This window comes from Vulpes vulpes, chromosome 2 (assembly GCF_048418805.1).
Source record: "Vulpes vulpes isolate BD-2025 chromosome 2, VulVul3, whole genome shotgun sequence".
Classification (NCBI taxonomy): Eukaryota; Metazoa; Chordata; class Mammalia; order Carnivora; family Canidae; genus Vulpes; species Vulpes vulpes.
The window spans coordinates 54277193-54348395 of NC_132781.1; the positions used below are offsets into that span (position 1 = coordinate 54277193).

Below are 71203 nucleotides of genomic sequence, written 5' to 3' on the forward strand. Positions count from 1 at the left end.
TCTTTATAATAATAAAGCACAATCTGTCAAAGAAAGATGGATAAATTTAACTTCACCAAAAATTGGAAAACTTTTGCTCAGCAAAGGACAATCTTAAAAAATGGAAAGACCAAGGTCTTTGCGTGGCTCAGTGGTTTAGCGCCTGCCTCCAGCCCAGGGCATGATCCTGGAGTCCTGGGATCGAGTCCTGCATTGGGGTCCTTGCATGGAGCCTGCTTCTCCCTTTGCCTGTGTCCCTGCCTCTGTGTGTGTGTGTGTCTCTCATGAATAAATAAATAAAATCTTAAAAAAAAAATGGAAAGACCAGCTGTAGGGTGCAAGGAAATATTTGCAAATCACACCTCTGACAAAGGACTTGTATCCAGAATACCTAAAGAAGTATGGAAAACTCAATAGTGAAAAAGCAATCCAACTTAAAAATGGGCAAAAGACTTGAACAGGCACTTGGTCAGAGAGGATACACAGGTGACAAGTAAACACACGAAAAGACACTCAATGCCATTTGCCATCAGAGATGTGAAAGTCAAGACCTCAATGAGATACCAGTCCACACTCCCTTGGATAGCTAAATCAAAAATAGCGACAGTACCAAGTGCCGAGGAGCACACAGAGCAACTGCAATGCTGTGGGTGAGAATGCAGATTAGTATAGCCATTCTGGAAAACAGTGTGGCAGATTCTTTAAAAGTTAATCTATCCTTGCCATATGGTGCAGCTGTTGGACTCCTGGGCAAGTAGCCCAGAGAAATAAGTGCTTAGGTCCATGCAAAGTCATGTGTGTTCACAGACACAGAGGTATGCACGTTCACAGCAGCTTTATTTGTGACAGCCCCAAACAAGAAAGCCCCAATGTCCTTGGGTGGGTGAGTGGATAAACAAACTTAGTATATCTACACCATGGAGCGTTACTCAGTGATACAAAGGAACAGACTATTGATACACACAATGGCCTGGATGGATTTCAAGGCCACAGTGGGCAATGGAAAAGGCCAATCTTAAAAGAGCATCTACTACATGATTCTGTTAAAAGACAAAACTAGAAAAAAAAAAAAAAAAGACAAAACTAGAACAATGGAGAACAGACCAGTGGTTGTTAGGGGTTTGGAGCAAGAGGAGGATGTGACTACAAAAGCATGGCACATGGGAGTTTTTTTGGGTGACAGAACTGTTTTGTATCCTGCCTGTGGTGGGACTTACACAAATTAATGCATATGATAGAACCCCTAAATTGGACCCCAAAAGGAAGTCAATAAAAATGCAGTTAAAAAAAAAAGACTATGAAGATGCCTGGGTGGCTCAGCTGGTTAGGCTTCTGCCTTTGGTTCAGTTTGTGGTCTTAGGGTCCTGCGATGGAGCCCCATGTCAGGCTCCCTGCTCAGCAGGGAGTCTGCTTCTCCCTCTGCCTCTGCCCTTCACCCCTTCCCTATGGTGTAGTCTCTTTTTCTCAAATAAATAAATAAAATCTTTTTTTTAAAGGTTATGGGGGGCACCTGGGGGGTTCAGTTGGTTAAGCATCTGACTCTTGATCTCAGCTCAGGTCTGGACCTCAGGGTCGTGAGTTCAAGCCACGCATTGGCCTCCATGGTGGATATGGAGTCTACTTAAAAAAAAAAAAAAGAAAAAGAAAAAGACTATGGATGTCCTCAAGTTCTCAGAAAGCTTTTTCTGCAACCCACACAGGCCACAGCCCTTCTTTATAGCTCCTTTGAATGGGTTAGAAGAGGCACCATCCTGTGTGGAATGCAGCCCAAGCCAAGCCCTCAGTTTTGCAAGCTGGGGCCTGGATGAATTGCAGCTCCGCTTGTCCCCTGAGCAGCACCATTGTACAGTGAACAACCTATACAAATGTCCATGTGGGCCCAGCACCTCCATGTTTCTGTCTCAGCTTCTGTTCTCCCCCTAAGGACAGAGCTTTGACAAGCAGCCCCCAGGGAGTGGGAGTAAGGGGTGGGCTGTGCATTAGCCCTGACTAGCCAGGCTGGGGCCTCTTGCTAATGGTTGCGAACACACTTAGTGCTGAGCCTGCAGGCTGCTGCTTTCGGGCCTGGTGCTTAATGGCTCGCCTGCCAGGGGGAAAGAAGGATGGCCAGTTAGCCAGACACATAGCCAGGTTCAGATGGATGGAGGGGGTGGGGGACTGGCCCCAGCCTGGAAACCCCCCTCCCTCAGACATGTGGGTGGGTTGTGAGCAGGTACAGGAAGAAGGAGCTTGCTGGAGGGGCCAGCATTACCCGAGCCGGGGTCCCGGCAGGGCCTGTCCCATGGCCTGCCTTCCCTGCTCATCGACAGTGGAGGTATCACTCCTTTGGGCAAGTGGACTCCATGCCTGCTCTGCCCCCGGGGAGCTGGGGATGATTGATTGGGATCCCAACTATTATTTCTGAGCACCTGCTGGGTGCCTGGCAAGGTGCTAAGGGCTCTGGCAAAGTGGCCATAATAACAAAGTCACCATAGCAAGAATATGAGTAACAAGTCATGTTTACTAAGTGCATCGGAGGGCTGGGCCCTGATGCTCCTAATCACCCCATAGGCTGGTTACTGCCTTTATCTTCCAGGGAGTAAGCTCAGGCTCAGGGAGGGGAAACCAGCTTGCCTGGGGCCACGGAGTCTGCGGCTCTAGCCAGGTGTCTGCAAAGTGGGACTGGACTCCTTGGCCCATTTTTCGCCCCATGGGCTATTTCAGCATCTTCCATCCCATGACTGACCTGTTCTGAGCCTCAGGATTCAGTAGAGGTAAGAGGGCACTTTGCTTTCTCAACTCTCCCTACAGGTGGTTAAGATCAGTTCAGGCCCCACCTCCTCCAGGAAGTCTTCTTTGATCTCCTCCAGGCTGGGTCAGAAGGACTCTGAGAAATAAGATTCCCCACTCTTCCTTGAGAACCAAGAACAAGCTGGTCTCCTCTCCTTTGATGGGGTGCAGTATGAGGATTGCATCTGGGACCTCACCAGCCCTTGCTGCTGACTAACTCAACCAGCTGACACAGCAAGAAGGGCCGAGGGAAAAGAACTGCAGAGAAGCCAACCCACAACCTCGCCATCATGAACCTCTGGATCAAATCATGCCTGAAACCCACAACGACCCCTGCGCTGTTCTATTACATGAGCGCCTAATTCCTATTTTGATCAGATTTTCTGTCTGTTGTAACAGATACAGGAATTCACCAAATGCGGATAGGAGCTGGTTGGCGGGGGTTGGGGGGTGGGGGTGGGGGTGGTGCAAATAGTAAGGGGATTTTTATTCTCCACTATCCATGTTTTATATTGTCTGCTGTTTCACAATAAGCTTGCAGCAAAATCAATGCTAGTATTTCCAGCTTGAGCAAACGAGTGGGCTCTGAGCTTGTGGCTTGAAGAATCAGGTGGGAGACAGTGTCAGTAACAAGGGAGTGAGATGGGGGGGGTGGAGAGATGGTGGTTTTGACATGGGGCACGGGAGGCCCCATGGAGCCCCCATGTTAGGACTTTCAGGGGCTGGTACACAGGAGGGAGAAACCAGGATGAAGGAAAGTCAAGGTGGGGGCCAGGTGACCGGGCTGAGGAAGGTCACACACACAGCCCATGGCCAAGGCCTTACCCATCAGCAGAGATGATGATGCTTTTTCCCCCAAAATTCCCCCTTTGGGGGCTGTCACAGTGTTCTAGTCCCCCCACTGTTAGAAGTGATGAGTAAGGCCAGCTGTGAGTGGCAGGAGCCATCAAGCTGTACATTTGTTGGAAGTGGCCTTCCAGCCACCTCCTATTAGCACAGGTGGCAGGGACCGCTCCGATCCAGCTGACAAGTTGATTCCTCAAGCCTGAGTCAAGGCTCTGAGGATGGGTATAAATCACCGCAGCAACATGCTTTCATCTGTGGCTTTCACTGCTCCGAATGACATCTCTCCCACAATCTGCTTTGTCCTCCAAGAGCCCTGAGATGTAAGCCAGGCTGCCTTCTGCCTCAGTTTCACAGAGAAAGAAGCTTAGGCACAGGGAGGCCAAGCCACTTGTTTACAATCAACACAGGGAGGCAGAATCTGCTGGAATTTGAACCAGTCCTCTTGGCTCCAGACCTAGTCCCCTTTCCATTGCTTCCTGCGGGTTCTCACAGCAGGGGTGGGACAGGGAATTGTTTGGGATGAGGGTTAGCCAGTGAGGCCTTGAAGAGACCTTGGGAGGGACTGAGGAGATGAGAGTGAAGAGGCCCCTTGAAGGAGGGAGGGGAGAGACCCTAGGCAGGAGAACCTTCTGTCCAATCTTCACATCGGCCCCAGGCCCACCACATATGCCCAGTTTCATGCACTACATTCATCATCACCTTGAACCCTCAAATATCCTATTATGAGCCCATTGTACAGGCAAGAAAATGGAGGTTCAGAAAAGGTAAGTAATTTGCCCGAGGTCACTAACTTATTGAGGAATGGCAGTCTCTGGCCCACTGGAGGAGTCAGAGCCTGTGCAAAGGCCCTGAGCTGGGGCCTAGGAACAGGGTGCACTGTAAGGAGGCCAGAGGGGAAGTGGAAGAGGTCCTTGTCAGCCCCAGCCAAGTCTTACTTTCCCAAGCGAAAGGCTGGGGCCTCCACAGCTTGTGGCTTCCACCTCAGTGGAGCAAGGGTCCATCCATCCCCGCCTCAGCTTCCTATTTGGGAAGTGAGCTGAGGGGGTGCAGAAGAGAGGCCTCTGGAGTCAGGAGAAGCAGCAGCGGCTTCAGGGGGCGAAGTGTTGTTTTTTTAATGACCCAAAAAAGCAAAGAGGTAGGCGGGGACTGAGGGGCAATGCCTGCTCCCGGGCCTCGTCTCCTGTCTGCTCCGCCCAGGACCCACACCTCCGGGAGCCGCGAGGCCTGGGGTGCCAGCCAGGGTGTCCTGAGCGAAGGCGCAGGCGGGGCGGGGCGGGGCGGGGGGCCAGAGCCCCCACCTCGCGCTGCTTCCCGGGGTGGGAGGCCGGGCTGGGCAGTGTCGCGCCTGGCGTCAGGGTTCAGGACCCGAGCGCCCTTCCCGCGGCCCCCGCGCGATGGCTGGGAGCGGGCGGACACACGCGAACGCCACACGCACACACACGGGCACACACTCACGCGCACGCGCGCTCCCGGGGCCGGCGGAGAAGCCGACAGGAACCAAGAAGTGAAAGTGAGCAACCTCTAGTGAAAGAAACAGACATGCACAGACAGCCGGGAATTGCGGCGGGCGCGGCGCGCTGGGCACGCCCGGGCGGGCACACGCGGGCGGGCACACGCGGGCGGGCACACGCGGGCGGGCACACGCGGCGCGCTCCCGGCAGCCGGGCGCGTGCTGGGCGGTCCCGCGGGCTTCCCTGCGCTCCGGGGCGTCCCCGAGGCCCTGCGGGCGACCAGGCTCCCGCTGCCCTGGGTTCCGCCCGCCCCGGCCCCGGGCCTGGGCGTTCACAGTGCGCCCTAAGGGCCCTTCGGGTTAGGGTCCCCCGGCCTCTCCTCTCCCCACCCGTCTGCACCACTGTCCCTCCGGGCGGATCCGGGAGCGCCGAGCCCCCGCAGTGGTCGTTGCTCAGGTGGCCTTGGCCGGAGGCGGGCTCCCAGAGAAGGAAGCTCCGAGGGCAGGGCCACCTGCCAGGGGGAAGAGCTCCGCGCAGCGGCCCTGGGGCCTCGGAAGGCCCCCCTCCCCCATCCTTTCGTGCGTAGAACCGGCTTTTCCAGCTCGGCAGCTCCGTCAGGGTTCCGGGCGGTGGGGATTGTTTTCTGCCCCTGGGGCCTGGGTGGGAAGAGTGAAGACGGAGAAGTGGGTTGCCCACGGAGTGTTTTGCCATTCTCTCCCTCACCCCCTCCTCCAGAGGCGCCCCAGGGCCCCTCCCGGCTGAAAGACAGAAACCAGCCCCTTCTTAACCAAAAAAAAAAAAAAAAAAAAAAAAAAAAAAAGCGCAGATGCCAGGACTCATCAAGCAGTGCCTTTTGGACAAAGCTCAAGTGGAGGCTGTGAAGTGCATGGCAATGGTTGCTGGAGTTTGATGCCCTTGCTGGGCACTGAGCAGCACCAGAGGTTCTCAAGACACAGGGAAAGGCGGGGCTTCTTCCCCCTGGTGAGCTGATGGGTGGGAGAGTTGGAAGACCCATTCCCGACCTTGTCTCAGCTGGGTGAGGCCCCAGACTCTGACCTTCAGGGTGTCCCCCACCAAGCTAGGATGCCCAGAGAAAATGTCTGGCCCCGGCTCTCTCAGATCTCTTAGCCTAATGGGAGACAGGTAAACAATCAAAACAAGGGATGGTGAGAGCTCTTGAGCTCCAGAAGAGGCCTGAGCCAGGGAGGCATCTCAGAGGAGGTGCCATCAGTACTGCTCTGGCAGGGATGTGGGGGGCAGGGCGGTCCCAGGAGGCTGCAGACCCCAGAGACTGCCAAGGTTCCCAAAGCCTGGGCTATCATCCCAATAAAGGTGAGAATCCCTCAGAGACTTGGGCTGCCTTTCACGCTAAAGATGGAGAAACTGGGGTCCGGAGAGACAGAGCCAGCTGCCCAAGGTGGCCCAGCTAGCCAGAATTTGGGCTGGACCCTTGCACACAGTAAGCACCAAATAAATGGAACTGTGAGACTTGGAATCCAGGCAGCCAGACCAATGTGCACTGCCCCTCCCTCCCTGCCTTCCTACAGAACTTTCCTGTGTACCTTCCACCTGGTGATTAAGACTCAGAGCCCTGTAAACAAAAGCATTAAGATAATTTTAGCTATTGCTAAGTGGTGTGATAGTGAGTGACGGGGAGTTCTTGAGAGAGCGGAATCAGCAAGGGCCTCTCAGATGCGGGTGCCTCTGAGCTGAAGGACAAGACGGAGCCAGCCATAAGATGGTTTGGGGACAGAATACTGCCAGACACAGGGAATGGCAAATGCAAAGGCCTGGGGGCAGCAATAGGCCCCAAGTGTAAGAACAGAGTGGGTGTGGCTGCAGCAGAGGGTGGGAGGTACATGCAGGCCACAGGGAGGAGTTTGGGTTTGATTTCAAATGCATACCTCACACTCAACCAGCATGGAGAGGTCAGAGACAGCTGCAGTGAAAGAATGAACGCCCTGACCACGGCGGGCCAGAGAAACAGCTCCAGGATAAGCACTTGGGCTGAACATCTGCTCTTCAAGGCCCTGACTCCTTCGGCTGCAGCGTTTTCTGGGAGCCCCGTGACCAGAAGGGAGGGTTGCAGTCACCCACCAGGGGCAGAGCGCTGCTTTGGCTTGCCTTCCTGGTGACTCAAACGCTGTGTCCCCTGGGTCCCGCCCCCCCCCCCCCCCCCCCCGTTTGCTGCCCCCAGGGGACAGTCATCACCATATTGCATCAGGGAGCATCACCTGGCACACTCACCACGTGCCAGCCCTGTATGTGGGTGTCTGAACTCGGTGCCCACTTTACAGATGAGAAGACAGAGAGAGGCAAAGACATCCGGCCAAGATGGCATGCTTGATGTGCTCTGGGGTCGGCTTCATGCTGCACGGTGTGTGGGCTCCAAGTGCAGCTGGCTGGAATGTCAGGACTGAAGCCTCGCTGGAGTCAGAGTCTTTGGGGGGGGGGGGGCTTGTAGGGGCTGGAGGGGTGTGGACGGGGATTGGAGGATCCAGAAAGCAAAAATCTGGAAGGCAGACTGCAGGTCCAGGATAGAGAGTAGACATGAGAGAAAGGTATGTGGACTCCTCCAACCTTGAGCAAGAAGCAGCATGCACAATTGGCACGGGTGAGCACACACATGCACACGTGGTGAGCACACTCGGGCACATGCCAGCACGTAAGGAAGTATGCACACACACAGCACCTTGGTCCATGCACAGGCACACATGGCACACACCATGCGCACACGCACACACCGTGCACACATGCATACAACCCTGCATATGTGCCCACGAATGCACCACACCCACTTGAGGTGTGCACATGTAAGCATACCTCGGTACACATGCACATGGGCACGAACACAGCACACGCTCACAGAACCTCACAACAGACCATCTGCACATTTCTCTCCTTAGCAATTATCGTGGTTCATCCATTCATGCGACAAACATGTTGAGCCACTTTGGGTACCTGGCCAGGGGGTTGGGTGCTGCAGACCCAGCCAAGGGGACCCAGCGTCCCACCCCAACTGTCCCAGAGCTTGCAGTCTCAGCCAGGAGAAGATAGTCGGTAAGCAGTGAACTCAAATCTTTCAGGACATTTGTCACTGGTGCCCTGGAGAAGTACAGGGAGCTGGGGTCCACACAGGTCCGGGGCACCGGTTCCCTGCGGGAGGGGACCGGGGTTCGGTGACAGGACAAGTCAGAAAGGAGTTTGGCTGGGAAGGAAGAGGCTAGTGTGTGGGTGGAAGAGGCCCGGGCAGGCTGGGGATGTGGGCCTGCTGAACCAGATAGGCCAGCCTTGGGTCCAGGGGGCACCCACACTGACTCCCTTCCCACCTGGGAGCTCCCAAGTGTGGGGCTGCGGCACGCCCTTGTCCCTTCAATACGGGGTCAGCATCTAGGGGAAGGAGGGAGCTAAGGGGAGTGGCCACAAGCAATGCCCTGTCTCTCTCCCCTACTCCTTGCTTCTCCCCCTCTTCCCTAAGCCTCTCACTCCTTCCCTCCCTCTTTGTCACACACACAGCCCTCAGTTTCCCTATCTGGGCAATGGGCGGGTGCCAGCACCTTCCTCACAGAGCTGTGAGGAAAATCAATGGGAGATTGCTTCATAGAGGGGGCTTGGGCCACTGCCCTTCCTCTAGGCAGGGATCAGCCTGTGCCTCGTGTGTGCCAGCAACACCCCCACACCCTACCCTGCACCCTCTTGTGCCCCATGTCATACCACACACACACAGCCCCCCACACCCCCTACACCACCACGCCATGGGCCACCTCCCAACCCCCCCCACCCACACACTTGGCCACCTTGGGCAGCCCGGCCAGTCACACCGTCTCCATCCACTGACCTCCCCCTTAGGTCCTGGGTAGTGACAAGTGTGCAGCCCTCCCGCGGACCCCCCCCACCTCCCACCCCCCACCCCTGCTGCAGGGCTCTGCTCATTGATCCAAAGATGCTCTTTCCTTTCCCTCAGGCGCTTCTCTGAAGGATGGAAAAATCGATGCCCACAGAAGAGCGGGTGCAGGGCAGGTACAGACACCACGCTGGGGAGAAGACCAAGGGCAGGGGGGATATTAGGCGCCTCTGGGGGTTCCACCAGCTGGGGCGCTGCTCCCCATCTCCCAGAACAGACTCAGAGTCGGGTGTGGTCAGCGCAGGCACAAGGAGTGTGGTTTTGTTTGTTAGTATTTTGTTCTGATTACAAAAGCTACCTATATTCAGCGTAGGAAATAAAAATCACCCAATCCCTCCCCAGAGGTAACCTCCCTGTTAACGCACATAGTAAATCCTTCCAGCCTTTTTTCTCTGCACATCGAACACACTTTTTATTTTTGCAAAACTAGAATGTGCTCAACTGCTTTTTTTCACCAGTGTGCTCCTGTGCCGTGATGGGGCACAGTTTCACCGGATCTGATGGCTGCGCCAGGGGTCATCTCGTCCAATGGTCGAGGCCCTGCACAGGGCCTGGGGTCAGAATCTTGGCCCATTGGCTCTATGACCTCAGGTAGGTGGCCTGACCCTCTGACCTCACCTTGGTCCTTCTCTGTGTGGCCGGGCTGCTGATGTCTGCCAAGAGTCACATGAGACAAGAGTCGGAATAGACTCATTCCCTCAGAGCACATCAAGAGTGTTTCATCAACTGTGGGTAAAGCGATATTTTTTACATTTACCGTTACACACCCAACCCATCATTGTTTAGCCAATCCTCTGTTATAGAACATTTGGGTTGTTGATGTCCCTTAAAGAAGAGGCCTCGATGAATATCCTTGCCAAGAAATCTTTGACAAATCCACAATTATTAATTCTGAGTAATTTTAAGGAGGAAAGTTGTACATGTTTTAGGACTGGTGTGTCCTACATGTGCCCAACTGCCCTCCGGAAACCTTCTGGTGACACTCTTGTATGAGTTTCTCAAGGTAACAAATTACCATAACCTTAGTAACCTTAAAATAACAGAAGTGTATTGTGTCACAGTTCTGGAGGATAGAAGTTCAAAGTCAGGTGTCATAGGCAGGGCTACGCTCCCGCTGAGGACTCCAGGGGAGGGTCCTTCCTGCCCCTTCCAGCTAGTGACAGCCGCCTGTGCCCCTTGACCTCTTCACTCCAGCCTCTGCTTCTGGTCTCCTCCTCTGTCTGTTTCTCCCCTGTGTGTCTCTTACAAGGACACTCCTGTAATCCAGCATGATCTCCTCATCTCAAGATCTTTAATTTAATTACACTGGCAAGACCCTTTTTCAAAAAAAAAAACAAAAAACAAAAACATTCCCAGTTCTAGGGATTAGGACATAGTCATATCTTTTGGGGGGCTACCATTCAACCAACTACACACTCCTACAGAGGAACGAGGGTCATGTAGAATTCTTTTTCCCCTCACCACACAGGACATTTCCATTTTTAAAAAATGTTTGGCCAATTTAATAGGGTAAAACAAAAAACAAAACATCCTATTTTCAACTGACTTCTTTTGCTAGCAAGGAAGAAGAATCTGTTTTCAGATGCTTTGGTTGGTCACTTGTATTTCTTATTTTTTTACTGATTCAGGTCCATTGTCCAATTCCCTTTTGGGTATTAGTGATGAAAGAAAACATTTGCCAACTTAAGCAGTCTTTCAGCTAAACTACCTTTCAAGCCTAGAATCAAGACTGAGAAACTACCACTCACAGAGCTTTGCTGAAAGAACCAATGAAAGATTGCCTAAAGAAGAAGGAAACCAAGCCCTATATCAGGTATGTAATGAGCCATAAGCAAAGATATTAAAATGTAGGTAAAATCTAAGTAAGAATTGGCTATTAAAATCAATAATAATGACAAATGTGGACTCGAAACAAGATCAAACCAAAATATAGGCAATCATACATGGTGATTGGAAGGTATGACTAGACTTAAATCATGCTGAGACCTTCACTGTCTAGGAAGAGGGTGGGGAGTATTGATTTAGATCATGGTAAGTCGATTATGCATGCTAGAAATTTAAAGATAACCTCTAACAGGCAGAAATGGAACATAAAACTTTCAAACCAACACAGGTAAAAGGGAAATAAAGAAAACATGATGGGTTTAATAGAAAGCAAAAAAGAAGAGGGAGGGAAGAATGCTATTGATTTTTGTGTTTTTGTAGGATTACATGTTATTATTTAATAGTTTTTTCTGTTCCCCTTGAGTTGTTGAGCAGACAATTATATGATCCACAAATAAGGATAATTTTGTCTCCTTTGTAGTTGCTGTTCTTTAATTGATGTTTCTTGTCTTATTGCATTGTCTAAAAGCTTCAGAGCCATGTAAAGTTATAGAGGCATTATTAAGCATCCTCGCCTTATTCTGGACATTATTGAGAATGCTCCCAGTACTTTACCACTAAATGTGATGTTGGCTGTTGGTTTGAGACAGATATTCTTTGTCATGGAACCAGTCAGGATAAGTTAGATTTGGCTGCGGTAACAAATAATGTCACAATCTCATGGCTTAAGAAGGGTTTATTTCCTGTTCATATTAAGTCAGCTGTGGATTCTGGCAACTGTCTCTCAGCTACAGCTGTGATTGGCTCAGGATTGTACCTCCACATCATCAAATGTTCAGATGCTTGCTGTCTCAAGAGAGAGAATTGGAGAGTCTTGTGCCAGCAATTAAGTGCTTCTACCTGGAAATGACACACATTACCTCAGCACAGGGCCCTGCCTAAGCCCACTGAAAAGTGCAATCACAGCCTGGAAGGAGGACTGGAAAGATTGACAAGCATCATAGATGTCACCATAAACACATTAAGGAAGCATCCTTTCTTTCTTTCTTTCTTTCTTTCTTTCTTTCTTTCTTTCTTTCTTTCTTTCTTTCTTTTTTTCTTTCTTCTTTCTTTCTTTCTTTCTTTCTTTCTTTCTTTCTTTCTTTCTTCTTTCTTTCTTTCTTTCTTTCTTTCTTTCTTTCTTTCTTTTCTTTCTTTCTTTCCTTCTTCTTTCTTTCTTTTTCTTCTTTCAGATTTTATTTATTTATTCACAAGAGACACAGAGAGAGAAGCAGAGACATAGGCCGAGGGAGAAGCAGGCTTCCTGCAGGGGAGCCCGATGTGGGACTCCATCCCAGGACCCAGGGATCATGCCCTGAGCCAAAGGCAGACCCTCAATCACTGAGCCACCCAGGCACCCCAGGAAGCACCTTTCATTGCTGATTTTATCATTGGGACCCCGAAAGTCAACCTGAAAAGTCATTAGGCCTTGGCTGTGTGATGAGTAGCTCAAGATGCTGGTGTAAAGAGGAAGGTGAAGTCCTGCATTCACAGGCTATGATGACTTGTGTCTCCATTCAAGCCTGGCTGCACATGTTACCCTCCAATTCTGCGAAGTCTCTCAATCTTCATACCCAATCCCCTCTTTTTCCTGAGTTCGTTTGAGCAGATTTCTCTTTCTTATGACTTGCACAATGTCACCTGGGATTATTTGCTGCTGTTTTGTTTGGAATTTCTATCCTCTTCCTAAGCAAGACCTGTCGTTTTCCGCCAACTCTTCATTCTAGGGTTATTCCACATTCTTAAGATAACTGGGGAAGCTTTCCATCTTTCCTGTGTCCTGAAACAGAATGTCTGAAATATGTGAAGAGTTGCCATTAGAAGTGTCGGGACCCCACACTTCTCTAGGAAGTAGCTCTTTCTCTACCTTTTCAATTTACTCTGTAGTAATACATTTTTTGGTTCTCCTCTACTTGTTGTTTTGGGTTATACATATTTTCTGATAAAAATATCTGCTTATTCATTTTTTCAAATTTATTATCATAAGGCTTTACTTAATATAATTTGATTTTTAAAATATTTTTGCTCCTATTGTGCTTTCATTTCTTTCTGCTTATTATCTTTGGATCTGCCAAAAGTTTACCTAACTTATTAGACTTTCAAAAAGAACAAGTCATGGATTTATCTTTTATTTCTGGTGTTTTTCTCTTCTGTAATTTATGAAACTCTGCTTCTTATTTTTATTGACTTCCACCCTTTCTTATTTAAGAAATTCACAACACTGAGCTATGAATTTTCCTCCTTATAACATTTTAACCACCTTCCCATACATTTAGATATGTGGTATTTGCAGTGTTTCTTCTTTTTTTAAAAATAGTTTGCCATGTAGGTTCTATCTAGAGTTATTTACAAAAGTGGTTTTTAATTTTCAAATCGTTGGCTTTTTAATTTAAACTTCTGTTAATAATTTCTAGCTTAATTGCATGGTGGTCAAACGATGAGGCTTTTGCTATATCTGCTTGGGGGATTATATTGAGTTTTTCTTTATGGCCTAATATATGATCAATTTTCATAAATGTTTGATGGGCCCTGGCACATAAATGAGCATCTTTTATTTGTAAGGTACAAAGTTCAGTTATTAAATCAACCTTATTAATTCTATTCTTCCAATTCCACACAAGTGTGTTGGGGGGGATAGGATTTAAAGATACCAAAGAAAGAAGTGTGTTAAGGCTCGTCTGGAGGTTTTTTGTTTGTCATTCTATGTGTGTCTAAGTTATTGCTCCCTGGGTTGGGTCTAACGCTGTAGAGGACGTAAAAGATCATGACAAGCAGATCTTGATTCTGACTTGTACTCTTCATCAATACAAATGACCTTCTGGCTCATGTCCTGATTTTTGCCTAAGATCCTTAATCTGATATAAATACTACCGTTCGTCTCATTTGACTTGAACTTGCCTCATATAACTTCCCTCTGATCTTCCATTTTTCACCTTTCCATGTCCCTTGGGTTTTAAGCTTCTTTCTGGTAAGCACTGTCTAGTTGGCTTTCCATCTTAGTTTTTGTTTTATCCAATCTGAGAGTCTGTGATGTTTTACTAGGAAAACGTCACGCATTTATATTCCTAATTCACATCAACCTGCGGGGGGGGGGGGGGGGGGGGGGGCTTGCTCCGGGGAGGGGACGCTGTTCTCACTTTGATCCCTTCACCCCCAGCAGTTCTTCCTTTTGTTTCCTGCAAGTTGTTTGACCATTCTGAATGTTGCTTTGGTCTTCTCCAGACTTTGGTCAGTAGATATTTTGTTTTTTATTGTACTAAGTAGATATTTTGTTTCTCATTGCACTAGAAAGTTACCAGGTACCTTGAAAAGCCTCATTTGTAGCTGCTGGGCCCTCTGAACACAACTGGAAAGGGCGCCTGGTGAACCCCTCTTATGCAGAGCATTCTTGAAGGGCCCCGCCCGCCTCAGATCCATGTTGATGTGACTTAAAGCTTCAGATCCAGATGGTTCGATTATTATTTTTCTAGTCTATGATTTGTCATTTAACAATAATTTTTGACATTTGTATTCAGTCTGGAAACGATATTTACAATAATTCTTCCGACTCGCTGCTTTTTAACTAGTTTCGGTGCTAATGCCCAGACTTTTTAAGCCACGGGGTTATCATTCTTAGACTCCCAGCTGATGGGAGCATATCTTTCCGTAATAAATACTTCAGCATTTCCCCCAAACCTCATAAACATGGCTCCCTTATCACTTAGCATCCAGTATAACACAATCTAAACCGGCCTGGGTCTATTCTTGCCTTCCTGGAGGCATGGAGGATGTTGTCCTTATTTGCATAAGTCACACACTGTTTTCCAGAACATGTCTCCATAGAAGTCTCTATTTATTTTCCCCAGAATGCAGTGAACCTTTCTGATCTGCACAGTCAGATCTTTTTGTTTCATTTTAAAGCGCAGGTGAGTTTCCATTCATTATATCTCTAAGTCATCTCTTATTCTGGCCTTTTCTTCAAGAACCCCAGCTGTGTGGGGGCTACCTCCTCATCCCCATGAACCTCTCATGCTTTGTTTTCAGCTCTTGTCTGCTGTCACACTTTTTAGAATTGTCTCCAGGTTGGCCTCTCCATCCCTGATTGCATTTTCTGCACTACAATCTCTGCTTTTTACTGCCTCCAGCATGGATTTGAATTCTGTTTCTGTGCTTTGTCCCTTCCTGGAGTCCTTCCTTACCCCATCAGCCAATTCCTAGGGTTGCTGTACCAATCACAACTGAGGGTGGCTTACAACAACAGAAATGAATGTGCTTCTTGCTTTCTCTCTCTGTGTCTTCTCTTCTTAGACGAACACTTATCATTGGATTCAGGGCCCATCCAGTTCACCCATGGTGACCTCATCTTGAGATTGTTAATTAAATATGCAAAGACCCTTTCCCAGATAAGGTCATATTCAGAGTTACCAAGGGTTAGGACTTGGACGTATCTTTCCTGGACCACAAGTTCAGTGCAGTAGGCCATCCACGTCCCTGCTCATATCCTGCTCTGCCTTTTCAGATTTGTCAGGGCTGCCCTATGGTTCCTGCTCCTGGTCTGGAGAGCCATGTCTTTCTATTAAAGTTGCCACAACGTTCGTTTCCCAACGTTTCCTTCTGGTTGCTTCAGGAAACCTCTTCCCAGTCTTCAGCGTTTCAGAGTGCTGATTCCTTCTCCAGGTTCTGTACATGTTTTGCCCACCATCCTTAATTGTTGATATCCTTCTTCTGGATTGTCCCTCACATACAGTTAACATTAATCCTCACTCCAAGATCACAGGTAGACAGGATAGGATCTGTACACGGCCTTTGCTCCTTACTGCTCTTGTCACCGCCAATTCCCCTCCTCAGTGTTTGGCTTGGGGAACAGAATCCAGTGGGCTTTGCTCAATCCATTTCCCCATTCCCTGCAGGTTCCTGCCAACCGCAGCTCTGCCAAGTGAAGGTGGTATATGCTCCCGTCTGGCTATCTGGTTCTTGGACGTTCTGAACAGATGAAACATGCAGAAGTCCCAGCATGCACTGCTCCTGGGGGGTTTCCTGCTATCCCCTGGCCCCCTACATTCATGTTTGCTTCCCAGGATCCACACACCAGAGGGCAATTTTGCCCTGCCCACCTACTCTGAAAGACCAGGGCACATTACTCCAAGATCATCTCTGGGAGGACAACTCAGACTGGCACAGATTCTAGGGTACTGAGTGGGGGCAAGTGATGGAGGAGGCCTGAGCACCTTACATTTGTCCCCGGTTTCTATGTCCTGAAGCTTCTCCCCAGCACTGTCCCCGCCATTATCATCAGTGCGATAGCTCCTCCCAGATTCTGGCACAAAGTTGGCAGTTATTCCCCATGTTGAGTGAGGTTCTGTCTTTCTCTCTGCCTTCATGAGTATTTAATGGAAAAATAAGAACAGCTGTATCAGGGGGTTTCTAGTTAGATGCCATTTTATATGGAAGTCCACAGATTGTGTGTGTGTGTGTGTGTGTGTGTGTGTGTGTGTTTTCAAGCCCAGACTCACTCATTCATTTACATTTATTTATTCCAAAAAAAAGTGCCTTCCCTGCTTGGCTTCATAGTGGATGTCAGGATAAATCAACCAATAACCCAGAAGAGAGTTTTGCAAAGATGCAGGAGTGGGGGAAAGGCCCCAGGCCCCTATCCCTTCCTCCCTCTGCTTGGCAAAGCTGACCTCCCCAGCAGCCCTTCCAACTCAGAGACCTCATTCCTATGCCCTCAAATCAGCAGGCTGTGAAATCAAACACACTTCTGGAGCACCTAATTTGCTCTAGGCACCAAGTGGCTCTAAGGAAGAGAATCATCGGGTCCCTGCCCTCTGAGCACCTGCTTACATTTGTCCCTGGTTTTTCTGTATCCTGAGGCTCTTTCAGGCACTTCTTGCTTTAGAGCATGGTGTCCACCTCTTCTGATGGTTTGTGATGGTTATTTGATTGATGGCCTCATGAGACTCCTGCCAGACCGGCACCCTACGAGGGCTGGGACAGCAGCTGTATCCTTGGGTGGTTAGCACAGCTAGGACAGGGCCAGGGCTGCCTGGAGGAGTGGCCATTGGAGCTAAGCTTTGAAGGGTAGACAGGAATTCGGTGAAGATAAAGTGGGGTGGGAGCAGGAAGGAGGGATGAAATCTCTTGGTCCAAAGCTGGCACTTCCTCTTGACCTTGTTCTTGCTGTGGTTTCTGCTGCTACATGGAGAAGATGCCTCTCTGGATCTTCTGAGAGGCTGAAGAGCCCTGGGGTCTGGGTGGTACTGGGGGAGCAGGGGAGGGGGTATGGGACTGAGGTTGAGGTCGGTATTTGCCTCCTCTGGGTTCCCTTTCTTTGGCTTGCTTCCTCTTTATCTTTTTAAAGCAGATATAAGTGCTGCCCGTCCCACCATGGAAGCCTCAGGGTTGTCATTACGTTTCCAACAGGCACGTTCATGGCTGGGTCTCCTGGACGTGAACCAAAAGCCATTTGGTTCAGAGGGAAGATTTGAGTCAGGCCCAGCTGGGTTTTCCCATCCTTTATTTGCCTGATCCTATTAATAATTAATGGTACAGTAATGAGAATTGCTTTTAATAGAATCTGCTGCCATCACTGCATTCTGTTCCCTGCCAAGGGTTTCCCCCTAAAGGATTCACGCTCACAAGGCTGAGTTTCCTGCCATGGGCACCATTGGGAAGCGGAAGGTCCCCTGCTGTTGTCCTTTCCAGCTCCTCCTCTCTTCTGGGCCCGAGCCCCCTGCCTCCCCCACCCCCCAATCTGGAAGCCCCCTTTGCTCCTCTACCATTTCCTACTTCCTCCCTGAAGCCCCACCCACCATCCCCTGGAGGTTCCCACAGTGAAGCGAGACTGCCCCATCCAGCCCAGCCAAGCGGGGCATTGTCACGCCTCATCTGTCACCAGGGCAAACTGGTCCCATTGGGCAGGGACAGGGCAGGCTAGAAGCTGCTGCATGCCCAGCTTGGCATGGGCGTGAGACCCACACTGTGCACACAGGAGCCTACATTCTGGATGAAAAAGCCCACCTCTACAAAGGCCAGTAGGATGGGCATGGAGGAAAGGTTGGGTCCTAGCTTGGCCTCTGTGACACCAGGGGATAGTGTTATCGACCTTGCCCCACATCTCCACTTACTCATCTGCAGAACAAGGATGTAGATGGTCCCTACACCCCCCTCCCCTAGAATGTTCTGGGTGAGAAAGGGAGTGAATGTGGGGGAAGCTAAGTTCAGGGAAGCTCCTTAATATTCACTCCAGGAAAATATCTGTGATGTGCTCAAGGTTTTAGCTATTCACGATGCTATTCATTGTGGTGTTATTTACGACATCATAAGTTGGAAACTACCTCCTTGTTCAGTAATAGAGGACTGGCTTAGTGAGGGTGAGCGTAGCTCCACAATGGGGCATGGGGCTGCTCGTGGAAAGGGGGGCTTTGGGACTGCTCCCCCAAATGGTACTGTGCTGAGAAGCCCCCTGGGAATGCTGGGGAAATGCATGTTCTAGGGACTGGGGCTGAGATTCCGCACTGCTGACAGCTGCAGGTCCCCGAGCACCCTCAGTACTGGTGGGGCAGAGGCTCTGGGTGGTGTAGATGTCTGGGTCCTGCTGATGGATGGAAAAACTGGGTTGCAAAACAGAGTGTGTTCTGTGATCCCCATGCTGGGCTCAAAGCAGAGCCCACGCTCCACATTCATTACCAAGTCTGGAGGCTAGGAGCTCAAGTGCTCAAAGTGCTTCTAGATGGGTGATGAATTATAGATAATTTAAAATTTTCTCTTTGGTTTATCTTAATTTCAAAATTATCCACAATTAACATGTATTACTTTTGTAAATGGAGAAAAATGTTATTTTTTTAAAAAAAGAACAAATGTTCTCTCCCCTTCCCTACAACACAATCAGGGTAATATTCAGCCTGGAACGACGGGAATCCTGAGAAGACGAGGATTCTGGCCTCACTCCAGAGTCGTCGTGCAGGGCTGTGGGCTAGACCGAGTGGGCCACGGGGCTCGGGTGGCCCCTCCTCAAGTGCCCAGCACATTCCTGACACACCCAGTGTCCCCCTGCCCCCCACAGCTCCCGGGAACAGGACCATCACCATGGGGGCTGGTATAATGAGTGCCACTTTGCAGCCAAGGGAACTAGTGGCTCTTGGAGGTGAGTGACCCACCTTGTCACCCAGCTCCCTGTGGGGGGACATATGGGGAGCAGTGAGTGAGGGGCCAGCTGGAAGGAAACCTAGTCCTCCTTGAAGGCTTTTTTGGGCCACTAGTCAAGGCAGCTTCTCCAGAAAATCCAGACAGACAGGTGAAGAGCTTTGAAAATTAGTTGGAGTTTTTATGTCCCGGGAGTGGCGATGGGGAGCCAATGAATGTTCTGCGCAAAGACGAAGTGATTCAGGCTGTGAGCAGCTGGTTGCAGTGAAGAGACCCAGCTGCAGGTTCGGGGTGATCACAACAGGCCAGGCTGGGTGACACACAGCAGCTGCGGCAATGTCAATAGTGGACACTCCGTGAACTCCCATCCCATCCAAGGACCTGAAATCACTCCTCACTTAATCTTTATAAGGCCCTAGGATGGCCCTTCTCCCTATTTCGCAGATGGGAGAACTGAGGCTCAGCACCATGAGACAGCACAGCTGGGGTGGGCACTGGTTCGGCGTGACTTCAAATTGGGTATTTTAAATACAGTGCTCCACTGCAGAGAGAACAGAGAGCAGGAAAGGAGGATGAGCCCCAGGGAAGGAGTGGGGAGTGGGCAGGAAGGGATGGACTGAGCCATACTTCGCTAGCAGCCTCAGTCCCTGATTGGGACTTGGGGGCCTGCAGGGCCAGGTAGGATGGGTGGTCCGAGACTGGAGCCAGCACCGTAGGTGGGAAGTGAAGGAGGAGCAGACCAGGGTACAGGGGTGCGGGCCGATGTGCGGTGCCCAGGGAGTAAGAGTGGCTGCAGGCTGGGGGAGGTGAGAGAAGGAGAGGAAGCAAGGAGGCTGGGAGCATGCGGTGGGGGATGGCTTCCAGGATGGACTGTTGGGGACTCACCATCTGTGGGCAGCACCAAGGGGCTGGTATAGAAGACCCACCTGGGTACTCCTCGCTCTCCAGGATGCCCTGGTGTCCCATACCACAGCTATTCCTGCAGCTCCTGCCCCCAGGCCCCACCCCTCGGGCTCCGGCTGGAATCCCTGATGGGGGAGCAGGCACCCACTTGCACTGTGCTGGAGCTGCCTTCAGCTGAGGCCAGGGCAGCATCTCATACAATCCTTCCCCCCAGCCACTCAAGGCAGCAAAATCTCTGGGGTCATACAGAGGGAGAAACTGAGGGGTGGTATTCCAGGCCCAAGCTGGAGGGTGATGGGGTCCATCTGAGAGGCTCAGAGACTGTCCCTAGGGTGGTTTTGTTGGCCTGGGCCAGGAAGGGAGGGCTGAAGAGGGGCTGGACTTGGTGACTTCTGCTCCCCAGGAGCCAGCCCTCTCCCTTCTGTCTCTGCCCGGCCTCCTGGAGCAGCAGTGGCAGCTGGGCCTGGCCCAGGACCAGGGGAGGAAAGGGAAGAAGCCAGTGGAGTGGGGGAGGGGGACGAACCAAACCTCAGAGCTCACTGGCAGGGCTCCCCTGCTCCCTGGGGATGCACTGTGCGCAGCCCACCAGGTGCCAGTCATGCAGGCACTGCACCCAGCAGAGTGGCCCAAACTGTAGCCCCACCCACTGGGCCCACTCTGCCAGCAGCCAGGACCAGGGTACATGTAGGCTTTTGTGGTCGAGACCTTTGGACTGGATCTCCATCTCTTAATTCCATGCCTCTTACCCAGCCACTCCTCACTGAACCTCATGTAGTGGGTACCATTGTCATCCCCATTTTATAGACGCTGAGGCCCAGAGAGAATGACATGAGCTAGAGCCTGAAACTTGCTGGGTACAGGGTCTGCCTCCCACCCCCCCACCCCCCACACCCCCACTGTAAAGACTGGCTCCTTGAGAAGTGTCCTCACACACTACTGGTGAGAGGAGCCTTCATCACCCCACACTAGTGAACTGGAAACAGAGGCTCAGCCTGGGTGGAGACTGCGGCAAGGTCACACAATCAGGCAGCGACCCTTCAGCTGCCCCCAACTAGGCCCCCAGAGATGGGAGGGCCAGGAGGCCCAAGGGAGGAAGCCCCTTCCTCAGGGTCAGGAAGGCAGAAGAGAAGGGGGAGGGCAGTGATCCAAGGTTGTGGTCACCTGAGCTGGTGCGACCAGGCCCAGCCTGCTAGGGAAGATAACCCTGGCTGGCAGGTGTCCCTGGAGGGTGGCAGCAGCCACAGACAGACCCAGCTTCATCTCATCATATCTGTGCCTGGTACTCTGGAGGCCAGATCTGGAAGTTCAGGTGCAGAGATCCGGTGCTCACCAGGAGCCTCAGGCCCCCGAGCCTCCTAGGTCGAGTATCTCCCACCCAAGATGTGACTCCCTTGGCCATCAAACCAAAATTAGCTGAGAACTTCTACAAGCTCCTTCCCTATATTAGAGCCAGGCAACCACATCAGCATGTGAGGGCTCTGAGAAGTCCTGCAGGACAGAACCCTATTCGATTTTGCTTAATCCAGCCTTTCCTAAAGTATATTTAGCTACAGACTCTACTTTTTCTATGAAGTATATATTAGCATCTAGGGCAGATTGAACAGGGCCACAGAGTCTTTGCACTGCCATCTTGGGGTGGGGGGTAGGGGAGGGGACTCCCTTCTCTCTGGCTAGGCCACATGGCCAGTAGGGCCTGGAGGAAGTGATGCAGGAGCAGTTCCTTAACTGGTCTGGCAGCTTCACCTCCGGCTTCTCGGAACTTTGAGCTTTGATATAAGGAATCAGCCTTGGCTGCTGGAAAGGGCAGAGGAAACCCCAAGATGAGGCTGCCTTGGGCACCCAGCCCAGTGGAGCCTTCAGATGACCCCATCTGACTGCAGCCACAGGACAGACCCCAAGTCAGGACCTCCCAGCTGAGCCCTGTCAACCCCAGCATTACACGAGAGACTAACTATTGTGACACAAGCCACTGCGTTGGAGGCGGATTGTCACACAGCAGCAGCAAACTGGAACAGCGTTCTGCAGGACCCCCCGGAGGTGCCCACCCCATCCTCACTGCCCACCACCCCATGCTAGCCCTTCAGGCCCAACAGCATTGTGGCACTCCCCTGCTTCACCATCCCCCCATATAGGGCATGCCCTCCACCTGGAGTGTCCTCAACCACCTTTTCCACTCAGGAAGATCCTTCTAGACTCAGCTTCTAAGAGGCCTCCACTACGAGGACTTTTCTAATAGCCCCCAAGGTGGCTGCATTGTCCAAGCCTGGGATCTGCCTGGGCTCACACTTGACAGCTGGATGAACTTGGATGGATACCTGCCTCTATGGGCCCCAGCTTCTCACATGCGAAATGGGGACAGTATTGCTAACAAGTGCATGAGGCTGTTGCACAGACAAACAGGAACGGGGTAGAGCAGACAGTGCATGCTGAATAAACTGGCTGTCATTATTATCTGCCCCATGCCTCCAGCAGAGTGGGGTCCCCCTTTGCCCTGCAGCTCACTGCCTGCTGCACCCAAGCACAGCCTTGTGAAGTTACTGCTGCCCAAGAGAGGTTTGGTGGAGGATGAAAGACTCAGAATCCTCGACTAATTCTACCTGGAAGGATCCTCAGAAAATAGGGAACACAGCCCCCTTATTTTGACCAAAGGCCAGAGAGCTAGAGGGCCTTGCCCGAGGTCACACAACTCACTGTGGAACTAGATCCCAGGCTTCAGCTCCCTACCCTGTGCCTTGTTTGCAACCCCAGAAGGCCCAGAGGAAACCCCAAACCAACATTAGAGAAAAGATGGTGGGATGTATTTGAATGGCTCAGGCTGCAAGTGACCAGCATGGAGGGTCAGCACCACTGGCAGGTGCTGCTGAGCTCACCCATTGTACGGATGGGAGACCTGAGGTTGGTGAGGTGCATGGGGCCTGGGCCCCAGAGACTGCTCAAAGCCCAGCCGTTCCTCCTGGTAGCTAGAGAATCTTGGGTGGTTTACGTCTCCCAGCCCCACTGCCTTCATCTGCAAAATAGGAGTCAGAACACTTCCACCAGGGACAAGCTCAAGCATGGAGAACCCTGGACCACAATGTGCACATAGACCCACTCCCCTCCTTCAACACCTGACAACCACTCACCAGCATACTTCCACCCATCCTTTTGTTCAGTTCCTAGATGGGCCCAGGTTCTAAATATACTTGGGGGGTCCTGGGGTTCTGAGGCTGTGTGGCAAAGAGTCTAGAACCTTCAAAGAGGGCCACAGGGTTCTGGAAAAATTCTTCCTGCAGAATAGCTGGTGTGGGCAGGCCAGGCCTTGGACTAGGGGTTTGCAGGCCTCAGATGCACAATGTGGTCCATGTGGGAATGTTGGGGGAGACAGGATGAATTTCTGTGTTTGTTGCACAGAATGGTGTGTGTGTGGGGGGGAGTGCACTTGCCCAGGATGGGGGGCTGGGTACAGGGAGGGGTGGCCCTGCAGCTGTACTCAGCACCGTGAGAGCTCTGCAGGCCAGGCCTGTCCTTGCCACTGGAGCAACCCCAGGACCCTGATTTGGAAGGATTAGAGCTGCCAGCTTCAAACAGAGCTGCAGCCCCAGCCATGGGGCTTAAAGGGGCCGCTGCAATGATAAAGAACCACCTTCGTGGTGACTTACCTGACCTTCCTGGGGGAATGTTCCACCAGCCCTTTCACCATCTTCCAGTACAACCACCAGCCAGCTTCAGGAGGGAGGCACTGGGCAAGGAGGAGCTGATGCCTGTAAGAGGGCTGTGCTCCAACAAACCAACCAGAGTTCGCATATTAAATAACACACTTGGTTTTAAGTTGCAGGGAGTGGGAGTGTGTGTCAAGAGACCCTTCCAGCTGGTGACCCTGAGGACGCTGCCTGAGGATTCCTCCATTATTAACGAACATGCTTCCCTCTCCCACCGCTCTCTGGAGCTTACATGTCAGGCTCAGAAATAGCTTAAGGGGAGGGCCTGGCATCCAACTTTGGGTCTAGGCAACTGTGCCATCCAGCTGGCTTCTCCGGGACTCAGTTTCCCCACACCTGGAGGAGAGGAGAGACAAAGGGAGCAGGTGATACAACACAAACCCAGGACTGTTTCTGGGGGTCAGGTGCTGTCAAGGGCGGGGTCATCTCTAGTCCAGGTTCCGGCTCACAGAAAGCATGCCGGAGCAAGGAAATTCTGCTGAGCTTGTTAAATGGCCAGTGACCCTCCCAGGTCCCTCGGTGACCTCCAGGGGCTTCCAGTCTCAGGGCCTCCATTTTCCATCTGTGAATTAAAGGGGCGGAGGGCGAGTGATGCAGGCAGGGGCTGCCGTAACCCCAGGGAGCACCCGGGAGACCCCAGCCTGGGAGGTGTGCAGGGACCTACTCCCTTAGGGACCCAGGGTTAGGAAGGTGGGGGTGGGGGGGAGGAGAACTCCATCTCATTCCATACCCCCAGCTCCTAACTCCTGCTCTGTGGACCTGACTGCTCCACCAATTGATTAATCGATTGGTTGGCGGATTGACCAAGTCCCCGCCGCAGAACCGCCTCCAGGCGGGCCTCCCAGGAAGCCCCCTTCTGCCCCCGTAGCCCCGCCACCAGTCTCCGAAACCCCCTCTCAGGTGCGCTTAGCAGCCGGGCAGGGGGCGCGTCCGGGGCGTGTCCGGGGGCGTGGCTCCCTCCGTGCCCCGCCCTCGGGGTCGGCTCGTTAATCCGCCGCGGCTCAGCCAATCAGCCGCCGGTTGCCGGGGAAACGACCTCTCCCATCGGAGCCTTCAAAGTGTTCCCCCTCCCTCCGCGAGGGCTCCACCCGAGCCCGCGGCCTCCGACCCCGGGAGGGGCGGGCGGGGGCTGGGCTCCCTCGGCGGGAGAGACCCCCCAGGGGCGGACACCCGGAGAGAGACACAGAGACTGGCAGGGTTAGAGACGCGCGCAAGCCAGGGGACCCAGGTGGAGAAAATAGAGACGCGGCCGCGAAGGCACGCCCCCGCCCCCACCCCAGTCTCCCGGGCCGAGAGGGCGAGCCCGGGAGAGGCAGTCCCAGCCGGGGACAGAGACAGCTGGAGAGATCGTGGGAGAGACCGAGACAGCGCAGGCAGGGGGGAGGTGGAGGCCGCCCCCCGCAAAGAAGAGACCAGGGCCAGCAAGGGGGAGAGCGTCGGGAGGGGGCGAACTTGTGAAAATAAATATTTATAAATTGAGAGTTTCTAAATTCTTTTTGCATTTCTGTAGTAAATTATTCATCTGTGTATCTCCCTCCCTCCTCCTATCTGCTTGGGGAGCTGCCAAGGGGGGGTGGTGTTCCTTCCTATGCTCTCCCTCCGCCGCCCCCTCCCTCCCTGCTCGCTCTCCTCCCCCTCCCCGTCCTCTCCTTCCTGCCCCTTTCTGCCCTCCTACTCCCTCTTCGTCCCACTCCTTGTCCTATATCCCCTCTCCCCACCTCCCTCTCCTACCCCCTCCTCCCCTCTCCTTGTCCTGCCCCTTCTGCATTCTCCTCCTCCTCGGTCCCTCTCCTCCCCCCTCTTCCTCCCCCCTGCTTCCCGTCTCCCCCCCGCCCTTTCCTGCTCCGGCTGGAGCTGGGCCCCGGAGGCTGGCGAGGAGGGGCCGCCGCCCGGAGGTGACTGGCTGCCACGCTCTGGCGTTTCGTCCCTGCCTTAAATAAGAATAATCGTCTAAGTCAGCGGGGCTGGGATTAAAAAAACACTCGTCACTGGCAATCTGGCACCCCCAACCGGGATCTCGGAAATCTTCCTCCAGAGGACTGGGGACACTGGAGTTGGGGTGGGGGGATGTGGGAGCTGGGCTGAGAGGGTCCACAGTCCCAGGAGGGCCCCAGGCTGGAGCCAGAGGCCACACGCTGCCTCGAGAACCTCGGCTGGCCGGCCTTGCTTTACTCCTCTGTAATATGGGCCTGGGGCTGACTTCCTATTCTCAAGAGCCAAAACCACTCTCAAGTCTGTTGGGGAGTCTGAAAGCTTTCAAGGCCCTTCTGAGAATCTCCACAGCTTATGAGGCACACAGGATGAGTAAAGGTATAAGGCCAGTTCCTAAAAATCAGGCAAAAGGGCAGGGGAAGGAGGGAGGGTCAGGGCCCAAGTCCTAGTGTGCTGCACCCAGCTCCTGGTCTGTGAATTGGGCCAGTGATGCCCCCTCCCCTCAACCAAGGAGGAGAGGAGCCTGGGCTCCACAGGGGTACTAACTGCTGCATGCTGTGCATAGGTCGGTGTCTGGGCAGCTCTGTTCCCTGCTCCACATCTCCCATCCCCACTACCCCTGCCTCCACCCCAGGCAGCCTCCAGGTTGCCCAGAATAAAGTGCAGCAGAGAGAGAAGGCAGGAACTTCTCCCGGGTCAGGGAGTGGTCAGCACCAAAGAGCTCCCCTGCCCCTGTGACCAGCCCAGAAGCCTCAGGCAAGCCTTTGCCAAGGATCTGCATCCTTTCTCCCCTGTGTTGCTGTAGGTAGAAGGCAGCCTCCCCTCAACTGGCCTTCCCCTTCTGGGCACATAGGCCTGGGCATTGGGGCCTGAGTTCTGCCCCTGCTATCTGACCTCAACCCAGCCCAGTCCTCTGGGGTGAGGATTCCAGATTCCTTTCAGCCCTCATTTGGGTCTGGCTTTGGCAGAGCAGAGGGATGTCCTCACCCAGCTGCCTGTGCTTCCCACAGGAACATTCTGTCACCATGTTGGTGCTGCCTGGAGGGAAGGGGTGCCCAGCCTGCCCCAGCCCAGTGACCTCAGGCCCTCTAGGATCCTCTGAAACACCACCTCTCATCCGAAGACTTCCCTGCCTTCTGTGGTCTTTTTGCAGAAGCACAGTGAGAAATGCTTTGGGAAAAAGACCCTCTGCTGGGTACCTGTCTGCCATTCTACTTCTGTGGCCAATCACACCTCTGTTGGCCTAAAGCAGCGATTTTCAAGCCATTCATAGGCTCTAGGGTGTTATTGGGATTGGGGGTGATGAGGGCCTCCCTGATTCATTTAGGAGTGATCACCTGGGTGAAATTTATTTTGAGAAGGAATAAAGAACAAGATCGAGACTGGAAAGTGGGTATAAAAAACCAGTTTGAAACCCACTGTTTTAAAATAATTAGGAGCCAAGAACTCCTAATTATTATTTTTTTTTTTTAAGAACTCCTAATTAAATTAAAATAATTGGGACAGGGAGTTGGGGCTTCCTGAAGTCCCCCCACTTATGTAACTCAGTGCTCCCCCATCCACCACCCCAGGAAAAAGCAGACAAAACCCGAACTACAGCTTCAATGTCGGGAGGCCTGTCTGAGGACTTGCAGGGCCCAGAAAATTGTCAAAGTCCTTGTGTTCAGTCCTGACTATGGGCCCACCTAAGTGGATGAGAAACTGGAGCTCAAAGTTGTGCAGCCAGTACGGGTTCATCTGTCTGACTCCAAGACCCGTGCTCCTGACACTGACCACCCTCCCCTAAAGAGGTAGCAGAGTCACCCCTGCGTGCCATTGGCTCTTGCCCTTGTCCTGCTCATGGTCATTGTCAAGCTGTGCCCTAGGGTTTCTTTGGTCCCCAGGAAGGACTCACAGGTGCTAATGAGGCAACCATGGCCCCGGGCAGAGTACCCCTGTGTAGGCACTGCTGTGTCCCCCACATACCCAGCCCTCAGCCCAGGGGCGCCTGCCATCTCCACTGGGGGTGACAGCCACATCTGCCACTCCCCGATAGACATTGTTCCCAAAATTCCAGAGCCCTCGTGCCTCTAAGAGGCCCCAATGCACGGCTGGCTACTTAGGTCCCCATGCACCTGTTTTCCTTAATCTCTCTCCCTGTCACATCTGCATTGTACTGGGTTCTAGGAACACCACCACTGTGCTGCCCAAGTCATGGCTCCTCCCAGAGAAATAAGGCCAGGCCCTGATCCTGAGCTGTGGACCCTTCTTCCCTAGAGTGAAGGTCCTCCCAAGAGGGAGGCGTGGCCGAAACAGCCTGGGGGTGACCTCCCTCTACCTTGCCAGAGAGACCCTGACATGGCGGGCCACCCAGGAGGAGCCAAAGAACTGGACCCTGCCAGTCCCTGAGGAAGTGAAGATGAATCTCAGAAACTTCCTGAAAGAGAGCTCTTAGGAGACATGAATGTCTTTGAGAGGAGCCGATAAAGAAAGGATCCGGGAGGTCTCCAGCTAGGAGGTGAGATCTTGGATCCAAGAGAACTCAGCCCAGACTGGAACCTCGACTCAAATGCTACTTTCTGGGCAGCTGCAGGCAAGTGCTCAACCTCTCTAGAACTCAGTGTTCACTATCTGTAAAATGGGCACAGCAGAACACTAGTGTTAGAACTGGGATCGGAGAGTCAAGATGGGAAGGGCATCCCCTCTTCCTGCTCCCTTTCCTCTGTGGCCCATCTGGAAACTGGCCCCACAACCCCACCCCAGGACTGAGAACTCACCCTGTCCCTGGAACTCAGCAGGCTCCGTTAGCAACTATTCTTAAAAGCTCTTCCTGACCCTGGAAGCAGCACCTGCTGCCAGAGAGCTGTCAGATTGTTCAATGCACCTGCCCTTTGACCTAGCGATTCTATTTTTAGAATTTATACCACAGAAACACTCACACGGGTGACAAGGGAAAATGCACAGGAAATCCATTGCATCATTGTTGATAATAGCAGAACTTCAGAAACCATCTAGACACCCATCCCGGGAGCCTGATTATATAAATGTGAAGGCGCTGCCTGATGGAAGAGCAAGAGGCCATGACAAATACTCACCTGATTCCTCAAGGAGTGAAAAAGAACAATAAGCCTTCATTTGTATTTCAAAAGGGTCACCTGCACACACACCCTGCTTGCAAGCTCACAGAATCCACAGGATAAGGGTGGCTCTGACCCAGGAAGGGGTGGGGGGGTCGGATGGGAGGAGGAATCATCCCAGCTTTAAACCCTTTGCTCTTTGACTCCGTTTACTGTGAGCGTGCTCTCCACTGGCCTTCATCCCACGAGGATGCTGAGTAGCAACTTCTGATACTCACCCACAGCCAGTTCTCTCTTTCTTGGGACCTCCCACCCTTGCATCGGGTGAGACCCATGCTGATCTATTGCTGAATTGAGGGAGGAAGTGATAGGATGTGGTTTTCCCTGCCTCAGTGACCGGTAGATGGAGGTACCACAAAACAGAGGCAGCCTTGATCCCTGGGTGCTTTCACCTGGAGGGCAATTGCCCTGGAGAACGACTTGGACTCAGAGCAGAACTTGCTGTGTGCAAAACAAACTGCTGTTGTGTCGAGACACTTTGTTGTGGCGCTCATTTGTTACTGCAGCATAACCTAGCCTGGCTAACCCATACAGATTTGGGAAGCCATGTTCTGGTTCAAGGGATGCCAACAGACCTTAGGCGAGTCCCTTGACTCCTCCAGGCCTCAGTTCTTCCCTGTGCAGAGTGGGGCAAGGGGTCGTTATCTCCACTGATCAGGGCCTATGCTGCTCACACTCCCAAACTACAAAGGCCTGAGAAGTATATGCCCACACTGAGGGCTGCTGGATGCTGAGCGCTCAAGGAACACCGGCCACTGAGTGGACCATCTCAGGGACATCATGCCATACCATGGGATCCTCTGTGGCCCCAGGAAGGAGGCAACGTCATGATCCCCAAGGCCCCATGAGGAAAAATGAAGTTCAGAGAAGTGAAGTCACTTGCCCAGGCACACCAGCATCTGTGACTCTTAACTGCTCTAATGATAACTCCCATCTGGTATTTTAATTTATTTCTTATAAATGCAACTGAAAAGAAAGTCCACCAGTGGCAACTTGAAAGAACTTAGAATAAGGATTTTTTTTTTTTTTTTTTAAGATTCTATTTATTTGAGAGAGAGAAAGAGAGAGAGAGAGAGCACACCAGTGGGAGGGGCAGGGGGAGAGGAAGGGAGAGAATCTTGAGCAGACTCCATGCTAAGTTCAGAGCCAAATGCGGGGCTGGATCCCATGACTCTGAGATCATGACCTGAGCCAAAACCAAGAGTCAGATGCTTAACCAACACAGCCACCCAAGCTGCCCCCAGAAATTTTTAAAAATTTATCATCTTAACCACTTAAAAAAAATTTTATTTATTTATTCATTAGATACACACACACACAGAGGCAGAGACATAGGCAGAGGGAGAAGCAGGCTCCCTGTGGGGAACCCGATGTGGGACTCGATCCCCGGTCCCCGGGATCACGACCTGAGCCAAAGACAGATGCTCAACCACTGAGCCACCCAGGTGCCCCCATCTTTTAAGTGTGCAGTTCAGTAGCAGTAAGTACGTTCCCAAGCTTGTGCAGCCGTCACCCCATCAATCTCCAGAACTCTCGTTATCTTGCTCAAATCTTCCCTATGAAACACTTGCTCCCCGTCCCCCACCCAGGCCCTGGCCCCCACCATTCTATTTCTGACCCTGTGACCTTGCCCCTTCTAGGGACCTAACACAGGTGGAATCATGCCGTATTTGTCCTGTGTCTGGCTTATTTCACTTAGCGCAATGTCCCCAAGGTTCATCCACACTGAAGCACGTGCTGGAACTGCCTTCCTTTTTAAGGCTGAATGGTATTCCATCGCAGGTCCAGACCACATTCTGTTGATCCACATGCCTGTGGACAGACACTTCCGTCGTTCCTACCTTTTGGCTATGGTGAATAATGCCGCAGTGAACACGGGTGTACATATATCTGCTTGAGCCCCCTGCTTTCAGTTCTTTTGGGTATATGCCCAGAAGTGGAATTGCTGGATCATATGGTAATTCTATTTTTAATTTTTTTGAAGAAACGCCATACTGTTTTCCACCGTGGCCGCCCCATTTCCCATTCCCATCATTGGGGCACGAGGTTCGATTTCTCCACATCCTCACCAACACTGGTGATCTTCTGTGAAGTATTATCTCATGTGCTTTTCATTTTCATTTCTCTGATGATCACTCGGGGAATAAGAATTTTTAAAATGCAAAAAAAAAAGAGGAGTTTTTAAAATGCCGCTGGTGAGTCTATAATGGTGCAATCATTAGGTCCTGCTTCCATGGGAGGGAGCCAGGGTCTGGGGTGCTGCCCCCTTCCTGGGGATGCTTCACCCACATCTCCAAGTCCTTAGCTCCCCACCAGGTGAGCGAGGCTCTGCTCCTGGGGATGCTGCGTGACCTGCACCCCCATGAACGGCCTAGAGTGGAGGCCCTGCCCTCCTTGGGTCCTGACTTCTCCAGAACCACTGTCTCTAATGTTGCAATCTCTACTCCCCCATGTCCAACCTCCACCCTGCCCCTGCCCCACTAGGCGTGACAGGAACTGAGCTGGGCCTTTCCAGTGCTGGCTGACTCTGTTACATAGAGTCTCTACCCTGGCCTGGGACACGGAGCAGAGCAGAGTCAACACCACACAGCGAGGCATGGAGCAGGGAAGGGGCGGGGCAGGTGTCATCGGCAGGTCTCTGGGCCTCTCATTTCCAGATGGGGGCAGCTTTAGGTGTGGGGAAAGAGCAGGGCCTCTGGAGCCAGATGGACTCAGGCTGAGTTCCATCTCTACGATTCCCTGGCTGTGTGACCTTGGATAAATCACTTTCCTCTTCTCCTCCTGCCCTCATTTTTTCACCTGGAGAATGGCTGAGAGGGTGCTTGGCACATTCAAGCACTCCCTCAAGACTTTCTAGAATTACCAGCATCAGCCTCATCACAATATCCACACGACTAGTCAGCTCATGTCTGTGTCAGACAGTCCATGGCTCCCTACTGCTGGCAGAAGAAAGTCTACCACGCTCATAGACTGGTGGGTGCTGCCTGATGGCCCCTGCCAACATCTCCAACATCCTCTTCCTGTCACTCAGCACATTCAAGTCACCAGGACCATCCTCCTTTCGCTCAGACACCCAGCACTCCTTTCTACCACAGGCCCTTTGCATATGCTCTTCTTCCTGCCTGAAATATGCTTTCCCCACCCCACTCTACTCCCATCCCTCCAACAATTAATGCTAAAAGGCCCTGTCTCACCTCAGATATTACTTCTTCAGAGAAGTCTTCCTGGACACTCCCACACCCATCCACTTGGGAACCTTGCCCCTCCCCCCATAGCACTTCCCATATGCACTCACAGTACTGAATTGTGCGATTACTTGAGGAATGTCAGCCACCCCACATGAGCTCCACAAGGCCAGGATCATGCCTGTTTTGCTCCTTGCTATAGTGCAAGCGCTGAGGACAGGTTGACCCAGGTACCGCCAAAATATCTATCAAATTGAATTATCAACTTCCAGAATCTCCCTGATTTTGGAAACTTGGATTTGTTTCAACAAAGACAATCCATTACCCACATAGCTAAATGAGCTTTAACTTTCATACCTTTGATGAGACAAATCTGAGAAAACCCTCAGCTAGATCCTGTGTCCTAATTTCTATGCTCAGAAAAATATGGTCACTGAACTCAGAGCAGCTGTTCACAATTCCTGCTGTGCCTCCTCACCATCCAGCCTCCGGTCCCCCTTGCTCAGAACGCACAGGAGGCTCCGGGTTGCTCCGCGTGGGTCACCCCTTGCTTGGGGATAAATGCCAACTATGAGTAATGGGGGGTTTGCAGAGGGAGATGCAGATGCATTTTTGGCCCCATCAGCAAGATCAGCAAGAGCCATGGTGGCCCCTTGCCTGGGGTTAGGGCCTGACTCAGCTGATGCCCACATGGTAGCCCCCCAACCAGCTGGGGAGTGAGGATGTGGACCCCAAGGGGGCCACGGGGCAGGAGGCTTCGTGTTGCCAAAATCCATGTGTTTACCAACTGGTCCATCCTCACGCTCATCTATTTCAATAGCTCTGGTGCAGCTACTATCCTGTGCTGGGCGCTTTGTGGGAGGACCTCAGTGAAGGCCCGGTCCTGCCCTCCTCTAGCAGGAGAAGGACCTCGAAAAGTGATTACACAAACACAGGAATTATTTCTAAGGGCGGCCAGGGCTCCACCCCTTTCCCCAAGCTTGCTACCCCTGCTTCTCTGGGCTTAGGGCCTATGGGTGGTGGGGATCCTTTACAGGACGCTCCAGGAGGCCCCCGGCGGAGGCGGTATCCAGATGGGGAGAGTGTGGATATCTCTCCGAAATGTCCTCAATGGGGGCACTTGTGTGGCTCCGTGGTTGAGCGTCTGCCTTTGGCTCAGGGGGTGATTCTGGGGCCCTGAGGTTGAGTTCCACATCGGTCTCCCACAGGGAGACTGCTTCTCCCTCTCCTATGTCTCTGCCTCTCTCTGTGCGTCTATCATGAATAAATAAAATCTTTAATAAATAAAATAAAATAAGATAAGATAAAATAAAATAAAATAAAATAAAATAAAATAAAATAAAATAAAATAAAACAAAACATCCTCAATAAAAAACTTTCTTGACTCTGAGATGCGAACTAGTTATGGGTAACACCCACTGTGGGCACTAAGGACTGATAGTGGTTGGAGCCAACTTGGGGAAGTGACACTCCACCCTGAGGAGGCCCGGAAGAAGGGTGGACTGTCCCAAGACACAGGTGAATTGAAGGACGACTTGGGATCTGGGGTCACTGCCCAGTTGGGCTCCATGGTGTGGCCTGGGGGTGTGGATTGTCCTGTGTGAATGGGACTGTCCCATTCACATGCACATGCACACTCCCACATGTGTATGCACATGCACATACCCGTAGAGGGCTTCTCTGGAGAGCCTGCACCCCATTTCCTGCCCAGAATTGCCAGGCTTACCCATCAGGCAGCAGACTCCACTCATCTCCCAGTGGTCAACGTCTTCAGCTAAGCTGGGGTGCCCCAGCCTTTCTGGACCCTCTGCCTTCTGGCTTCTTACAGCTGCCTGGCTGCCATTCTGCAGCTGGGGCCACGGAGGCTTCTTCTGGAAAGGGGAGCCGATTGGGGTGGGGATGGAGAGGCAAGAAGCTGCATTTCCTGAGAAGGGAGGCCTGAACCGCAGGGAGATGGAGACCCTCAGGGAAATTCGCACCCCAGCTGCTTACAGCCCGAAGACAAGAGTTCTCAGCTGCTGTCACATGGACACACACACACATGCACACTGACACACATGGGCACGGACGCATACAGTCCTACCCTCCCACTAGCACACGCTGCCCTGCAGATACACACTGACACACTCATAATGACATGCCAACACAATGCTCCAATGCTCACACACACACACACACACAAATGTAAAACTCTGCCGTCTGCTTCAGAACAGCCCTCTCCTGAGGCTGCAGCCTCCTCTGCTCACCGTTCCCATGATCCTCTAGGCTGCCCCCCCAGCTGCCACATCGCCCCAAATCCTGAGAAATCAGGAAAGATTCTTTTAAAACTCACACCTCGGATTTTAGGCTTAAACAATATTTTGAAAACTTGGGGCTCAGCTCTCAGGCTCAATCAGAGGTGATCTTGTGTTCCCAGGCAGGTGGGGGCTGGTTGGAGGCTGGAGCCCAGGTTGAGCACCCCCGGGCTACAGAGTGGGGGAGGGGCAGCACCCATGGGTGGGGGAGCCCCACCAAACTCTGCTGGGCAAGAGACGGCTGAGGGCTGTGGGGTCAAGGACACGGGTCTGGGAGTCCCAATCTCCCCTTCTCACCGCATTCGCGCTGCAATTCTTCCCAAGGGGCGTCTCTTCTGGAGAGACTCAGTTTCCCTATCTGCACAGTGGGTGTGACCTACCCCATGGGGCCAGTGTGAGGCTTAAATGACATCACACCTGTGAAGTGATAAGCCCTGGAAGCCCCAGAAAAGAAAGTGAGGGTGGGATGGGCATACCTCGTGCCAGTGACACCCCCTCCTTTCTCCCGCCTCCGGTGGAAACCAGCCTGAAAATAACCAGCTTTTTGCTTTTCACTGCGGCTGAAGCAGCGCTTCCCGTAGGACTGTGCTTATCAGAAGCAAAGCCGCTCTCTCTGCCAGAAGGTGACTGTGGGGGCTCCGGCTCCCCCTCCAGCCTCCAGCCCGACTCCCACGGAGGAAACGCTGAATTTCCTCCCGCGTTCAGGCCTCTACCCACCGGCCCCCAGCCCCCCAAACAATTTTGCATATATTTAAATCTCCTCTGCTGTTGCCAGTCTGAGCCGCAACCCCCCCACCAACCCCCGAAAAAGAGAGAAAGAAATTACAAAGCCCATCATTTGTCTCCGTCCCCGCACCCCATCTATCAGGGCCCAGCCCGTCGCCTGCGAGGAGGCGCGCGCCCGGACGGCCGCTTTAATGGGGCGCCGCGTGTGACTGTGCGGCCGCGGCGGGCGCAGCCGGCCGGCATTTGCATACATATTAAACGGAGCAGTAAAAAATGCAGACATGCAAACCATTTGGACGGGCTCCTCGGCGCAGAGCCTGCCAGGAAATCAATCTTCTGGTTTCTTAAAGGAAACCTGCTCGGGAGGAGGTGGTGAAGCGGCGCAGCCTGCAGGCCCTGGGAGGGGGCGGCCGTCATCTGTCCATCTGTCCGCTGCAGCCCGGCCGGCTGTGGGGGTCCTTGCCGGCCGCGGCCTCGGTGGCCCTCGGACAGGGAGCAGGGAGGGACGCCGAGCCACCATCCGTCCACCCTGGGTGTGGGACCTGGGGCCTGGCTGGGCTGGCTGTGTGCCCTAGAGCAAGAGGCTTGGCCCCTCTGAGCTCCCCTTGCCCGGTGGCAGTGACCCTTTCTCTGGCTGAGCTCCCCACCCCCAGGGGATGGTGAAGATTCTTCCCTCACTTTGTGACTCTGGGACTTAAACGATTCAGCGGAGGTGGCCCAGCCCCTCTCTGCAGAGCCAGGATCCCACGCCAGGTGTGAAGGAGACTGGCCAAGAGCAGAGGCTCTGGAGGCAGGTGGCCTGAATTCAAAGTCAGGCTCTACTCTTTCCAAGCTGTTTGACCCTGGGCAAGTGTGCTAACCTCTCTGTTTCCTGGGGGGAAAAATGAGGCTCAATCCACCTCCCTCTTAGGTGCGTTGTTGGATTAAAGTAGGTCAGCCATTGTCTGGCATGCAGTAAGGAAATCCATAAATGATGGTAGAGCAGAGTGGAGGAGGGTTCTTGGTGTTACTGGTATGGTTTTTCCAGGTTAAAATCCCTCTCTGTGTCTGCATGGCCTGGTGAGTCATTCCTCCCTCCAGTCTTCTTACCTATAAACACGGTGTTTGAGTCTCATACGAATGTCTCGCTAACATGGATCACCTACTCCACCCTGGGTCCCAGTACCTCCACTGCTGTTTCCACCAGATGCAGCCAAGGAAGCCCCTCAGAGGGCTGCTGAGCCCATCATCCTCTGGCAGCTTAGCAAAGCCCAGGGCCTGTGTGCTGGGGGATACCCTGTGCAAGCCCCGAATGGATTGAACATCTGTGGGACCAAGAAAGGCAAATGGCCCAGAACCTTAGCACAAACAGCCTGCTGCTGCCTGTGCCACCTGCCCTCTCAACTTCATTCCACTTTACAGGTAAGGAAACTGAGACTCAGCAAGAGGTGCCAAGGCCGGGCTGTGGTGGTCTGACTGACTATAGGCTGCCCCCCCAGATGTAACTGGTAAATGCTGTCGGTGGACTGAGCTCATTCTGGGGTCCTAGGGATGCTGTGCCTGCCAAAAAGGTGTGTGCTGGTGAAGAAAGAAATCTGTCTTGTGCCTGGGCGGTACCCCTAACGGTCCTTCCTTGACGAAGTGGGAGTGAAGAAGGAAAGGTTTGCCTTCCCTTGGTTCTCACTCCTGGAGGTGAGGAATGGAGGTGACCAGCATCCCCAGGACAGGCTAAGCTGTGGGCAATGCTAGGGAGCTGATGGGGGTGGGGGAGTGTGCCCAGGCTAGGGAAAGCCACCTTCCTCTCTGAGCCCTGAGGACTGGAGTGAAGAGCCAGGCCAGGGCTTTGGGGGTGGGGGTGGGGGGTGGGGGGGGGCACCAGTGTTTGCCTCCAGTGGAGAGCGCTTCCCATCTAAGCCCCTGGTGACCTCCACGCATGTGGAGCTGTAGCCTGGTGCCATGGGAACAGAAAAGACTGAATCCAGGGTGTGGTCCAGTTCAGGGGTGCCTCCCTGTGTGACCCTGGGCAAAGGCCCTGCTCTCTCTGGGCCAAGGTGGCTGAGCCATCTGTATTCCTTCTCTGTCTCCCCTGGGAAACCCCTCCCTCTTGCCTCCCCCCCCCCCCCCAGGCTCCAAAGCTCTCTGGGCCTCCATCTCTCCATCCCTCCACCTCCCTCTGCCTGCTCTCAAATACAACCCCCCCCCACCACCACCTACTGCCGGGCAGGCGGGTAAAGACGGGAGGGGCAGGAGTTACAGGAACCGGCTGGGCCCAGGCGATTGCTCAACTGGGGAGCCTGGCCCTGCCGGCCTCCACAGGCCTCCACTTCCACCAGCCCGCCCTCCCTCCCAGCTCTGCATTGCAAACATTCCTCGCCAACCTCGGTTGCTGCAGCCCCGGAAGAGGGAACTGCCGCAGACACAGCATGAGGCCGCCAGAAACGCTTAACCCCTTCTGTCCTTCCAGGGAGAGGCTTGGGGGGGTGGGCAGGTGGGTGGACCTGGGTGGCTGCTGGGGTGTCCAGGCTCTGAGTGACCTGGTCAGGGGAATGGCCGGCCACCCTGGCTTGCCCCGGGTTACTAACCTTAATCAACAGGCTCTCTCCAGCCCTGGATTCACTCAGCAGCCGTTTCCAGAGCTCTCCTTGGGTGCCAGACCTGGGGGATCAGACATGGAGGTCCTCATGGTCTAGTGTGGGGGGGGTGGGGGGGGGGTGGAGAGAGGTTGTCAGATAAAGAGGAGTTTTTTTAGATCATCACAATGATGAGTGCTACAAAAGAGAAGTACAGGGTGAGCCTGCATGTGAACTAAAGTGGCTCAACTAGGCAGGGAGGGCTTCCTGGAGGAAGTGACATTTCATGAACCATGAGAAGAAGAGAGGGAGGGTTCTAGGCAGAGAATGCAGCAAGCAGGAAGCTCTAGAGAGAAGGAGGGAGAGGTCAGTGTGTTCCAGTCCCTATGTCTGAAGGAGAGCGGGCAGGGGGCCGAGAGCCCTCAGATGGGAGGCTTTGGCCTGTGCCAGGCTCCAGAAGGCCTTGGGGCCACTCCCAGGTGTAGACTGTCTTCTGTGGGTGGTGAGCAGCCACAGGTGGGTTCTACGTGGGGAATGACAGTCAAATCCAACTCTAGGCACCGTGATTCCTGTGAAAAACGGAACCTTAACAGAAAGAGGGAGCTAGCATGTTTTCAAGTACAGACCAAATACACTCTAAGGCCAGAACACCTGAACCACGCCAAAGTGCCACCAACAGGAGACATTTCAAATGGCAGCCTGGCAGCCTGGCCTGGTACTGGCTTCTCTTGGGGCCTGGGTGGCCACTCTGAGGCTTGTTGTCCCCAGCCCAGCTAGAGGCAGCAGGCTTGGGTTGGTTCCTCCTACCAGGATGGTACATGGGCCCTTCCACACTCCTGACAACCACTCTGCAGACAGCTGGAGCCCAATAAATGCAGCAGCTAGAGAGCTGAAGTTAACAGGTTGAGGGATCATCCAGGTCCTCAGTCTCCTCACTTCACAGGTGAAGGAACAGACCTAGAGGCAGGAGTGGCAGAGCTGGGCTGGCTATTGTGGGTATGCCCCCGGCACAGGGGCGGAGGGGCGTCAATGGCCACAGCATGCGTCCAGGGAGGAGACCTGCCTGCCTGTGACCTTGGCATCCACAGAAGCGACCCTCCAACCCAGAAAACCAAGAACCATTTGGAAATGGGCAGTAACTAAACCTGGCTCATGGAGGAGTCTACTCCTCTGTTCCCTTAGAGCTCGAGGGAATGAGCCAGAAGACAAAGTAAGCTGGTAGGAAACTTCTAGGCCGTATTGATTTCACTGTGGACATGTTTTCTTTTCTTCTTCTTCTTCTTTTTTTAATGAAGTATTACAACATCGACATACCAAGAAGATAAAAATGGAGCTGCTCTGATTGGAGAGGAAGGGGGTATCCTTGGACTTACCCCATGCACACCCACACAGGCTGTGTCTTCCTGACGAGCCCCAGTCTCTTCAGAATGGACTGAGGACCAGCAGGGGAGTCCCTCCCCGGATTTTAGGGATGGGGAAACTGAGGCCCAGAGAGACTGAGGCACTTGCCCAGAGTCACACAGCCCCAAGGAACGGAGCCAGTGTGCCCCCAGGTCAGCTTGTCCCAAAGACCTGCCATTACTCCCTACCACTCAAACTCCCTCCATCAGCCCAGGCCTAGGCTGAGAGATCAGGAACCAGTGCCCACATTCCATTTTCTGAGAGTCCAGGACTGGTCTGTTTGTTGGGATAGCACAGTTAGCCAGAGCTCCCCAAGTGCTGCTCAGCAGGTTGAGACTTCTGGAAGGAGAACACACCCAGGATGCTCCCTCTGTTAAAATCATGCCCCAACAGGACAGGAAGGGGCTGGGCACACTCCATGCCTACACTTGCCTCAAACAGAAGGAGCGGCTGAGTTCCAGCCCTCTGGGGTCACCCCTGCAGGAGGCCCAAACAACAGCTAATGTCTGTGTTGTGGCTCCGGGTCCACTCTTGGTCACAGAGCAAGGCTCCTTCCAGGTAGTGATGGTTCTATAAGGGTTTTTGTTTTGTTTTTTAAGATGTTATTTATTTATTTGACAGAGAGAGAGCATAAGCAGAGGGAGCTGCAGAGAGAGAGAAGGAGAAGCAGACTCCCCACTGAGCAGGGAGCCCGACGTGGAGATCCATCCCAGGACCCCAGGATCATGACCTGAGCCAAAAGTAGTTCTTTGAACCCTGCCACCAGCTTTGTCACAGTAAAGCATCCCAGAGCCCTTTTGCTGGGCCAGGGATCGTCTCTCCGAATCAACACAACCTGAGGGGCTCGCCAGCATCACCCCATTTTGTAGATGGGAAACTGAGGACCATGAGGTCACTTGCCTGGGGTTGCACGGCTCATAGCGGATGGGCAGGCCTAGGAAATCAATATTTTATTTTTTATTTTTAAAAATTTTATTTATTTATCCATGAGAGACACAGAGAGAGAGAGAGGCAGAGACACAGGCAGAGGGAGAAGCAGGCTCCATGCAGGGAGCCTGATATGGGACTCCATCCCAGGACTCCAGGATCACACCCTGGGCTGAAGGCAGGTGCTCAACCACTGAGCCACCCAGGGATCCCGGAAATCAATATTTTAAACTCATCTATTTATTATCAGTTTATCTTTGGCATTTCTCCAAAGCTTACTCTCTAATCTTCCCCACATACGGGTTCACCTGGGTCACTGATTTTGTCTCTGAACTTCCAGAAGGCAGAGATGCCTGGGTTGTCATAGCCCTCATCCCGAAATAATCTCATTTTGTGCAGTTTTCAGAAAGGAGTGGCCTAACATAGAGGTACTGGTGGAATGTCAGGGACAAGGATTGCACAGTGCCCTGATGCCTGAGAGGCACCCGGCACATGGGGGGTGGGGTGGGGTGGGGAGGTGGGGCAGGGAGAGCTCTTGGCAAACGGGGCAGGATGAATACGGTTGCTGTGGTTGGCTGTGTTCTTTCTCCTCCCTTAGATCACAGGGCAGCAGGTTCACTTGTCAGAGTTACTAACTGGCACCAGATGTTAAGACCCAACTACGTGAATGAGAGCCGCTTCCTGGCCTCCTTGTGCTGAAGTGATGGCGACTGGCCAGTCAGCCTTCGAGATGGTCTCCAGATGGTTCCTTCCTCCTGTTCACATCTCTGTAGGCCCCTCCCACGGTGAATAGGGCTCCCTGTGTGACCAACAGGATGCTGTAGGAATGACCCAAGGTTAGGTCATAAAAGGCACCATGGCTTCAGTCTTGCTCCCTGGAGTCACTCCCCTGGGGGAAGCCAGCCTCCATGTTGTAAGGACACTCAAGCAATCCTACAGAGAAGTCCCTGTGGTGAGGAACCGAGGTCTCTGCCTTGCCAGCCTTGCAAGTGCACCATCTAAGGAGCCCATGATGGTCCAGCCCCAGTCAAGCTGTCAGATGACACAGCCCCCACAACACCTTGGCGGCAATCCCAAAAGAGACCACAGCTGGAATCATCCAGCTAACCCACTTCTCAATTCCTTACCCACAGAAACTTTGAGAATAAATGGCGATGATTTTAAGCCACTAAGTTTGGGGTGATTTGTTACACAGCTATAGGTAACTAACACGGGAACAGAGAGACTTTTTGTTATGAGGGTCTTTCACTAACTTGGTTCCTGAACTGTGCTCTGTGGAGTACTGATTCCAGAAGAGGCTATGGAAAAGCACAGTCTGTCTTGTGTGGGCAGACCGTGACTTGAGTCTCTTATGCCAGATTCCCAGTGCTCCTTGGCATGCCATCCAAGCACACCCCTCTGGGCAAGGACACCTAACTTTCTCCTAACCCTGCATTTCTCAGGAGTCTTTGTGGAGCTCTGACACCAGAGCTTCAGAGCACTCTTTGGGAAACAGCCCAACTGTCATGGCAGCAAGCTCCTTGAGCACATTAAATTATTGTGCCCAGTACAAAAACAAAAACACCTCCAGCCTGATATTCAGAGGAGTGTGGCCTCTGGTATTCTTTTTTTTTTTTTTAAGATTTTATTTTTTTATTCATGAGAGACACACACAGAGAGAGACAGAGATATATGGCAGAAGGAGAAGCAGGCTCCCTGTGGGGAGCCCGATGCAGGACTCTATCCCAGGACCCTGGGATCATGACCTGAGCCAGAGGCAGATGTTCAGCCACTGAGCCACCAGGCGTCCCGGCCTCTGGCATTAGATACAAAGCCACAGTGGCTGGCCTGCCAGGGCAGACAGCCTGTCTGGGCTCTTTTTCCAGGGAAGGGGCTGATTTGCCCTGTATCCTGCCAGTCCCACCAGTCTCACACTCGGCGGTATTGGTCAGGGTCCCAGACCAGTGTCTGGCTGTGGACCTCAGACCATTAAGGGACCCCTGAGGACTCGGATTTTGGTTTCTACCTCTGCAGCTCCAGCTTTCCTGAGCTCTGTAGCCCCAGCACGTGGGCCATGCTGCGCCCGTGAACTCCCCACCCCTCTCGTTGGCGAGGGCCGAATCCTCAGTGCCAATGCCTCTGAGTTGAATATTTCTCAGTGGGCGTGCTACCATGGTCTTAAAACACGAACCACTGGAAAATAGCATTTGATATAGAAAAATTCATTTTACAGGCAACTTTTCTAAGAGCGAATCCACCCCCTTCAGCGAGAGAAGCTGTGCTGAGAAAACCCGCATTCTTTCAGGCCCCTGGGGCTGCGTGGGGGTGGGAACAGAGAGCTTTCTACATGCTAGGAGGCAGAGGGCTTTTCTTTTGTTGAAAACATAATTTTACCCTCATGTCACTTCATTTTTCCTGGCATGGACATTCAGGGGCTCTCAGGCCTTTCTGGAGCCTTCCAGACCCCAGTGGCCTGCCCTCCTCCTGGGGCCGGAGTGTGATCCCAGCAGCTGCCTCACCCCAGAGCCCCTGCTCAGGCCTGCTGCACCCAAACACACATTTGGACAAGATCCCCAGGTGATCTGGGCCACACTGAAGTTGGGGAGTGCTCAGATGCCCCTCAAACTATCATCCCCAGGTGCCCCAAGCCTGCCCACCCCCGGGACGGCCTGCCTGGCCTCCTCACTCCCCTTCCGGGCTCTCTACCCCATTACAGATGGCTTCTCATAGGGGCGCCAAGTGCCTTCTATACCTCTGCACCCCCTTTCATCACAGACATCCAGTGACATGGTCAGGACAAGAGGGGTGGGAAGTCAAGACACCCAAACAAGAGGTAATGCCAGCAGTAAAGACACCCAGGCCTTACAGAGTGCTCACAAGCCAGCAGGGACATGGTGAGAGCCAGAAACTCAAGAGAGGGGAGGCCATCTACCCAAGGTCACACAGCCAAAGAAAGGCAGAAGCCTATGTCTCATCAGCCACTGAGCTCTCTAGAACCCCCTGCTCACGCGTGCTCACTCCCTGGATGGGGGAAGTGGGAGTGGCTGTGGAGTTGTGGAAGACTTACACCTCCATCCCAGCTGGCTCACCCCAAGGTTCCCAAGCTGGGTTCCCTGGGACGGCGGGGGGTGGGGGGTGCCTCAAAAGCCGTCTAAGGGGACTCCATGCTGTTTACTGCCTCCTGCAATTTCCCGTGGTCATTGTATCTTTACTGATCAGGCCAGGCCACCTCGAGCTACACACACTGTCATGTTGCTTGGCTTCGGGTGAGATTCTATCAACCCACCGAGCTCATTCAGACTCTCTGGGGATGATGGGATTTGAACAGGCATCCTGGTTGCCCATGATTAACCTAAAATGTGAAAGCTTATATTACTTAACAAATGCAGGTTTCTTGTTGGACAAACATGGGCCTTGGGGCAAGTACCAGCAGGAGGGGCTTTTCTGGTGGGAGCGTAGAGAGGAATGGTCTAGAACTCTCAGTTACTGAAGGGAGGGCATTTGTCTCCATTTTTTTTTTCAGCAGCGGCACCTGCTTTCCCAGATCTTCTTTAAAATGAAGCAAGTGCTTCCCCGTTCCCTCCCAGCCTTGCGGGTGCTGAGGTGCTGGGGTGCAGAGACAGCCCCGCGGGCAGCAGCAGCGCTGGGCCTCCACGGGCTGCCCTGGGAAGCAAGGGATGGGCGGGGCTGACCGTGCACACAGCCCAGCTCCTCGTTGGATGCCCTTCAGGCCACATTCTCAACCAAAGCTGTCCTGGAGGATGACATGCGGGCTCTTGTTTGCAGGTTTTCAGAGGAGCATGGTGGAAATCAGCCACAGTGGAACTTGAATTTCTTGCAGAAACCTGCAAGATGTGGCTTGGGCCTCTCCATGCAGCACCTTCCTTCCCATCATGGGCATGTCTGAGGGTGCAGGTGGGTCTGGGCTGGTGCTTCTCCTGCTCCTTCTAGGCAGACCCTGGCCTCCACCCCTCTACCCCTCCCACCGCCACCCCAAACCCACAGGAGGTTTGCAACCTTGGAGGTACTGGTCAGGAGCCCTCAGAGGTTGCAGACCAGGCCTGTGAGGTCTGATGGATGCAGAGGACTTGAAATCAACTGACAATCTCACCTTGCAGCCCGTTTGCAAGACATGCTTCCCCCATCTCAAGATGTTTCATTGGTGGTGGGTCCCCACCAGAAGGACCCTGGGCCACTGAAATATGTCCTTCCAGCTGGGACCTTGGGCACAGGACTGGAGTCGGGGAGGGGCATGGTGATTTCTTAAAAACAATTCTCACATATCTGAGTAACGGGACCTGGAGACCTAAGTTCAAGAGCAGGGACTAGAACACCACAGTGAAGGGCCAAGCACACTAGGCTTCAAGTCCAACTCAAGAGGAGTCCGGTTTGAGATATGAAAAATGCACCATCCATCTCAGCCACAGCAAACGGCTTAGAACTCTGACATCAATGCACCAGTAAGGGCACTTTTCATAGCAAGGTCCTACGGGAGGGAGTCTCTCGGTGGTTCTTTACATGACGGGTCAGTTTCACAGCCTTGGGTGCCTTGGGTTTTCATTGGCCTGTCCTAGGAGATGTGGCTCCTCCAGGGCAGGGACCACCTCTGGTTCATCTTTGGGCCCTAAAAGCCCACCTGGTGCCCTATAGTCAGCACTCAAAGTCCCAGTGGTGTGTCTCGGCAACCAAGCTGAGCTCCCTTTGGCAGCAGGGCTCCATTCTGTTCGCTAAGAACAAAGTGTCCACCTCCGAAGCCTGGCCTCTCAGTTTCTCCCAGTGGGATCTTAAGCCAGTCACTTCCCCTCTCTGTGCCTACTTCTCCTCACTCAGGAAAACGTGATCCCAGTCACTTGAGTCTTGTGGGATTGCATTAGGGTGGCCCGAGCAGGTAAAGAGTTTCACTCACACCTAGTGTGTAGGACACACCCTGGGGTAGGATATCACCGTCCAGTCTTCCAAGGGTCCCGTGTGTTGCTGGGCACACAGCAGGTGCTCAGATGTGTTCAGGCAGATTTCTTGAAACCCACATTTCTTAAAGTATAGGGATAAAAAGCTTATGTTATTTGTGGAAATTGGGGGGGGGGGCACAGAGGGTGAGGGAAAGAGAGACTCCTAAGCAGGCTCCATGCCCAGTAAGGAGCCTGACACAGGGCTCCATCCTACAACCCCAAGATCATGACCTGAGCCAAAATTAAGAGTCAGACGCTTACCTGATTGAGCCACACAGGAGCCCTAAAAATGTTATTCTTTTGAAAAAGAGAGCTTGACCTCTTTCTCCCCATCTACAGCCAGGTATTAAGATAGACACATGCAAAAAAAAAAAAGATAGATACATGCACGTCCCCATTTTATGGATGAGGAAGCCAAGGCTCAGAGAGGTCAGATGAGGTTCCCAAGGTCACTCAGAGGTAGAGTCAAACTCTTAAATATTAGCATCTTGGGTTCCTAACCCTGGCCTGTCTGAGATGCTTGCTTAAACCCCCCAGAACCAGGAGCCCCATCACAGAGATAAGCAACAGTGACCACCGGCACATATGAATTAACCTGGCCAGTAATCCTATAGTACGGTCACAACCCCTTCAAAGATTTCTCTGAGTGGAAACTAATACGACAAAGAAGGGAAATTTGAATCAGGTCACACACACACAAACAGCACTTCTGGAAGAGTGCAAATTCCCTGAGACTGAGCTAACTCTGGCCAACTTTCATCTCATTCCCTTGTAAGCATGGAAGAGGTGGGGAAGGGGCAGGTTCAGTTTAGAAGACTCCCCCGGGTTTCAGTAAGAGACCTGAGAAGAGTTGGTGGAGGGTGAGGGTGGGGTGGGGGCGGGGGCGGGACGACCCAGCTCTGTAGCTTTCCTGAAGGGAGTCTCAGACAGGGTCTCTCAAGCAGCTATGTGAGGTGGTGATGAGAATCTGGGCTCTCAAGCCTCAGAAACAGGGGTCCCTCCTGGCAAGTTGTGGGACCTCCCTGACCTTTGGTCTCTTCACTGAAATGAGTCTAGCAAAGCTTTGCTGTCCCACTGCATCTTGTGGAGCTGGTGCTGGATGCTGAGGTCCTGGTAATACATGGGACCCCCCCCCCTTTCCTGATGGGAGAAATGGTGAATGTAGAGACCAACAGATTCAGAGATCAGCTATATGGAAATAACCCAGGGCTGAGAATAATGTTTATCTGCGGCTGGTGGTGAGGGCTCAGAGTGTGCATTGGAGGTGAGGCTTAACCCCATGTCTGCCGATCATGCGCCGAGTGCTCAGTTGGCAAAAGCTCCTCTGGTCTCTGGAGGTGTTGTTATTATTATCACTGTAAACTGAATAAAACTGGGCAGCCCAGGGGACCAGGATCATCACCATGGGGCCGTTCAAAAGAAACACCCCTCTGACATCCCCAAACCCCTGGAAAGCAGTTTAAATCCTCCCAATCTCTCACAGAGACACCAAAGGGGAATTCCTAGGCACACCACCCACAAGAGCATCAAGACTCTCTGCCAATGTGTCTGCCTGGGAGCTCTGACAGCAGTTGCTCTAGCAACATCATCCCATTTGGCCGCACCTCTCTCCCTCTCGTTCTTAGAGAGGCAGGGGCTGCTGGGCCTGGCCCGGATGCCGGCTCTGCCCTCACTGGCCGCATGCCTCAACTGCTTCAATAACCTCAGTTTTCTCATCTGCAAAATGTAAACAGTAGTCCTGCCTGCAAGGAGTCATTGTGGAGGCTCCATGAGATAATGGCTTGGAGCATTTCAGATGGGCAGACACAGCCAGGCTGGGAAGTATGAGTGCAAACCGTGAGGATTTCCTTCTTTTGCCTTCTCCTACCCGCCCTTTGCATCCCACCCCAGTTAGGAGCTCTGGACAGGTTTCCTGTTAGTTAGCCTGGGCTTGCCAAATCCTAGCACCCAGGCAGCTCCACGTCCTGCCCCACGGAGCACAGGAAAAGGACCAGTGCTGGACAGCAAACTCTGGAACTTTTTAAGGAGGGGGTAGCAAGGGGCAGGGTCATGCTATGAAGACAGGATTCTCCCTCCACTCTTTCCTGTACAGAGGCAGTGTCCCCTGGGTGTCACCACAAAATGTCAGTGTGCACAGGGCAGGGCCAGGTGTTCCCCTGGGGTCTGCTGATATGTAGGGGAGATGGCTCCACACCCCTGACCGAGGCCACTGATTGCCCTAAGCCTGGCAGCGTGGCCCAAGGTGGACCCACATCAGGGACCTGCATGTTTCCCTTTCTGAGGGGCCCTGGGCCAGGCCCTCACAGAGTTTATCGGCCATCAGGGCCTGAGCAGAAGGTGAGAGCCCCAGGCGTGGCACAAGAGGACCTGCTGGGGTGTCAGGGAGAGCTTCCCAGAGGAAAGGCACAAAAGGGAAGCGTTGGGGAGGAAGGAAGGGAGTTGCAGGCAGAGGCCTGGAAGGGAGAAAGTGGTAGGTTCCAGCAACAAAAAGAAGATCTCCCCTACCATCACCTCCACCATCCCACCTGGAGGGGACATGCCCCCTTCGGAGGTCAGAGGACCAGAGCTCTGTAACTCTCAATCACAGAGGGGAGACCAGTTCTAAGAGAGACAGGGAACCAACCCCGGCTGGGACTAGAGCCTGAGCCTCCTGACTCCCCACTCAGGTGAGAATCAAGATGCTAGCCTGGGCCCCACGCACCCCTGAATCTGCTTTGCCATCATTGGGCCTGCTATCTTCACCCCCATTTTACTGATGGAGAAACCGAGGCCGAAGGACACCAGTCCCGCGCAGTTGTCTATCTCCTGGGATCTAGGACAAGCCGGAGGTGCTCAGATGCCCTCCCCAGGTGGGGCAGGAAACAGCCAGGAGCAGGTGACCCCCGGAGTGAGGACAGAGGGAGCCCCGATGGGTTGCAGAAGCCAGCATCAAGCCAGGGAAGGCCAAGGAATGTGGGTGGGGATGGGGTGGGCCTCTGCAGGGGGCCAGTCTGGGAAGGGCCCGGGACTCTTGGCAGCCCCCTCGCTCAGTCCCGAGTGAGACCCCGGCTTCCCGAAAGACACCACCCCCAGCTGGGCGGGGAGAAGGACCGCGGCCTCCAGGCCGCCCAATCAGATGCACTTCCAGTCTGATGGAGGAGGCACCCCGGCAGAGGGCTCCGGGGACCTCCCCCGGACTCGGCGCGCCCCCAGTCCACCCACCCCCACCCCCACCCCCACCTCCACCCCCAGCCTCATTAGCACCGACGCCCGTCGTCCTCCCCTCGGCTTCCGGTGGCTCCAGAATATAAAGGTTAAATCCTAACCTCATCTGAGCAGTTTCTCCCGGCTTTGCCTACCCAGCGCCAGTTGCTGGTAATTATATGCATCTCCGAGCAGCCAATCAGCTGTCAGACTGACAGATACTGATCTTTTCGTTTTATTTTTAGCTCTGTGCTTCCCCCTCTAGTTGCAAAAAAAAATTCTGTTTGTTCTGTGTGCTGCTGCCTGGCTCTTAGCTTTGCAGCCGGCTCTCATCTCCGCCAGCCGGGCGGGAGCAGAAAGCCGCAGGGGCTGGAGCCTCCTGTCCTTCCAAGAAATGGGGGAACCAAACAGACCGGCTGCCCCCCAGCTGTGGAGCCCGGGCTGCGATGGGAAGGGAGGAGGCCAGGCGCTGCGCGCAGAGGCGCCCTCGGAGGCCTAGGGAGCGGCAGAGGCGCTGCACTTGGCCTGTGGCCTTGCATGGGAGGAAGGCGAGTCCGTACCTGCAGGCGGGGGGCTAGCACAGAGGCAGAGACAAAGCTAGACAGAGAAGAGGAAAAAGAGGAAGGGAAAAGACAAGCCCCCCGCGCCCCCAACTGAACAGAAGGGGGCAGGAATGGCTGCCAGCCCGTGAGCACTGGAATGGGAGTCAGGAGGGGGCTTTCCAGCCAGGCCTGCAGGGCTCAGGCAGGGGGTGGAGAGTATGCTCTCCCAGGCCTGGGTGCCTCATCTGCCACTTGAAGGGCAAGTGAAGAAGTGCTCTGCAGAGTCTATTTGTGGGTCATTCTAGAAGGTTCTGTGGATCTCCCTGGAGGCACCAGGAAGCTGGCAGGTGTAGGCCAGCCAGCAGGAGGCCCCTGTTCACATGGGGTCTCTGGAAGGAGAGAAGGAATCTGAGGGCCAGGCAAGCTCTTAGGTCCCAGAGTCTCCCAGAGGGTCAAGGGCCTTGATCCAGGAGAGGGGCCAGTGCTACAGAGGGACTGTGATGTTTCTTCCTTGTCCTACACTTTGCAGAGCACTTCCCATGCCCCAGGGGTCTCCTTTACTTCCCCATATCTAGCCTCTGGCTGCAGGGATGCAGGGGTCAGGGGGCCTGGCTAGGATCACCTCTGCTCTGATTGGCCTGTGGGGATGGGAGGCCGAGTTGCCTAATGGTTTGGGCTTTGGGGCACAATCACAAGTTTAAGCCCCAGGGCTCCAGTGTACCAGCTCCCTGAGCCCCAGTGAATACCTCCAAGCTCTCCAGGTCCCAGCATCCCCATCGGGAAAGGGGGCCCCCAGTGCCACCCCTCCCACTTTATAGGACTGCTCGGGGGAGTGAAGTCACACCGTGCTGGTACTCACAGCCCTAGCACCGGGGTCCGGTGCCCTTATGAATGGGGATTATTAGCGTCTCTGTTGTGCGAATGGGGAAACTGAGGTTCATGTGACTCATAATTGGCAGAACTGGGACTAGAATCCCCCCCCCCCCTTTTGGCTTCCTTTCCTCTGACACCACAGATGGCGCGCTGAGAAAAAAGAGAAAGGAGAGCGGGAGAAGGGAATTAGGAGCCCGGGAGAGATGGAGGGGAGGCAGCAGCACCGTGATCAATTACTTGGGCTATAAATTTCTGCTGTTTTGCAAAGTGAGCACACAACCTCGGAGAATCATCGCTCGCTGGGTCTGCTCACAAGAAACCGAACAGCCAAGCCCACAGCAGATGCATTTGAAGGTGGGAGCCAGAGAGGAAGAGGAGATGAGCTCCAGGGTGGAGTCCACCTGGCTGGTGGCGTGGCCAGAGGACAAGGACCCAAGGAGAGGAGCAAAGGAGGGGAGGGGCACCAGGGTACCAGAGCACTGGGCTAGCATGGGAGCTGCCTGGGGTGGGGGTGGGGGTTCCCTTGGGAGGGGGGTCACCTTCTTCAGCTCTTCCCAGCAGCTTCCTCTCCCCTCGCTGGGCAGCCCTGGCTACCACAACACACCTGCCTGGCCAGCCTCCTAACACTGCTTTCACTGCTCGTCCTGGACTGCTGAATTTCAACTTCCCCATCTGTACAATGGGGGCAGTGTGGCATTTGTCCTGCCCCTGAGAGTGAGGAGTAAGGGCAGCCTAGAATGTTGGTGGCTTAGCCTGGGACCTGGCACGCACACAGCAAGTGGAGTTAATGCTGCTGTTATTATTGGAACGATAACCAAGGGCTTAGGTTGTTGGGAGGCCCATCGAGGTATTGGAAAGGTGGGGCGGGTCATCCCTCTGAGGAATGGGGTGGAAAGGGTTGCCCACAGTGGGGATGTGGTGGACCTTGATCTGTCTCTCAGTCTCCCAGCAGGTGGGAGCTAAGGGTGGGGGCTGGGGTGCACTTCATGCTTGGGAAATGGGCCCAGGTTCCCAGCCTCCACCTCCCTGGATCCTCACTTGTGGTCCATTTAAGAAATGAGCCCTAAGTGGAGTCCAGCCAATCCCTCTGGAATCCAGGTGCTCCAGGAAAATGGGATTCCGGGAACAGTGGCTCAGGCTCTCCACGCTGTGGAATTGCAAAGAGCACAGCATTTCAGAAGCACCCCCTGCATGCTGTCTTCTGCTGCGGGCATGAGGAAATTCAGCAGTGAACCATTGGGGACTTGCCTATAAAGAGTAATTTGTTAAGGACAAAAGCAGATAGAGTTCAGCGGACTCTGAATCCTGGTCTTTGGACCCCAGACCAATGGCCAAAGTAATGGGAGGCCACAGGTGGGACAAGACCACAGACTACAGACATGATGAAATGGTAGAGTAGGGTGGAGGGCCCGAGGGCAAGGGGTGAAGCCCACAGGGGTGGGACCCTGGGTTTAGGGGGGCACCAGACACAGGACCAGGTACATACTCTCCAACCCTGGGGATTCTATGCTGAAAGTAGTGGAGAAGCTTGCTAATTTCAAGGAAACTTAAGATCGATGCCTTTAAAATGAAGAGAAGATCCTCTGGATGAGGATGATAAAAATGTTGTATCAGTCAGGATGGGCTAACAGCTGTAACAAACAGCCCCCAAATAATAAAAATGTTTTCTTCCTTACATACATGGGCTGTGAGCTAGTGGAGGTTCTGCTTACTCAGAGGCCCAGGCTCTTTCATCTCGTGTCTCATCACTTTTTAGGGCCTTAGCTTCCTCTGCCATAATCTCAAGGGCAGGGAAGGAGAGAGTGGTGGGGATGGCATGGGAGGAATTTTATGGACCAGGGTGGTGGGGCACATCACTTCAGCTGATGAGCTATTGGCCAGAGCTTAGTCATGTGACCACAACTACCTGCAAGGGAGGCTGGGAAATGTAGTCCGGCTGCATGCCCAAGAGGAAAAGAATGAACCAGGGTTTGGTGAAAACATAGCAGTCTCTACCAAATGCTATCCTGTTTAGGTGGATGAACGGGTGCTCACAAAGCACCTAGTTGTAGGTCCCAGCCACTTACCTGTATGCTAAAGCTGTTTTTTTGTCCTATAAATTTATTTGTCCTATAAATCCAGAGGTTGGTCTTCTGAGGGTCAGGATAGGCATTTGAAGGCTGTTTCTCTGGAAACGGTACATTAAAATGTGTGTGTGTGTGTTTGTGTCAGGAAGACAGAGACAGAAATGGACACAGAGGGAAAAAGAGAGAGATTGAGAGAGAAGAGCCATGGATGGAGAGATTTTTTCTGGTCTAGGGGAGCATCCAGAGCTTTCACTAAGTGCTCAAAAATGTGAGGCATAATGGTTTAAAGAGAGACAGACCACTCTGGTATTAAAGCAGCAGCTTAGCTGTGCAAAGCTGACTTTGTTTGGGACTTAGCCGGGCCTTGGTACCAGGTGTGTTGATCCTTCTGGCCCCACTCCACACCGCAGGAGGTAGAACAAGGATTCTCCAGCCAGCATCTCTCCTCGCTGAGGCATGCCCCAGAGACCCCAGGGTCATGGTGGAGAAGGCCCCAGCTGATCCATGACAGTGGACATGGTGGTCCTAGACAGCCATAGTGGTGAGAGCAGCCATGGGGTCATGGGATGTCAGCACTGGAGGTCAGCTTGGATAGGCAGGTGGAGGGGCTGAGGCTCAGGGAGGGGCCATTGGGCTCAGGGTCACACAGTGATCTGGTGCAGAGCCATTCCATTGCAGTCAGGTTTCTGTGATTGTAAGCAACAGAAATGGGCTGTTTATTTTGAGCAGAGAAAGGCTCCATTGCCAGACCCAGGAGAAGGTCAGAACAGAAAGAGACACAGGAGGGGCAAGCAGGACCCAGGGAGGATACACAGTACTGGGCATCTTGGGGAGACTCAGTGACCACTCTCAGAGACTGGCCATCAGGATGAGGAAGGAGCCCCCTGTCCTCAGGGAAGGAGGGCTAATGACCTCACCAGGGCTACAGACCCGCTCCTTGGCAAGACCAGACAGGCGCATCTGGGCCAACAGCCCACTCCCCAGGCCATGCACATGAGGGGAATTCCCCATCAGGCGACTGGGGGGCTTTTGCCAGAAAGAGGGGCGTGGGTGCTGGGCTGGCCAGAACAACAGATGTCCGCTCCAGCCTCCTGAGCCAGGATTGTGCAATCGAAACAAAACAACCACGGGGCTGGTTTCCTGCAGTCCAGAGCCTTGACCTAAGCAGAGAATGCAGCCCAGAGCAGGGCTGCGAGGCCAGCAAAACAGAAGCACCCAGAAGACTGGTGTTCCGGACTCTGCTTGCTCCCCAGGAGGAGGCTGGTTGCTCCATTTTTTTTTTTTAATTTTTATTTATTTATGATAGTCACAGAGAGAGAGAGGCAGAGACACAGGCGGAGGAAGAAGCAGGCTCCATGCACCGGGAGCCTGACGTGGGATTCGATCCGGGGTCTCCAGGATCGCGCCCTGGGCCAAAGGCAGGCGCCAAACCGCTGCGCCACCCAGGGATCCCAGGCTGGTTGCTCCATACGAGGCTGGGCTCACATGGGATTTGGTGAAGGGAAATGTCACAAGCATGGGACGTGAGGCTGGAGGAGGACCCAGGGCCCAGGGTGAGGGTCCAGGTGAGAATTCACTGCAGGAGAGCCAGGAAATCTGCCAACCTCACTCCACCCTGGCAGAAGGAGCTAGAAACTATAGACAGAAGAGGGACGGTGTGATGTCAGCATCAACACAGTGAGGCTCCAGTTCCAATCAAACACCCATCTCTGTGTGGCTGGGAAGGTCCCATGTAGATGTGATTACAGCCCATAATTGATTGCCGTGAAGTCAGGAAGGTTGTTCTAGATTTTCTGAGTGGGCCAGACTCCATCACTTGAAAGACCTAAGTGCCAAGCTGAGGCTTTGCTGTTGGGGAAGGAATTCTGCTGGTGCCCCCAGCGCCCCCTGCACCCTTGCTATTTGGGTCCCCCCACTTGTCCGGCCACCCCCATGGCTACATAGCCAGTGAGTGCCTTGCAATCAGTCTCTTCACACAGATCTGCTGGTTCTATTTCTCCAGCTGAAGCCAAGGCAGAGGGCAAGGACAGGGTGTGGGGGTGGGAGGGGAGGTTCCCAGGCCAATCTCTAGATGGAGGGGAGGGTACCTACATCCCTGCAGACAAGCACAATGGGGTCATGTCTCTAAAGTAGCTGGGGAGCAAGGACAATGCTCCCTGTAGGGGCCACACAGCCCCTGGGAGTCAGTGTTCAGGAAGGTGGCTCAGAGTTCTGGTGCTGCCCTGTCGCCCCGTCCCCCTGTCCCCGTCCCCTTGTGTAGCAGACATATCACTGAGCTCTGGGCTATAGAACCTGATTTCTCGGACTTTCCAAGCCTGGAGGGCAGGGAGGAAGCACTGGCCCCAGGACAAATGAGGAACAGGGCCCGGATCACCTGGGTTAATGCTCTGTTTGGCATATCCTCCCTCAGACAAGGCAGGGGGTTCAGGGACAGGTAGAGAAGGGGAGACGCCCCTGACTTGAACCGCAGGCCTGCTCCGACAAGCAGCCAAGCCTGCAGGCGTTTGAGGCACACCCGAGGGTGGGCAGGACATTCATTTGTTGATGAAACATGAATATCGAGCCCACCACTCCAGCCTCTGCTCCAAGCCCCCGTGCTTGTTCCTTTTATCCTCAGGAAGTCCCTGAGAGGTGGAGGAGCCAATATCTCCATCACACCCATTTTACAGGGGAGGAAACTGAGACACAGGGAGGTTAACTTCTTACCCGAGGTCCCACAGCAAGTCCAGCCCCACTCTCCTTTGTCTACAGACCTCCAAACAAACCTCCTCCAGGAGGCCTTCCCACCCCTGGCACCTTCTAAAAACACCCCATCAAGAGGACTCTGTCTGACTTCCATTAGAGCACGTGCCACAGCCCTGCACCCCTTCTTTTGCATCACGACGTTTGTTTGATCTTTGGGGCTCCCGCCCCCCATTATCAAAGCAATAAACACTCGAATGGAAAGCTTAGGAAGCATGGAGGCCTCACACCGTGGTGTAATTGATCTGTCCCTCACCCGCAGGTCCCCTCCAGATATACATGGGGAGCCTGTGTCATATTCCTGCTGCTCCTGGGGGATAGGGGCCCTGCCCACAGCAAGGGCTGGGAGTGTCTCTGCCTCCCACCAGGGCTTTGCAAATCTGGGGTTGGTTTGTTAAACCGGTGCTTGGTGACATCTATCATGGTTGTTATCTGGGGCGCCTGCTGTGTGCCAGCGCCAGGCTGAGTGGCTGCCACCCTCCATCCTCCCAGCCTCTGCCATGCTGTGGTCACCACCCCTAGTTTTCTGATGCAGAAACTGAGGCTCAGATAGGCTGGACCATTTGTCCAGGGTCTGGGTCTGTGGAGCTTTGCAGCAGCCCCTGCCTCCCACCGAGAGGCATTTCCAGGGCCCTGTTAGTCACCTATCACCAGGCTTAGCGCAGATGTTCTGCCCAAGACCTCACAAAGCTAAGGCAGAAACAAGAGGCTGCCTTGAGCGATGTCTACTCGCCACATAAAACAGCAACAGGTGAGTGCCCTGCCAGCCTAATGCACGGGGCTGAGGCAGAGAAGCATTTTTACCGTCGTTGTCGTCGTCGTCGTGATCCCAGAGATTCTCGTAAACCTGGTTTGCTTAAAGCAAGGGAAGCAGGGATTAACTGAATCTGGGCGGTTTCCATGGAGCCCAGATGGTACAAAAAGACATTTAGCCTTTCCTGGGGCGTGGGGACCACGGGCTGGAGAGGGAGTCACAAAGTCCCCTGAGAAGACACATGGAAGATCACCCCACTGCCAGCCACCAACATCAACAGGAAGATTACTGGGTCCATGGACAATCTCAGCAAGTGACACGGAGGCCAGTGGACATGGTCCACATTTTCTGAAACCTCCCTCTGCCCTGGAGAATGTGTTTTTTTCCCCAGGACTCTGGCTCCTGTCCTCCCCAGGCTTGGCTGCAGCAGCTTTACCCAGCAGCACCTTGTTCCTCAAGTCCTGCCCAGGACCAGGAGACACCAAGGAGACAGAAAGTCATTGTCAAGCAAGGAATCCCGATTCAGTTAATTCATCCGTCCATCCATCGATTCATTCATTCCATGTATTCACCAGAAAACTCTTAATCATTAGGTCCGTTCTCATTAGCACCTTGGTTGGGAGCAGTCATCTCTCTTTCCCCAGATCCTCCCAATCATCACAGACCTTCCCTACCCCCCATTCACTGGCGCTGGGCTGATAGGATGAAATGAGTCACATGCCTACACAACATCTTCTCTGGGCACCAGATTCGATTAGACCATTTCTTCTGTAATAGTAACAGGAGCTGGCACAGAGCTCCTTACCATGGTCTCAGGACGTCATATATTATCCCATTTACAACGGCTCTAAGACGTGGGTGCTATTATTATAAGACACTCTATTCATTATTACAAGATACTGTATCTATTCATTAATTCTTCCAACAAATTCTTATTAAGCTTGGACTCTGACCCTCACCCCTTGCCCCAGAGGGTCCTGGGGAAACCCAAGATGAATAAGGCCGGCCTTGCTCTCAAGGAGCTGGAAGGCATGGCAGCCAGCTTCCAAGATGGCCCCTCCAGATGTTCATGCCTTTGTTTCATGACCAATAAAGTAGAACGGAGCTGACTGTCTGTGACAATATGTAATTTCTAAGGCTAAGTCACCGAGGGTACTGTGGCTTCCACCTTGCTCCCTGGGATTGCTCACTTAGGAGGAAGGCAGACGCCATGCTGGGAGGCCACTGAAGCAGCTGTGTGCAAGGCCAAGAGCTTGCCAGGCCTGCACTTTCCTCGTTGGATGGGCCTCTCCAGGCTCATAGAGGCTTCCGAGACCACTGTCCCTGCTGACACCTGACTGCAATCTTCAAAGAGACTGCGAGCCAAAACCACCCAGTTTAGCTGCTTCCAAATTTCTGACCCACAAAAAACAGTGAGATAATAAATATTTGTTGTTGTTTTCAGCTACTGTGTGTTTGGCGGTTTTTATGTAGCAACAGATGAATATAGTGGTGTGTGTGTGTGTGTGTGTGTGTGTGAGAGAGAGAGAGAGAGAGAGAGAGACTTGTAAGCAAATGAATCAAGTGCTAACAGAATGCAGAGGGCTGGCCAGGGAAGGAAGGATGCCTGCTAGCTGGAGGAGGTATTCCCGGTGGTATACTTGGAAGTCCAGCAGAGGAGACAGACAGTAAGATCGTGATTCACAAACTGTTCATTCATTCAAAAAACACAACTGTGCGCTCGTGCTAGGCTGAAGAGTACTAATGCCAGGGCTACAGTGGGGAAAAAAGCAGACCTAATGCCAGCTGTGATAAAGTTCCTGTTCTGGTCGGGGACACGTATCAGGTGAGGTCATAAATAAACAGAGAATCCCGAAGGAGATGGGGCCATAAGAGAAAAGACAGGGCAGGCTTCACTTGGAGCAACATGAACTGAGATCCAAAGGATATATAGTAGCTGGCTGTGATGCTGGGAGCTGCAGGGAGACCGCATGTGACCAGGTCCCCAGGGGGTGACGAGCCCGGTGAGTCAGAAGGAAAAAACCCAAGATCAGTGTTGTGGGAACAGAGTGAGCAAAAGGAGAGGGATGTGAGGCAGGGCTGGAAAAACTAGGCACAGGCTTTGTGCCTCGGGCTAAGGCTTGCAGTCCTTGTGCTAAGCGGGATGGAGAGGTATTGATGGTTGTGGTAGAGGAACAGATGTGCATTTGAACACTTACGTTGCTACCTGTAACAGAACACCTGACTCTGAGTGGTTTGAGTCATAAAGTTTATTCAAGAATTACTGGGATAAAGGGCACCTGGGTGGCTCAGTCTGTTAAGCATCGGACTCTTGATTTTGGCTCAGGTCATGATCTCATGGCCCTTGGACCTGAGCCCCACATCAGGCTCTGCACTCAGCAGGGAGTCTGCTTGAGGATTCTCTCCCTGCCCTGCCTTCTCAAATAAATAAATCATTAAAAAAAAAAAAATACTGGTATAAGAAGTAGTTCGTACTGGGTCAGTCCAGTAGCTTAAAAGTCAAGATTACTATATTTTTTTTAGAGAAGGGGAACGGCAGAGGTAGAGGGAAAGAGAGAGAATCTTAAGTAGACTTAAGTGCTCAGTGCAGAGTCTGACATGGGGCTCGATCTGACAACCCTGAGATCACGACCTGAGCTGAAATCAAGAGTTGATGCTTAGCAGACTGAGCCACCCAGGTGCCCCAAAAGTCAAGTTTAAAATTTTTTAAAAAAGATTTTATTTATTTACTCATCAGACACACACACAGAGAGAGAGAGAGGCAGAGACACAGGCAGAGGGAGAAGCAGGCTCCATGCAGGGAGCCCATGCGGGACTCGATCCAGGCGGTGCTAAACCTCTGAGCCATCAGGGCTGCCCAAGATTACAAATTTTAACTTAATCACATATTCAAAATCCCTTTGCCACATAAAGTGACATATTAACTGGTGCCTTCTGCCCTTTCAAACTCTATTGCCCTTGAAGTTTTCTTTTTTTTTTTTTTTTTTTAAAGATTTTATTTATTTACTCATGAGAGACACAGAGAGAGAGAGAGGCAGAGACACGGGCAGAGGGAGAAGCAGGCTCCATGCAGGGAGCCTGATGTGGGACTCAATCTCGGGTCTCCAGGATCATGCCCTGGGCCCAAGGCGGCGCTAAACTGCTGAGCCATCCAGGCTGCCCCTTGAGGGTTTTTTTTTAAACTCACAGTTGTCACCTCAGTATTGCAAGGAAGCTGCCACAATTCCAGGCGGCGCATCCTCACCCACCAGCATCCAGAACAGCTCTCTGTGAGTGAGGTGGGGGGAGGGAAGCTTCCCCAAAGGGCCCAGCAGACTTCCCTCTCTATCCCATTGACCAGAACTGGGTTGCATGCTCACCCTGTCCCCATCTCTATAAATGGGAAGCAGGAATGCCATGAGTGGTTTGGACTGACCTCGACTGACCCCCTGGGGCTGGCCTCAGTGTTGTCAAACAAGACTGGGATTCTGAGCAAGCAGAAGTGATATGATTATGTGCTGGTGGCAAGTGTTTTGAAAAAGAAGTACCAGCCCTCTTCCTACATCCTGCATGTTTGTGCGGCACAGGCTGCGCCCGTCTGGTGCTGGGGAGGAGCGACCTGAAGCTGAGCCGGTCCTGCACCAGGGGGCCTGCGAGAGGACAGAGGCTGTGAGCTGCCTGCAGACCAATGAGACCTGGGAACTGTGCCCACATCCGAGCAGATCTGGACCTTCCACCACCAAGCTGGCTTCTCCAGCCGGACATTGGCACCAGCCTCTCCCTCCTGTTGCAGGACAGGCACTCTGGGCCCCAGTACCAGCTGCACTCCCTCTGTTTTCCCAGGTGACACCTGCCTCCCACCTGTCTCCCCAGCCTCCGAGGATGCTTGGGGTTTCTGTGGGACATTCTCAGGAGCCTCCACTTGCCACTGAGGAAATCATCATAGCAGAAATAATAGCAGCTCTTCTATAGTGATAAGAATTCCTGCTGGGCCATTTCCCCACTTCCTTTACAGCTCTAGGTGCCCATATGAACAGGTTCTGGTCAGTGGCACATGAATGGAAGTGATGTCCGAGACATCTCATCCTGCCTTTAGAAGGAAGAGGGGCTCTCTTTCTCATCTCTCCTTCTTGCTGGCTGGAATGCAGACACAGTGGCAGGAACCAGAGCAGCCATTCCAAATTGTGAGGTGGCTGAGGCACCTGGATGGCTCAGTCAGTTAAGTTGCCTGCCTTCGGCTTGGGTCATGATCCTGGGGTCCTGGGATCAAGCTCCGCCTTGAGCCCCGCATTGAGCCCCATGTTGGGCTCCCTGCTGGGTGGAGAGTCTGCTTCTTTCTCTGCCCCTCCCCCAGCTTGTGCACACACTCTCTCTCTCAAATAAATAAAATCTTTTTAAAAAAATAATAAGGTGCTGTGTGTTGAGGACAGCAGAGCTGCAAGCTGGCAGGGTCTGGCTCCCTGACACTGCAGAACCAACATACCGACCCTGGGCTATGTATACTGGGGAGTAGTTACCTTGTCTAAGTGACTACTGTTTGGGGTTTTGTTTAGCAGCTAGACCTGTTTAATGCAGTCATCATGCTGACACAAGCTTGATTCCAGTTGTGCCTTCAAGTGACAAAGATGAGCATTGTCCACACATCTGGCCCCCTTGGCTTCTCAGAATGGGAGGCAGGGCTGCTACTCTCGGGGGTGTCCAGTTCAGCTGAAGAGAAACAGTAGGTGTATAGCCACCCCAGGGAGCCCATCGTGTTTCCTGGGGACATTGAGAGCTACAGGGTTTCCAAGGAAAGGAACCGGGATGGGTGCTTCCTGAAAAGACACATGGGTTAGCTAAACAAGGAAAAAGCATTCGTAGGAGGGGAAAGCCAAGAAGCGGAGATGCATCACAAGTCATGGGGCAGCCAGACTAGGTTCCTGTGCGCTCGCCCACCTTGCCAGCTTGGACAGCCTGAGGCCAACAGTGCACTCAGGCTGGGTGGCTTCTCTTCTTCTGGGAAAGGTGTGTGAGCAGGCGCTGTGCCTTTGTTTGGTATACTAGAGAGAAGCTCTGATCCTCACATGGAGAGGAAACCCACACCCAACTGCTTGCCCAATGGAGGCAAGATGCCACCATCTGACCACATAGCCCTGGGTTGGGTTGCCTTTCCCTCTGGTGCCTCAGTCTCCTCATCTTGTAAATGGGTGTTTTCTACAGATGATCATTTGCACATTTTAATACAACGACACTCTACATGAATACAAAGTGGTCCACCTGGAATTACACTTTGCCCTCTGGATTTTATTTTTACTTAATAGCACAACAGAATTTTATCACTGTGCTCGCAATAAACAAAGGCTTCTCCTTTAGAGGAGCTCACAGAATTGTCAGACACTGGTTGCCCAATTACTATGTGTGCAAACAGACATTCATCCCAAGAGCCACCTTCCTCTAAGGCAAAGAAGATTCCAGAATTACTGGCCCATCACCTTCTAACACATCATGGATAATCTGCTTATAAATCGAGCTTATTGTTCAAGTCAGGGTATTTGTTTCCTGTTGCTGCAGTAACAAATTCCCAAGAACTCCAGGGCCTGAAACAACACAAATTCATTCTCTGGTAACTCTGGGAGGCAAGCTGAAATGGGTCTCACTGGCCTAAAATGGGGTATGGGCTGGGCTGTCCCAAGAACCTAAAACAGAGCCTGACCCATGGTAGGGGCTTAATGAATATCTGGCGGTTCGTGATTACATGAATGGAAATGCTCCAAATTTCGCAAGGAAATCGTTACAAAGCTGGATCTAGACCCAAGGAGCCCAGTTCTGACTTGGGGGGAGCAGGCCAGTGGCTTCTCTCACCTGCTGGGGCCTGAAGGTAATCTGGCCCAGGGTGATTGGGAAGTGACATTTGGCTTTCGTAGTGGAGGATGGTTCATCAGAGGATCCCAGCTCCTGAGAGGCAAAGCAGTGCTCTGGTCACGGGCCACCTCCAACCTCTGCAGGTAGGAAAACTTTGCCTTCCCAAGCAAATACAGTGATCGCAGCAAAAAGCTGTGCCCTAACTGTGCTTGAGGGCAGCCCAGAAGAGGGAGTTAACCAACTGTGGGTTCTTTGCAGACTGGGGGGTATGTGATTGGGGGCCATGATTCTACTGTCATGCCTGCTGACCTGTCTAGTGGTGTTCTAAATCTTCGTTTGTTTAGTGCAGGGTTTTTTAAGGTAAAATTGACATATGGCGAAATGCATAAATCTCATGTGTACAGTTCTACGCATTTTGATGAATGCAGACACCTATGTAACCTACACACTTACAAGCTGTAGAATCTTTCCATCATCCCCCAAAGTACCTTTGTGTCTTCCCAGACAATCCTGCAGCCCCAAAGGCAACCAATATTCTGATTTTCACCACTGAATAGTTTTGCCTGTTCCAGAACTTCCTATAAATAGAATCATACAGTTTGTGCTTTTTTGTGTCTGGCTTTTTTCATTCAACATAATGTCTGTGTGATTCCCCTGTGTTGTAAATGCTGATAGTTCATTCCCATTTTGTTGATGAGTAGGATCCCATAGTATAGACACACCACAATTTGTATGTCCATTCCCCTGTTAATGGACATTTGGGCTGTTTCCAGTTGGAGGTGGGTATTACAAAGCTGCTACAAACATTCACATACAAATCTTTTTTGTGAACATATGTACTTATTTCTTTTGAGAAAATCTCTAAAACCGGAATTGCCGGATTATGGGGGTAAGTGTATGTTTTACTCTTTAGAAAACCAGTGAAACTCTTCCAAAGTGCTTGTAACATTTTGTGTTCCCATCAGAAATTTATGAGAGCTGGTTGTTCCGCATCCTTCCTAATATTTAGTGTTGTCAATCTTTTAAAATTTTAACCATAAATTCTCTTAATCATGAGATGCCATGGTCGTATCTCATGGACTTTAATTTGCATTTCCCGGATAACCAAGGATGTTGAGTGCTTTTAAATGCATTCCCTGGCCTTCTGCGTGCATACTTTTGTGAAGTGTCTGTTCATATCTTTCGACCATTTTTAACTGGGCACGTGCCCTTTGATTAGGCTTATCTATGTAATCCGGATACCAGCCCTTTATCAGATATATATTTTGTAATATTTTCTTCAAGTGTGTGGTTTCCCTCTTCAGTTTATTTTTTCTTAATAACATTTATTTATTTATTACTTTTTATAAGTAAGCTCTGCGCCCAACATGGGTCTCAAACTTACAACCCTGAGATCAAGAGTTACACACTCTACCACTGAGCCAGCCAGGCTTGCCCGCCCTCCCCCTCATTTTCTTAACAGTGAGCAGAAGTTTTCAATCGTGAAGAAGGCAACTTTTCACTATTTTTACTGGCTATTACTTTCTGTGTCCCACCTAAGAAATTTTGGCCAGCTCATAGGTTATGAAGACTTTTTTTTCTATGTTTTCTTCTAGAAGATTTAGGGTTTTGGTTTTACATGTTAGGTCTATGATCCAACTTGAGTTCAATGACATGTATACTGTGAAGCAAGGCTCAAGTCTCATTTTCTCAACGTGGACCTCCAGTCGTGCCAGCACCAGTGGTCCAAAAGACTTATCTCCATTGAAATACTTTGGCCCCTTTGTCAAAAATCAATGTGCTGTGTGAGCTTGGGTCTACTGCCTGACTCACTAACAGTTACGTTAATCTGTTTTGCCTGGATCCCTTAGTCTTGAAACCGAATTGTGTGAGATCCCCAGCTTACAGCAAGTTTTTGGCTCCTTTATTTACATCCTTTAAATTTCTATATAGAATCAGTTTGACAATGTATGTGCTTCCCAAGGCTGCTGGGATTATAATCGGGATTGTGCTAAATCCACAGGTCAACTGAAGGGAACTGACCTCTGCGCCACACTGAATCTTCTGATCCATGAGCGTACTGTCTCTTTCCATTTATCTTAGAACTTCTTTAATTTTATTGTTTTGTTAAATTTATTACCAAGTATTTTATGCTTTTTGTGCTATTATAAATGGAATTTGTAAACATTTCATTTTTACCCTTACACACCTATTGGAACGGCTCAAATCCAGAACATTCAGAGCAGATGCTGGCGAGGATGTGGAGCAGTGGGAACCCTCATCCATCCCTGGTGGGAATTCAGAATGGTACAGCCACTTTGGAAGACAGTCTGGCAGTTTCTTACAAAAATAAACACAGTTTTATCATGTGGTACATCAAATAGTGCTCCCTGGTATTTATCCAGAGGAGGTGAAAATGTACGTCCATACAGACACCTGCACATAGATGTTTATAGCAGCCTTATTCATACTTGCCAAAACTTGGAAGCAACCTAGATGCCTTCAATAGGTGAAAGGATAAATAAACTGTAGTCCATTCAGACAATGAAATATTATTTCAGTGGCAAAAAAAAAAAGTTAGACATCAAACCGTGAAAAGACATGGATGAAACATAAATACATATTACTAAGTGAAAGAAGCCAATCTGAAAAGGCTACACACTGTATAATTCAAACTATACAGCATTCTGAAAAAGGCAAACTATGGAGACAGTGAAAAGACCAGTGGTTGGCAGAGGTGAGGAATGGGAAGGATGAATAGATGCAGCACAGGGGATTTTTAGGGAAGTGAAAATAATCTACATGATAATGCAATGGTAGATACATCTTATCATACATGTGTCCAAACTCAGAGAATATACAACACCAAGAGTGAATCCTGATGCAATCCATGGACTTTGGGTGATAATGATGAGTCAATGTAGGTTCATCAATTGTAATACATGTACTGCTGTGATGGGGAGGGTGTCAATAATGGATGAGGCTGTGCATGTGTGGGGGCAGGGGCATGTGGGAAATCTCAACAAATTTAAACGAATTGAAACCAGAGAGTGTTCTCTGACCATAAGGGACTCAAAGTAGATATCAATAATAGAGAACAGAAAAGTCTCCAAACAGTTGGATATTAGACAATGCATCTCAAGGCTACCTATACATCAAAGAAGTCTCAAAAGAAACCGAAAAAATACACAGTTCTGAATGACAACAAAAATACAACATATCAAAATCTGTGGGATGCAGCTAAGGCAGTGCAGTGAGGGAAATCTGTAGTACCAAATGCTCATGTTAAAAAGAGAGAAAGTCTCAGATCATTCACCCAATCTCATACCTTATGAAACTAGACTTTAGGAACAATTCTATGTGAATGAAATATCCCACCTGCAAAGTGTGAACTTTAAATCCAGTTTTGATCTAATAGTATTATGATTTTTTAAAAAAAAGAAACTAGAAAAAGAACAAAATAAACCCAAAGCAAACAGAAGGAAAGAAACAATAAATATAAAAGCAAACATAAATAAAATAAAAATCAGAAAAGGAATAGAGAAAAATCACAGAAACAAACAGCCACCTTTTGGGAAAGATCAATAAAATCAAGAAACCTCTAGGAAGATTGACCAAAAAAAGAGAGAGAGACAGAAGACACAGGTTATCAATATCATGAATGGCCCAGGGAGTACTCTATAGACCCTGAAGACATCAAAAGGATAATAAGGAATATTGTGGACAGCTCCATACATATAAATTTGACAACTTATATGAAATGGACCAATTCCTCGTAAAGCACAAACTATCACAACTCACCCAAATCTGAAATAAATCATTTAATAACACTGTAACTATTAAAGAAATGGAATTCGTAAGAGGAGAAGGGAACACTTCCAATTCATTTTATGAGTGCAGTGTTATCCTGATACCAAAGCCAGACCAAGACAGAGCAGAAAAAGAAGACTACAGACCAATATCTGTAATGAATAGAGATGCAAAAATCCTTAACAAAATATTAGCAAACAGAATTTGGCAGTACATAAAAAGAATTCTGTATCACAATCCAGTGGGGCTTATTCCAGAGATGTAAGACTGGTTCAATATTTGAAATCAATCACTGCAATCCACCATATAACAGGCTAAAGAAGAAAAATCACATGACCATAGTGATTAATGCGGAAAAATCACTTGACAGAATCCAACATCCAATCATGAGAAAACTCAAAGAAAGCTAGGGGTAGAGGAGGACTTTCCCCACTTGATAAAGAACATCTCCCAAAAAAGATTATACAAAGAATTCTCAAAACTCAACAGAAAAAAAAAAAAAAATCCTACTACTCATATTCTACTTAATGGTGAAAGAGTAAATGTTTTCCCCCTATGGCTGGTAACAAGGGAAGTGTGCCCACTCCCAACAATCTGTGTTTAGTGCTAGAAGTTCTAGCCAGAGCAATAATGTACGAAAAGAAAATAAGAGGCATATAGATCAGGAGGCAAGAAATAAAAATGTCCCTATTTGCAGATGGCATAACTGTCGATGATGAAAATCTCAAAAAGGCTACCAAAAAAAATTTCCCAGAACTAATAAATGAGTTATTCCAGGTCACAGAGTATGAGATCAAGACACAAAAATCAAATGTGTATCTAAAGGTTAGCATCGAACACATAGAAACTGAAATTTAAAATATAGCACCATTTATAATCATTCAAAAGAACGAAATTCTTAGCTGTACATAACAAAACACATACAGAACTTTTACATTGAAAACTATAAAACACTGATGAAGGAAGTTTTTAAAAATGTGTGGGTTTTTTTTTTTTTTTTAATGTGTGGGTTTTTTAAGGATTTTATTTATTTATTTATGAAAGACACGGAGAGAAAGGCAGGGACACAGGCAGAGGGAGAAGTAGGCTCCATGCAGGGAGTGCGATGTGGGAGTTGATCCTAGTGTTCCAGGATCACACCCTGAAGGCTCAACCACTGAGCCACCCAGGCATCCTTTTTTTTTTTTTTTTAAGTACCTTGCACACCCAGCTTGGAGCCCAAAGCAGGGCTTGAACTCATGACCCTGAGACCAAGACATGAGCTGAGGTTAAGAGTTAGACACTTAACCATCTGAGCCACTCAGGCACCCCTTAAAAATCTAAATAATAGGAGGAAGAATTCATGTTTATGGATTGGAAGCATCAGCACAGTAAAAAGTGTCAATCCTCCCCAAACTGGTGTGTGAATTTAACACAATTCCTATCTAAAGTCAAGCAAGATATTTTTTAGATATAGGTAATAATATCTATATCATATAAAATTTATATGGAAAATCAAAAGAATTAGGATATCTAAAACCATTTTGAAAAAGAAGTGAGAGGAATCACTCTCTCCACTTCTAAAACAACATCAGCTACAATGATCTAGGCTGTAGTGTTGGTGGAGAAGTAGACCACATAGATCAATGGAACAGAAGAGAGAATTAGAAAGAGACTCACACAAATACAGCTAAATGATTTTTTTTTTTTTTTACAAAGGTGCAAACTAATCCAAATGAGGAAGAATAGCCTTTCAACAAATGGTGCTGGAGCAATTGGATATTCATAGGCAAAAAAAAAAAAAAATTGAACTTCACATGTTATATAAAAACTAAGTTTGAATGGATTGTAGGCTTGTATGTAAAATCATAAAACTTTTAGAAAAAGGAGACCACAGGAGAAAATCTTCAGTATTTTCTCTAGGGCTACACAAGGAGTTCTTAGACTTATTAGAAAAAGCATAATCCATAATAGAAAACAATAATTAATTGGACTTAATAAAAATAAAAAAACTCTTGCTCTGCCAAAGGCCTAGTTAAAAGAATGAAGAGACAAACTACATACATGGAGAAAACATTTGCAAATCAGATATCTAACCAAGAACTTGTATCTAGAGCATACAAAGGATTCTCAAAACTCAACAGAAAAAAAAAATCCACAAACAACCCAAGTTGAAATGGGCAGAACACCCGATTTTCACTGAAGAATATACGGATGGCAAGTAGGCACATAAAAAAAGATGTTCCGCATCATTAGTCATTAGGGAAACACAAATTTAGGCCACGATAAGACATCACTACACACCTATTAGGACAGCCTAAATCTAAAAAAAAAAAAAAAAAAAAAAAAAAAAAAACCACCAACATAGTGACAACATCAAAAACTAGTGAGGATACAGAGAAAGTGGGTCATTCCTACATGGGTGGTGGGAATGGAACATAGTACAACCACTCTGCAAAAGAGTTGGTAGTTTCAAAAAAAAAAAAAAAACCTAAACACACGCATAGTATACAACCTAGCGATCGAGCTTCTGGGCATTTAGCCCAGAGAATGGAAACTTCTATCCACATTAATACCTGCTCATGAATGTTCATGGAAGTTTGATTTGTAACAGCCCCAAACTGGAACCAACCAGAACCCCTGTTAGTAGGCGGATGGTTAAACAAATCATGGAGTAGTACTCAGCAAGAAAAAGGAGCAGTCTGTTGATCCACACAGCAGCCTGGGTGGATCCCAAGGGCATTACGTTGAGTGAACAAGCAATTCTGAAAAGATCACTTACTGTATAGCTTTGGTTACGTGTCATTCTCCAAATGACAAAGTGTATAGATCGAGAACAGATGAGTGGTTGCCAGGGGACGGGGTAGGGGACAGGCATTGTGTGTGACAAGGAAGGGGACTTTCGGGGGGATCTTTGTGGTGATGGAATGTTCCGTATCTTGATTTCCATGGGATTCACAGGAATGTGTGCTTGTAAGCTACACAAGTCATACTGGCGCCAATCTCCTGGTTTTGCTATTGTATGACTCACATATAGAACTATTGGGGGAAATTAGCTGAGGGTACCCAGATCTCGCCATGCTATTTTTGGAACTGCCAGTGAATCTGTAATTATTTCAAAATACAAAGCGGTTTTTTTATTAAAAAAAAAAAAGAGGAAGGAAAAAGTTACTTCAACCCAAGAATTCTATATCTAGTAAAAAATATCCTCCAAGCATGAAGGTAAAATAGTCATTTTCAGATTTAATTTTACAAAAGTTTTAAAGGAAGAGGGCAAGGGTACAAGGTGAAAATTCAGATTGCCAAGAAGGGCATTAGAAATGATAAATATCTGGGTAAGGTATTTTTCCCTCTTAATTTCTGTGAAATACCTATCTAAAGCAAAAATTGTGTACAGCGCAAGTGTCAAGGGAGGCAGGAGTGGTAGCTGACAGTTCCATGCAGTCGAAGGATCCCACACTTTATATAAAGTGGTTTAATATTTACTCTGACTCAACTGAAAAGTTAGGGAAGTAGGGATGAATAGTTTAATCCCCGAAGCAACCACGAAATAATAATAATAAATAATAATAATAATGCAGGGGCACCTGAGTGGCTCAGTCTGTGAAGCATCTGCCTTGGGCTCACGTCATGTTCCTGGGGTCCTGGGATTGAGCCCCACGTTGGGCTCCCTGCTCGGTGGAGAGCCTGCCGCTCCCTCTCCCTCTGTGTCTCCCCCTGCTTGTGCATGCACTCTTTCTCTGTCAAGTAAGTAAATGAAATCTTTAAAAAATAATAATAATAATGCCAAGAGGGCAGGAGAGGAGGTACAAAGGAGCAAAATGCAGAACTGCCCTGAAAGGGAATGGATGGGAGAAGACACACATGCAAACAGTAAGTCGAGGGAGGTCGGAGCACTCAATAAATATCACAGCAAAGAAAGCTCTGTCCAGATGTTCTTTAGACCTGCTCCCTAACTTCACTCCCACATCTGTCCACATCCCCTCCCTGGCGAAGGCCTCCTGTGACACCAGGGAGGGAAGGGCAGCATGCTGGGCCCCAGGGCCGGCAGTGCGTGAAGCCTTGTGCACCTTGCCACTCACTTGCAGAACCTCGATGCAGGTTGGCACATAATGTGGGTGGTCCTCAGCCAGGAGCGGCAGATTCTGGGGGTCACTGGGTGGTTTATTGGTACAGAAGGCTGCGATTGCTTTGATAGGCTGGTTCCTGGCCAGAGCCGGGATTCGGGCAATGTCTGCTGGGTTCATCCAGGCAACACAGTGTTTACTGAGCACCTACTGTGTGCCAGGCCTTTTCCAGGCCCTGGGGCTACCTCAGTAAACAAGACAAACCCGGACCCTCTCCTGAAGGAGTGTACATTCTGATGATAGGTTGGTGCCGGGGTTTGGGAGGAGAATCAGTAATCAATAATCATAAAATATAAATGATAAAGTTTGGTAGAAGTGAAGGTGCTATGGGGTAACCAAGTGGAGTAGGGTAAGGGGTGGGGCATGCATGGGGTGGGGGACCTGGAAGCAGTAGAGGGAGCAGGGTGTAGCTAGCAGGAGTGAGACACACAGGATGGTGGGGTACAAGGGTGGAGCTTACAGGGATGGGGCTGGGCAGGGGTGGCCCATGCAGGGGTGGGGCTGGGCAGGTTGCTGTGGGTATAGAATTCTTGAAGTGATGTTTGAGCCAAGATTTCAAAGGAGCAGGGGAGCGAACCACCCTGACATGTGGGGAGGAACCCCAGGCAGAGGTAACCACAGGAACAGCAGTGGGGGTGCAGGTATTTCCAGGGCCGCCTGGTCTCAGGGAAGGGTAAACATCACACCTGCTACTCCTGCACCCAAAGGCCACGTCCAGGCTCTGTCCTTGGGCTTGGGGCAGCGCAGGTGATCCACCAGGTGAACCACAGGGCCCAGAGGCCCCCCACCCCCACTTGGCTGGGGCTGGGAGGAAGGCTGAGGTCCTGGTTTGGCAGGATTTGCTGGGGAATCAGCTTTCCTGCTGCCCATGGCCAAGTCAGTCCAGGCTGCCCTCCAGCCCGCCTGTCAGAGCCCATCCCCTGCCTTTTCCCAAACCCAGGACACTGCGTGTCCCCACCACCCCCTTAATGGCTTTGGAAAAAGTTTGCTTCAGGTCTCATCTTTGGACACTGTCCCCAAGCCCTCCTTATAGGCTCCTACTGCACCCCAGTCCTGGCCAGACCTCGGATGCATCCAAACCCAGTTGTCCTTCCACTGTCACTTTGTCATCCCAGCAGCTTCCTGCCTGGGTTCTTAACAGCCCTCACGGAGTCACCTCCTTCCTCGCCTGCACATGTCCCTCCCGAGACCCCCTCCTGCACACCTCCAGTGCCCACCTCATCCCCCGTCCCCCTTTGGCTGGTATTAGCAAGCCCCGTTAAGGAGCAGGCTGTATTATACAGGTATTTGATATTCCGAGTAAAATCTCGGCAGCCCCTGTGAACCATCTTAACTGTCGAAATGCCCACAGGACTCGGGATTAGCAGCTCTACGGCACATGCGAAATGAAGGGATTTTATTTAGTGTTTAGGATTTATACATGTATATGTGTGTTGGGGGGGTGCCCAAATATGTATTTAAATCAAGTAACTTAATCCACAGAGTTCAAGGCTAAAACCACCACAGGAAAAGGATATTTGCATATATTAATCTCTTCACAGCCACAAAGGAGATTGTGTGGGAGAAAGCCCGGCGACCTGGAATTGGAGGACCCCAGAGAAAGCGCCAGGTGGTGTTGCCTTTCTGTTCTCACCTGCTGGCGCAGGCCCACCCCCGCCCACGCCTCGCGCACCTGGCGGGACTCAGCCCCCGGCTAGGTCCACGCTGCATCTCCCAACGGGGCGTATCTGTGAAGGAACAAATGAATGGACGGATGTGTGCCCCGAGGAGGGACAGCGAAACACAAATGAGTCTAACGACGCAGCTCGTACACCGCTTCTTGCAGCAGATACTGAGGGCAGGACGCAAGAGGTGCCACCCTGCCTGGGGGAAGCCAGGGCCTGAGCGGCGGGGAGGCCGGAGGAAGCGGCCGCAGGGAAGGGGAGTCAGGTGGAGGCCACAGGATGGGAGCCCCGGGGGCTGGGGCGGCGGCAGGGGCGGGGGAGCCCTCCCTCCAAGCACTTGGGACGGGGTGATGGCGCCCTGGGAAAACAGTGACCCTTGCTGCAGCCAGGATGGCCACTCCTTCCTAGTCAGGTGGCCAACTAAAAGCAGGGGAGGTCCCCAGACTACAGGCCCCCCTCCTTATCACACTCACACACACATGCTCATATGTTCACGTACACACATTCACATACCACATACAAACACACACTACTCACAACATACACATTCACACACATTCATACCACCCACACACACCATATACAAACATGCACCACTTAACAATTATACCACACATTCACACAAACTCACACTCGCACTGCTCACACCACACACACTCAACATTCACATACTACATGCAAACACACACCACTCGTGCATCGTACACACGCACTACACATTCACACACTCACACACCACAAACACACACCACACACACATACACCTCACACACGCACACTACATATAAGCACACACCATACACACTCACACACACACCACATGTAAGCACACACCATTCACACTCACTAGCAGCCTGGAGGGCAGGAGGGAGCCTCCAGCCTCCATAAGGAGGCAAGTCAGAGGGAGGCCCAGCCTCTGCCCAACAGGGACCAAGGTGCCCTGGGCCCGAGTCACAGGTGGTTTTCCCTTCTCAGCAGTTACCAGCAGAGGAGCCAGAGACGACGTATCCAGCCACAGGAGTGTCCTATCCCTAATTACCTTCAGCGGCAGCATTGGCAACGGGCATCT

General features: G+C 51.5%; 2 long non-coding RNA genes across 5 annotated transcripts; one reads left to right on the forward strand and one right to left on the reverse strand.

Moving 5' to 3' along the window:
- The first annotated feature begins 9411 nt into the window (after positions 1 to 9411).
- Positions 9412 to 18725, forward strand: LOC140597843 (uncharacterized). The gene is made up of 3 exons (XR_011999816.1): positions 9412 to 9540; positions 10578 to 10762; positions 18683 to 18725. It is a non-coding gene; the product is annotated as an uncharacterized lncRNA (long non-coding RNA).
- Positions 12953 to 25046, reverse strand: LOC112927970 (uncharacterized). Of its 4 annotated transcripts, none has more exons than XR_011999814.1 (3): positions 24268 to 25046; positions 23478 to 24099; positions 12953 to 22846 (listed from the first exon to the last, which is right to left on the reverse strand). It is a non-coding gene; the product is annotated as an uncharacterized lncRNA (long non-coding RNA). The 4 variants fall into 4 exon arrangements; XR_003236657.2 differs by having other exon boundaries at positions 12953 to 19477; positions 22710 to 22846; positions 23478 to 25046; XR_011999815.1 differs by having other exon boundaries at positions 12953 to 19477; positions 23478 to 25046.
- Between the last annotated feature and the right edge of the window lie 46157 nt (positions 25047 to 71203).